General features: G+C 39.6%; 1 protein-coding gene across 2 annotated transcripts; it reads left to right on the top strand.

Moving 5' to 3' along the window:
• The first annotated feature begins 12,010 nt into the window (after positions 1-12,010).
• On the top strand, positions 12,011-64,333 carry GASK1B (golgi associated kinase 1B). Of its 2 annotated transcripts, none has more exons than XM_079773012.1 (5): positions 12,011-12,144; positions 13,367-14,513; positions 32,394-32,608; positions 56,115-56,341; positions 61,435-64,333. In XM_079773012.1, exons 2-5 carry the CDS (start codon positions 13,604-13,606, stop codon positions 61,640-61,642), a joined length of 1,560 nt encoding a protein of 519 aa, XP_079629138.1. In that variant the 5' UTR covers positions 12,011-12,144; positions 13,367-13,603; the 3' UTR covers positions 61,643-64,333. The 2 variants fall into 2 exon arrangements, with proteins under 2 accessions (XP_079629138.1, XP_079629139.1); XM_079773013.1 differs by lacking the exon at positions 12,011-12,144 and adding an exon at positions 12,658-12,677.
• The last annotated feature ends 7,756 nt before the right edge of the window (positions 64,334-72,089 follow it).

Genomic DNA, 72,089 nt, shown 5'->3' with positions numbered 1-72,089 from the left:
ATACCTTTATGATTACTTGGCTATGACTTGTCTACTCACTACCGGCTCACTTAGGTCCCTAGGCTTTATGTACCTATTGATACAGTTGGCTCTAGTATTGTAATCTGTCCCCGCTTTCTCTTTGTCACTTGCATCTATCCCATCCTGGCTTCTTCTAGACCATATCTTTGGGTTAAACCAGATTACCCTCAGAGATACACCCACAGAGATAGACTCTGTACAAACAGCTTATGACAAGTTAGAAAATTTCATCACAGCACATTGGACCACCAAGTAAAAGATTCTGGAGTGCTAACAAGGTCAAAGCTCGGTTTTACACTATGAAAATTTTTTTCCAGCTGAAAGTTTAGGACCTGGTGATGAATCCTTTCTACTCATATGTAGTTGATGCCGTTGGTTCCCCACACAGTTCCCCACATAGCCAGTGTATCCTTCTCTCAACTGCTGAAGAGTAGAGCATTTAAAGGTTAGAACTACAACTTTGTCCAGAGAATCGCCCTTGGCTAATGGAAGCTGCCTCACCCAGAGTACTGGTACATGCTTCCCCTCCCCCCCCCCCCCCCCCCCCCCCTGCCATCAATGTAACTGGGTTAGATTGCAAATCTCACTCTTTGTGTAGGTGGAGTTGCCACCTAATCTCTGAAAAAGGCTACAAATCTGTGACTGTGCTGAGTGAGTGGTAGCAATTAAAATGATCCTTCCTCCCACCTTTAAATGAAATCTACCCTGTGACTTGGAAGATTTCGTCAATTCAAGCATTCAAAACTTTCTCCAGCTCTGATTAGGGAATTATTTGCAGGTGAGAGCTCTGATACATTTTCTTGGATAAGCTGTCAAACCTATATTTCATCAAGTATTGCCTTACCCCAGTAATGACTTGATCTTTTGAGGTAATAGATCCTCAGACTTATAAAAATCGAGGTAGGAGGTAGGATGTTAGTCCCTCTCATCAAATTGCATTGAATTGAGACTCTAGAGAGAGGTATTGAATTCAGTTTCCATGGCAACTGCTTCACTGCTCAAGGGGAAAACAGGATAGCAATTGAAGTCTGTGTTAATAGCAGCTCTAAAAATAACTGGTAATGTGTTGAAGTCAAGTGAAAGACCTAGGAAGCAATAGGTAAAAATTATAACCATGCAGGGTGGGATTGAACAATAATGTATTGTGCAAATATTATTGTAACTCTAGTATGCTTTAAGAATTATAGGAATGGTTGGTGATGAATATGTTTTTGAGGAAAATCAATTATTATCTTTTTTGTTCATTTATTCAGGTGACTGCTGAATACTGATTGTACGTCAGCTATGAGGTAGGACCTAAGATACAGAGATAAGTCAGTACTGTCTATTTTATAGGCTTTCCAGGTTTTATGGGAGTAATAGGAAAAAAATCTATCATAATTATAAGAAATGTTTTATCTACCTGACACCATTCTAACCGTTTTCCCCTGTGTAGCAGCCAGTAGATCAAAGATTTGTATGGGATTGATTGATATCACATCCAGCCCCAGAAACAATTGATTGATATCACATCCAGCCCCAGAGACAAAATCATTTACTAGTTATTGTTTCAGCAATGAACATGTAACCAAGGTGCAAACCTATGTGGCATTCTTTTATCTATAGTGATGGGCTTCTGCACGAAGCTCAGAAAACTTGTTTAGTGGTTGTGAGATGCTTACATTTTTTCTTTTTTTTACCTAGACATGAAAGAGGGATCATGTAGAGTCTGTTGATTCAGGAAGCCACCTGTGATCAGGAGGAAAGTCAGCCTGAGGATTAAGTCAGCCTTTGGCCAAGGGCACAGTCAGGAGAACAACAGACACATGGCCTGGTGTGACAGAACAGCACTGAAGGCTATACTACCTCTGCTGTTGGGTGACATAGCCAATACCATTTGTTTTTGTGGCAGCTTGAATTGGGTTTTCAGGTTTTCTGTTGCCTGAAAATGACAACAGCAACAATAAAAGCATTCAACTAATTGCGAAAAATAATACCACAGAATAAGGGAAATGTTAGAAATAAGCTGAGGGAATTATGAGTATACAGAAAAAAGAATAAATCAGAGGGAGGGAGAGAAAGTAACAGCTAACGCTATCCTGGAGAAAGGAGTGCAGAGAATATCAAGATGTTTTCTACATTGTGGGGCGGAGAATTCAGCTTTGCAGTCAGCATAGCTCCTGATTGTCCAACTCTCTAGGACTGTGAGCTACTAGCAAAATGGACAACTCTTAAGGGCTCTATGCAGAGATGGCTGTATCATGAACCTTAAGAAGCTTAAGCTCAAGTGCCCTTCACGTACACTGATCCTTTGCTCTGGGGATGAAAGTACAGTAGCCACTGTGGACGAAAGGGGCCACCTGCTAACCTGACAAGCTCAGGGGAGGTCTGCATAGCAGTCTTGAAAACTCAGAGACCTAAAGTAACCACAAAGGGTGGTCTGAAATTAAACTTTAACTAAAAGCAGTTATGGTGGGCACTTACATCCTTGAGGTGGGGGGGGGGGAGAAAGAGAGTATATATAGAGAGAGACATTGATTTGCTGTTCCACTTATTTTATGCATTCATTGGTTGCTTCTTGTATGTGCCCTGACTGGAGATCAAACCCCAACCATGGCATATTAAGATGACACTCTAACCAACGAGCTACCCAGCTAGGGCCATTTGTAGCATTTCTTGAATCTGAAAAATTCTTGACCATTTTTTTCCCAAATATTGCCTTTGTCACATTCACCTTTCTTTCTGTGCCTCAAATTATACTTGTTTTAGACCTTTCACCATGTATGATAAGCCTCTTATGCTCTTTTCTGTATGTTACATCTCCCTAACTGTCTGTTTCGATGTTTTCTTCTAACCTACCTTTTCGGGTTATAAATTCACTTCTTAACTGTATCGATGGTGTTTGTTTGTTGTAAATTGGCTATAAGGTGTTTATTGATCATTTTCTTTTATATATCCTTTCTTGAGTTAATGAGTATTTTGACTCTTTGGATTGATGTCTTTCACCAGTTTGACCTACTACATAGTCTTAGGATAAACGTTTATATTTTTAACAGTCATGTGGATACTGCAAAGAACATATTGCACTTGGTGAAATTTCTTATCTTCCTTCATGATTTCTTTAATCTGTTTTTCACAGTGAACAAATGATTTTCTAAAATGTCTGAGTCTTATATACAGGTCATCTCCTGGTTAAAGCTGGAGAGCCTCATTAGCATTAATAACATAATAACATGATGGCTAGCCATCTCCTCCCCGCCTTCTAACGTACGATCCAAACAAAATTGATGCAAGTCAGAGAGAGAGGCAACGTTTTCAAGTCTTATTTTATAGAGCTGTGGGAATCCAGCCAAGTTTCTTCTGACACAAAATTCCCAATTGCCTTTGTGAGAGATGACCACTGGCAGCTCACCACATGGGTCATTTTATGGGCAGAGGGCAATGGCTTGTGCAGGTGCACAGGAAAAAGACTGGCAGTGGCCGCTGGGGCGTGGCAACCACGAGAGCCAGGAGCTCCATCCAGGAGCTCCCAGCCCCCAGAAGTCGGGCGTGCAGTTGAGGGGCCTGTGCAGGCCCAGGCAGTGGCCAGGTAGATCTGGTTGCGGCTTTCCCAGGTGGCCACGGCCAGCAGCACTCTTGCCTCCTTGATGGCCCTGTGGATAGCACCTGGATGGCTTCATTTCTTGCCTTTTCTCTTTAGAGTGGTCGTTTGCCTTTGTAATTTGTAGCATATTTTATCATTGTCAGTCTGATTTCAGATTATGGATGGTAACCTATGAAGGTTCTAGATGATATTCTTCCACACAGTGTTAAGATTTTTAGTCACAAAGAGTTTCAGTGAATGACCTTGACCTTGTCACCTCTTGGTTTTAAGCTTAGTTGTCCCTGACCTATTTGGGTTTTCACTTTTCTCATAGAGGTGACCAGTAACCCTAGGGAATGTCCCTTCCCAGGTCTCAGGCCAGTGTTTAACAAGTTTCCTCTCTCCCGAATAACAATCTAACACTCCAGTGCTGTTCCGCTGCTCAAATCAGCTCAACTTGTGTGCTTTGTGTCTGTTGTTAATGGCATCACAGCTCAGAGTTGACCAGTAGTTTGAGGGACATTTGGATGCACAGTTTTTAGTACTTTCTCAGAGGTTCCTTTCTCTCCAATATTTTGCTCCTCAAATCCCATCCCTTCGGCATCACTGAACTCTTTGCCCTCAGAGTTATGAGGCTGGTGCTTTCTTTTTTTGGGTCCTTTTCACCTTCACCATAATTTGGAAATTCCTTCAGGAAAATTCTGAAGTGAATATGGAGTGTACCTCTGTGCTTCCCTTTCTCAAGGATTCTAGCTGCCCAATGTTACTTGTGTTTAGTGCCTTCAAAAGATGATTTATATGTTTCCCAACTTTTAAAATTATTTTTGGTAGACTTAGTTCAACGTAAGGTACACTTTTGAGTCCAGGGCCGAAAATTTTATCCCTTGAATTTTAATTGCAACAATTAAAAAAAATAATTTCTGAATGTTGTTTTTTTAAATTTCTTTTTAATATGTACTCAACCATTGCTAAATGCTTCTTATTGCATGATCACTTTGCCTTCTCTTAAACATTTTTTTATGTATATTGCATTTATATTTGGATTCTGATAATTCTAAAATTTCTCTCTTGGTATTTGTTTTCTTCTTTGTATGCTTGATGATTTCTTATATTCACCTCATAGAAACAGATATTAATTTGTGATATTAATCCTTTCTTTTTGAGAACTTGTAAAGAGTGGATCATACATGTTTTTCTGAATTTATCCTACATCTAGTTTTAAAGTAAGAAGAGTATCTAGCCTGACATACTGCCAGAGCAGAAGTTATATATTTTAATATTCAATTGTGCTCTCTGTGGAAAACTTAGAAAAGTAATAAGAATGTTTAGTGATAACCCTAAATTAACTAAGCTTCTTAGACACTTAAAAGCTTTAGCTGCAGAAATCCCAACCCCATCTTATTAAACATTTTAAATTTATTTTAAGTATTTATATATTTTAGAGGAAAAGTTATCCATTTGTTGAAATTGAACTACTTTCCTTTAATCCTTTAGATTTTTTTTTCTTACTTAAAGAAACATGTCTTTCCCCTTCCAACATTCAATAAGTGAATAAGTAAAAATAAGCTTTGGTTTAGTTTGAAACTTGTGACAGATTGATAGGTAAATTATTCATCAAACTGAAGTGAGTAATCTATAAAACTAATCAAACCAGTCTAGTACCATCACTTGACAGGTGACAAACTTGCCTGATTAGAATTGTCATATTTGAGGCTGTGTGTAGGTATGATCTACTTAACTATATTGAGATAAGACAGGATAGGAAGACTTGAAATCTGAAATTAGCACATCTGTTAGGTTTGGGCAGGTTCTAAGGATGGTAGATGGAGAGGAAGGTGGAAATTGAAGGTTTTAGAAAGGAGTCTGGAAGGTAGGATCCTATATGCTCTTTGACTGTTAGATCATTGAATGTCTTTTTCACTGCTATATCCAAAGTAACTTGATAGTGCCTGGCACAAAGTAGTTGTTCCAAAAATATTTTAAATAAAAGAATAATATAGATATCTAAAGTTATGCCAATACACATCTCAGTCTCTGATAACACATTACAAGCTTCTCCATAACAAGGAGATACATACTAGGAGAACTGGCTAGCTAAATTGATCCAGCGTTTGGGTGACCTCTCCCCTGATCAATATGGAAATAAGCATGATCAACTATGAATATCTCTTTGTCCATAAGAAGTGAATATTTTCCCCCACCACAGTGTCTTGGTAATGACAAAATCAACTTTTCTTTTTGGTATGGTAAGTGCTTTTATTAATTCATCTAATCCTCACACCAACCCTATGAGGTGCTATTTTTAAGAATAGTAAAATTAATATTAAATGATTATACTACTGTTGTCTTCAATCATTATTGTTCTTGTAATCTTGCCAGAGGCTTGGGAGAGTATGTTTAAGGAGTCTGAAGGTATCAAATCACCTAAAGGGGAATTCTTCAATGTGTGATCTACACTTAATGCCCTATGATTTTAATTACAGTAAGTCCTCATTTATAGTCATAGATAAGTTCTAGGACTTTATAGGAAACAAAGAATAAGAAAACCAGTTTATAGGCTAACTGATAATAGGAGTTAAATTCCTACTGTGTTTCATCAATGTTGGAGTGAAAAGAAGTTGAATGAAATAATATTCAAGGACCTTACTATGTATATATCCCTGCAGTGGTTACAGTAGACGAATTCAAAATATCAGAGGAAAAATTATCAAAAAATTGAATCCAAAGTAGCATGTAGAATATACTCTTGATTATCTTTTAAGTCCTTTGTTAAGTATAGGAGATGGTGAGCAAATGCTGAATAATTTGCTGCATTGAGTAGCTTAATACAACTGACAACTATTTCTTGAACTTGGAATTATGTGTTGATCACGGTTTATTCATCAGTGTTTTCTTATGGTCTCTCTACAGAGTGCTTAGTCATTAGCATTATCCTTGTAAGAAAAAGAGAGCGAGTGAATGAGCCATTACCTCTTACTGTGTATCAAGCAAGCACTGTGCTAAGTGCTTCCCATGTAACATATAATTTAGTTTTTAGAACAACCCTGGGAACTAGATATAATACTGGTTTTTCAGATGGGAAAACTTAACAAAATTAAACATCTTGGTGCCTTAGTTCGAGCTGCCATAACAAATTCCCATACACTGGGAGGCTTAAACAACAAAAATTTATTTCTCACAGTCTGAAGGCTGAAAAGTCTGAGATCAGGCTGCCAACACAGAGGGGTTCTGGGGAGAGCCCTCTCCCTGGTTTGCAGATGGCTGTCTCCTCGCTGAGTCCTCACAGGACAGAGAGCAGAGAGAGAGAGAGAGAGGAAGCAAACTCTCTTTTGTTTCCTTTGTCAAGGCCACTGATTCCAACTCCATGACCTAATCACTTCCCAAAGGCCTCATCTCCAAACATATTGGCCACTAGAGTTCCAACATCTGAATGTTGAAGGGACACAAGCATTCAGTCTCTAGCACTTGCCACAAGCACCTAGCTGAGGTAAGAAGATTTTGTTTACAAATTCTTCAACTCAACTGAATTAAGTGCAGATTTATTATCATAAACGATATTGCCTGGCGATTTCTAAGCAATTGCTGCAAAGATACAACAAAGAGTGCTGCCTTTGAGCTAGTGATTTCCTCAAGGTTGTCTTCATTCTCCAAAGAACTGCATAAACAATGTGCATTCTTAACCAAAGCATTGGTTATTTCCTGTGGAAAAATAACTGAGGGGTGTTCTATTTAGAGAAACGACCTGTTCATGCTTATGAAAGCACTTAATTTTCTTTTATGTGTTATAGTGCTTTGTATCTGCTCATCTTTTTAATTTCAAAACCCATGCCAACAAAGCATTCTGGCTTATAGTTTTTGCCTATGATACACACTATGTGGCCATGGGCACCCCCTGACTACCTTTTAGAAAACAGTGTGATTTTCCTATAAAATGTGTCTCTGTGGGTGCAGAACTGGGAATGGCCTGTCGAGGATTTGATTTCTTCCTGCAATTTTTCTTGAACGGTCCCTCCATACTCAGCTACCAGTGTTCCTGTTTTTTTTAATACCATCGGGTGTAAATTGTAGTCTCTCTCAAGTTTCTCCTTTTCCCAGTATAAACACGTTATGACTTGCTTTGAGAAAGGGACTAGAATCTATAGGGCTGGGTAGGTGAGGCTGGCAGAGTATGTGATATTAACATCTTCCTTTTTCAACCAGTGAATGAAGTGTTGATAAGGAATAGAACACTCAAAGAAGGAGAGGATACAGAAAAGTCTCCTGTAAATTGACAATGTTGTTTGGAGTCTTTTTACTTTATTCTATCCTTCCTCTTTTGGCAGGTTCCTATTCTCTTCCTGGCCTGCCCCATCCTTTATGAAATTCCTTCCCTAGGGCAATGGTTCTCCACCTTTAGCATGCATGAGGCTACCTGGAGGGCTTGTTACCACACAGAACACAGAGCTGCTCCTCCAAGAGTTTCTAATCTGGGAGGTCTGGGGTGGGGTTCATGGATTTGCATTTTTAACAAATTCCCAGGGGAAGCTAATGCTGCTGGTCCAGACCACTGGTTTAGGGATTGCACTGTATCATCTTAATATGTTCATTCATTTGCTCATTTGCTCATTCAATCATTCAATATTTACTGAGACATTAATAAATGCTTCAGACACTGCATACCCCCCACAGAACCCAGCTTTAGTGACTGGCATTTAGTGGCTCTCTCATAAATGTTAAGTGGCTGTGCAACCTACATTTCCCCGCCCGAGTCTCACAGCCTATGGGTAACAAGCACTTTTTGGTGGGAGTGACTCAAAGGGCACTGACTCTTCTGCATAAAAACAAGACCCCCAGCACTCACTTGGTTCACAGGGATGCCAGGGCTTGACACTCATAGTCAGATGCTAAGTGTCTGGTTACCACACACTAGCATCGCTAGGGATATTTTCTGTGTGTGCAGCTACTTAAAGGTAACTCTCTGCGGAGCCCACCGCTGCTGCTGGAGCTTCCATGAGAACCATGAGGTCCACGCCAGCGGTGCTGCCCACCAGTGCTTCCGAAATTGCTAACACCTGGAAGTGGTAGGGAGCACGGGGTGCTCCCTGACCCTGCATCACATTTCCTTGTCTGGAAACCGAAGTGTGCTGCTGGGGCCTGTTAACGTAAACAACATTCAAACCTGTGAAGAATTTTTGTGAGTTTGCTTGAGCCAAACTGTCGACAACTGCCGGAAGCAGAAGCTCAGTGTATTGGGGTAATGCTCTGGAGAATGGCGGGTTTTCACCTAGTTTTATACATGACAACTAAAAGAGGGGATGTAAGTCGGTTACATGAACTCAGCTGGTCATAGGTTAGGGAGGCGGGAGAAAGGGGGTGGGGAGGTGAAACCTTTGGGATTGGATACAAAGTAAAATGATAGACACATGCTTCTTTTACTCAGGTGGGTGCAGGATAGTTAACAGTCAATAATCAAGTCAGTAACAACGAGGGGATTTGTGGTCTCTGCAGAGTGGTGCCTGGGCTCTGAGGGGTCCAGAAAAAGAAAAGTTACTTTGACCTTCCAATGATATGTTATCGTAAATGCAAAAAGACTATAGGCTCAGTTAGGTAAAGACTGATCTTTGTTAGGGAAGATACCAGCCTAGGACGTGACTACCCACCATCACTGCTTTTAAAGTTTTAATTTCAGACCATCCTTTGTGGTTACTTTAGGTCTTTGAGTTTGCAAGACCGCCAAGCAGGCCTTCCCTGAGCTTGTCAGGTTAGCATGTGGCCGCTTTTTCATCCACATGCCTCAGTATCTCACAGAATAATACACATAAATCTCTCCATCAGTGTTTGCCTATAGTTCTTCCCTGGGGCTTGACTCTATAGGGCTGGGGAGGTGGTGATGGATGGATGGGCAGAATATGTGATATTCATACTGTCTGTTTTTCTACTCTAGGTTCTCCATCAATTCGTAAAACATGCATATGCAGTGTCTATACCCCAACAACTTATCAGATGTGCCACACAGGTCTGAGTCACAGTGGGGGACCCACCTGAGTCTCAAAACTACTAGATAGGAATGAAATAATAGTTTCCCTCTACCTTCTCCTGGCCTTTGAAGGTGTTTATTTATAATCCCAATGCACTTCTACTGAATCTAATGTAACCAGGGGCCTTCCTTCCTTTAAATGTCCCCTGCAGCTTATTTCTTTTACACAAACTATTCCTTAGGTGAGGAGAAGAGATCATTTGTAGCTCTGCACTAGTTTCCTGCAAGGAGCTTGAGAATCAAGACAGCTTTATCCAATCTTTACTCCTCTCCACAGGCTGAAAACCACTGATGCTTGGGATTATTCTGTCTTAAGCCAAGAATGACTTGGGCCAGGTGTCCGTCCTGGCTTCTGAGTGTGTGGTCAGGGAGCGGGGGTGGGAGGCTGAGTACTGAGCCCTTCAGCATCCACAGCTGAAAGAGGCTTTAGTTGTCTATTTTCCAGGGGCTTCTAGAAGGATAACAACCCGCTGCCTGATCACCATTCCCTCACCACTACCTCATTCAATCGTCACAAGAAAGTTTGGGGTAAGTGGTAGGATTCTTCTTCTCTTAGAGATGGAAAGGGAGGGTTAGAAAGGTCAGATTACTTGCCACAGGGACCAGAGCTAGGCAGTGGAGGAGGAAAACTTCAAACCAGGGCTTTCTTCCCCTGGAGCCCGTCTCTAAATATTACAGCCCGTCTCTCGTGGCTATAATGGAAGGCAATGTATTGGTCTTTTAATAAAGAGGCATTTTCTTGGGGGGGCGGGGGAGGGTGAGGAGGCAGTCAACCAAATTTACTAAGTCAATTCTTATCTACTTTCTAAGCATTTCTCCACTAAAAAAGTTGCTTTATAACCAGCTAGCAGAGGCCTCTGCTCTGCTTCTTATAACCTGGCTTCTGCTAAAGACTTACTTTTACAATTTTTTTTACAAATATATTTTTATTGATTTCAGAGAGCAAGGGAGAGAGAGAGAGAGGGACAGAAATATCAATGATGAGAGAGAATCATTGATTGGCTGCCTCCTTCATGCCCCACACTGGGGACCCAGCCTGTAGCCGGGGACCCTTCAGTCCGCAGGCTGACGCTCTATTCACTGAGCCAAACCAGCTAGGGCTAAAGACTTACTTTTCAAAAAAAATTTACCTTTAGTGTTGAAAGTATTACAGACGTCCTCCATTCCGCCCCCATTGGTCCCCCCCCGCCCCCCGGCCCCGCTCCCACCCCTCCCTGACAGGCCAGCAGAGGACATTTGGCTCAGGTGGACTAGAAAGTCCCCAACGAGAAAGTGGCCCCTAGCCTCATTTCGTGGTCACCCTATCACGCACAACAGGAGGCAGCCGCACAGAGGGCGAGCCAGCAGGTCAACGATATCAACATATCAACGCCCGCTTACAGCCACAGCCTCAACCGCCAGCAGTCATCGGTTTGAAGGACAACGAACTCCATCTAATCAGACTAGAACACCTACATCCCTCAGCCTCCGACCCTTGGAGTTTGGGCACATAAAATTCAACCCCACGGCCAGCGGAGGCCGAGTCCTAACCTTCCTGGTTGGCTCCATTCCCCCATTCCCTCTAATAAACTCCCCTCCTGCTTGCTGGCTGTGTCTGCCTAATGCCTTGAGAGACTCCGATCTTACACTCCCCAGGCCTTATGCATACAAGTTCTTTGGTTAATCTCTTCCTGTCCACTCTTCCCTCTAAATCAGATCATTTATTCTTCCCAATAGGTGCAAATAGTAAGAGAGTTAAAACAGCTCTGCCCTGGTTTCCTATCAAGAAGGGAACATTTACCATCTTGAAAATATGTGCTTCTGAAAGTGTGCTTCAAGAGTTTTGGAGCACAAAGAAAATTGCCGTGGTGCTTGCGTTCTTAGGAAATTTGTCCCAAATCAACAGGTACTTCTAGGCCTCAGTCAGTGTTGGAATTGCTCCATCTCTTTCCTCCATGGGGCAGAACGTTTACTGAGGAAGAGAGGTCTGAGCTTAGGAGTGCTAGAGTAACAGCTCTATTATAACTTTTGGCACTTTTATCTCTTGGAAGTTTATTCTTTCCTTCTCTATATATTCCAACTCCTTAATCTCATTTGCTTTGTAGAAAGTATTTTTAGGATTGTACACCACACTCTGATCTCTTACCCACACCCCGGTATCGCAAACTTCTTTGGGGGGTGGGGGTGGGGGGGGGAACACTCCTATCTCCTTCCTGCCTTCTGATTCTATTTGCCACAGAAGCAAAAAGAATAAGCCTAAGTGAGGCCCGGAGGTCATCCACCCCTGCTTTTGTGCCAGGACAAGCAAACAACCTAAGCCAATTACTAACCGTTTTTTTTTTTTAAAAAAACCTCCAATCAGAGAGAATCCTCGACTACTTTTTGTGAACTGTTGCTCCATGCAACTGCACACTCCACATGTCTTTCCCTATCTGTGTGTACCCTTATCTCGCTGTTCTATTTTTCCCCTCATTTGCATTAACCCTTTCTCACCTTTTTTGAACCTCCAGGACTTCTCAGAAGTGGTGGGAGACAACGTTCCTCAGCAAAAAGCCAAGGTAGTAAGGTGAGTTGTAGTCCCCGGGAACCCTAATCCCTAGCTAAGTGGGACGGACAGTGGGGTGGGGGTGATATGATAGCACTCCTCATTTTATAAGGTATTTATTCTGCGGCTAAGCAAACACTCAATTCTTTTTAACTTTCCAAGGCTGACACTTCTGAGTCTGTTTCTGAACCGGACACTAGAGGGCTCCCACGGGTTAAAAATAAGTGGGGAATTATTTGAATGAAAACTGCTTCTTTAAGGCATTTGCTCTTTCAGAATTTAAAATTAAAGCTTATTTTCTAAACATTTTTTAAAAAATGTACCTGTATTAAAATTGGGTTACAGAAGCCAGTTTACAAGCAACTGGTTTTTTTTTCTTTTGCCTTGAAATCAGTAGTTTTCAAGGGAGCTTTTAAAGCCGAGCTGAAGTATTTGAAATGTGGAACACTCTTGACCATGAAATATGTTCTACTTACATGCCTCAGCCTTTAAAAGTTCTTTGCATTAGAGTCAGGGATTACATTGTTCCTGGAGCTAAGCATGGGGCCAGCTGTGTAAGTAAGGTTGCTTGCAGTTTCTTCTTCTTTTTAATAATGTGAATAGATAGAGCTAGGGAGCCTTTAATTTTCCTTCAGCTGACTTTGGTGGAAAGAAAAGGGATAAAAAGCAGTCAGATTTGTGTGCTGTGTGTGTGACTAAAAATGTAACTGCTTTCAATATATATGGGCATTTGTGACTTTACGTTATGTTAACTGTTTTTTATATTAACTATTAATGTAAGATAATGGAACATATGAAGAAAAAGCTGTACTGTTAGATTAAGAGAATATATTTTTAAATTCGAATGTTAATTAATTAGTGCAGGATTTTAAAAACTAAATATGGAATTTAGATAAAGATTAAAAAAAACCATCTATTATTTATTTTTTAATCATTTCTGAATTTCAAAAAGGAAAAGCCTGAATTTGTCAAATTTTAATGCTTTTCCTTCAGAATCAAATTATAAGACTAGCTATACATTATAAAATATTCTTGGATTTTTGTGGCTTGTTCTCACTTGTTTAAACTGAATACCAAACCTATACATCTATCTTGTTTCTGTTTTTTTTTTTTTAAACTTCATTAAAAATGTTAGTGGTGACATTAATGAAAGGAAAGAGTTACTTTTTTCTTTACTCTTGTAGAGGAACTGAGCTAGTAGGAGGTTGTGACTCAGTTAACTCTTGTTTCCATTCATTCCCAGAAACAAGCCACACTTCTCCTTGGGGAGGAGGCTGATAGGAGTTTAAAAGGTTTGTTGTGGCGAGTGTCACAGACATTCCCAACTCCATCACCAACCCTTTACTTCCACCTCTACCCACTGGAGACCACTTAGACACCTAAGCGGAGGCGACAACAGAATTCAGGAAACCATGCGTCATGTCATCGGGAGACAACTGCAGACTTTAAACTCTGTTCAACATGCGGATGCGGCAGAGAAATGACCTGTCCAGACAAGCCAGGGCAGCTCATAAACTGGTTCATCTGCTCCCTGTGCGTCCCGAGAGTGTGCAAACTCTGGAGCAGCCGGCGCCCAAGGACCCGGAGGAACCTCTTGCTGGGCACTGCCTGCGCCATCTACCTGGGCTTCCTCGTGAGCCAGGTGGGGCGCGCATCGCTCCAGCACAGACCGGCGGCCGAAAAGGGCCCGCACCAGCGCCGAGACACCGCCGAAGCACCCTTCCCTGAGATACCCTTGGATGGTACCCTGGCCCCTCCCGAGTCCCAGGACAATGGAACCACCCTGCTGCCCAATGTGGTGTACATTACCCTGCGCTCCAAGCGAAGCAAGCCCGCCAATATCCGTGGCACGGTGAAACCGAAGCGCAGGAAGAAGTATGCAGTGGCATCCCTGGCCCCAGCCCTGGAGGCTTTGGTCGGACCATCCCTTCAGCCCCAGGGAGCAGCAGGGGCAGCTGATGCTGAAGTGCCTGGGTATGTCCAGAGAGGAAACCTGGCCAAGGTTGGGGAAAGATCCTGGAGATTGATACGGGGTCCGGGAGTACGAGTTGGGGGCTCAGATTTCCAGCTGCCCCAGGCCAGGGAGAGCAACATCAGGATCTACAGTGAGAGCGCCCCCTCGTGGCTGAGCAAAGAAGACATCCGCAGGATGCGCCTGTTGGCAGATGGTGCAGTGGCGGGCTTCCAGCCAGTGTCCTCCAAGAGCCAGGCGCGTTTGCTGGTGCTGGAGGGGAGCGCCGCTGGCTCTGTGCCTGGTTGCGGCTCTAGCCCCTGCGGGCTGGTCAAGCAGCCCTTGGACATGAGTGAGGTGTTTGCCTTCCACCTGGACAGGATCCTGGGACTCAACAGGACCCTGCCTTCTGTGAGCAGGAGAGCAGAGTTCATCCAAGGTAACAAGCTTCACATGCTTCGTTCTTTGCAGCTGTTGGGGATTGGGGTTGATGTTCTCTCTTCCCTCACTCTCTTTTTCTAAGTGATTTTCTCCACCCACGTTTCGCATTTGGACAGCAGCAACAGCAGCAGCAGCAGCAGCAGCAGCAGCAGCAGCAGCAGCAGCAGCAGCGTGTCTTTCCATATGCTTGGCATTCATTATTTTCCCAGCTTTGGGATATGAGAGTTCCAGGGAAATGCTGTACTCAACATGCAAGAGTAAGCCTACACTGTATAAACTTTGCTTCCCATTTCCCTGACGGCACTTCCCAGTGGATTATTAAATTTAATCAAAGCCAATGGCAATTTGCAGCATGAGGGGAGGAAGCCAGGGTGGAGGCAAAGGTCTTGCTGACAGTCAGGCATATTATGAGATAGGTTACTATGGAAGTAAGTCAAATTGTGTTCGTTTGTTTTTTAAAAAGTAAGAGGGAAGTGGGTTATCTTTCTTTAGCAGATGGAATCTTTTTAAGGAGCCCAGAGCCAGATCTTGTGAGACTCAATCTTTTGATTTTTCACAGTGGATTTAACCCCTTTATTTAACAAAGACCACGAGACAAAGAGGAGATTTGCCCAATATATATGCTAACTAGCCATATTGGTTTTTTTTTTTTTTTTCAAGTGCATGACTACGATTTACTGAGTCTGATTTCCAAGAATCTCTCAGGTGACAAACATTTTGGCAGGTTCTGAGTATGTAGCCAGTCACTTCCATTGCAAGGAAAAGGGCTGACCTGTGGCCATGCTCTTGCCCCATAAAGGATATTCTCTGAGCCTTGAGGCTCTTCCAGAATACAAAGCGGAGCGGGTCAGGGGCTTGTGTTTAAAAGCAGAAGAACCACAGAAGTTGCTACTGTGAATCTAGGCTTCCCCAAGAGGCTAAAAAAGGACTCCAAAGAGATGACTATAAACTAAGAGATTATTACCTTATTCCTTGTCGCCATGAAATTTAGTATTTTAGTGAGATTCCCATGGAGTCTGGACAGGAATGGATTAGAACTCTAGATTCCCAATGGAGTTGGGATTATAATTTCATTTTAGAACGGCCAAACCTTTAAGTGACATGCCAGTGATTTATTTACAGGTTTGGCATTCCTTACATATCCTGGCTCATGTCCGAGTGCTTCCGATTCATAGATATGTTTTAATGTCTCAAGTTCACAAAGCAGTCCACCATGATAGCCTCTCAAACTTTTAATCCGATGTCGGTAAAAGCTAATTTTTATTGGGTGCTCGCTGTTTGCTAAGAACGAATGACTCATGTAGTTTATACATGCATTGACTCCTACGGTCCCCACAACAATGCTTTGAGGTGGGCACTATTATTATTTCCAGTTAGTAGATGAGAAAATTGAAGCTTATTTAGGCAAAGTAATGGACTCCCACAGCTAATGTTTATGGCTAAGTTAGGTTTCAAGCGTAGACCCAGCAAACTTTAGAACATAAGCTCTTAACTATTAAGCTGGGCTTAGGTGACTGTATTCCGTACTATTAAAACTGGAACACGAAGAAGAATAAGAGAAGATTTGGGTGGGCACTGAGACAACAGGCATACACTGTGGCTGTCTGGGGCAAAGTAGGACATAGGGTCATCCTTGTTACATTATACTGCCCTTCATTTTTATGTCAGCACCAGAGGCCCGGTGTATGGATTTGTGATTCGTGCACTGGTGGGGTCCCTGGTCTGGTCTAGGGGGGTTGGGCCGAAACTGGCTCTCTGACATCCCCCGAGGGGTCCTGGATTGCAAGAGGGCGGTTCTCCGGTGAGGCAGCCCGGAATTGGGCTCCCTCCTCTCTGGTTCCGGGTGCGTCACCCGAGAACCGCAGCTGCCAGGTCACCATAGCTTGGCAGCTCCTGTGTTGAGCATCTGCCCCTTGGTGGTCAGTGTGCGTTATAGCTACTGGTTGGAGTGTCTGCCTCTTGGTGGTCATTGTGCGTCATAGCTACTGGCCGGCCGGCTGCATAGGCTTTTATATATATAGATAGGATCCTGTGAAGATGAACTCTGGAATACATCCTGAGGCACAGTGCTCTGATAGGTCCTCTAAGCTTCCTTGGGATGCTCCTGGATGGAAGTTGGGAGAATAAAGGAGTGGATAGGAGCTTGGGCCCTGGAGCTGGACCGCTTGCATTTGCATTTGCCAGCCATGCAACATTCCCATTCTGGAAATGTTATAGAATCTCTGCGTGCCTCAGTTTCCTCATCTGTAAATGATAATAATACCTACCTCATGAGGTTATTATTAGTTAACCAGAGGCCCAGCATGCAAAATTGCGTGAGACGCAGACCCGCTGCACTAGTGGGACCCCAGGCCCGCCGTGCGCGAGTAGCTCGCTGCCATGAGCCACTGCCATCAGCCACAATGCTGCATGAGCCATGAGCCCCGCCCCGTCACGTGAGCTGTGAGCCCCGCCCCACTGCCACGAGCGGCTCATGGGCCGGGGGAGGGACCAAGAGGTGCTCCATGCACCTCCTGGTGACCAGTAGTTTGGTCGTTCTGGTGTTACGGCCACTGACCTTTTATAATATGGATACATAGAAAATGCGTGGAACCAGTGCTTGTCACACAGTAAATCTTCAATAAATATTGGCTATTTATCTTACGGCAATAAGCACATGAGGTACCAAGTTCATTGAGTTACATAGCCTTTAAGCTTCACATGTAATTTCTTTATATGACCGACTAGGACCAAAACCCAGGTCTCCTGACAACTTGGTCAAACTTTTTGATACCAAGATTCCACTTACATACTAGGTGTACCGGTTAATAATGCAGATTTTGTAATCAAAGAAAACACGATAATTTCAAGAGAAACATCAAAAGTGCTTTATTTAAAGTAATGTCCATCACTAGCTACACATTTCCCCATCTTTCAGGTAATTTGTGGATATCATCCCAATAGAACTTTTATTGTTTTGAGGCAAACCATTCAGAGACCCAATTTTCTATTTCTTCGTATGTTTTGAAGTGCTGCTCAGAAAGTGTGTGTGCCATTGATCAGAACAAGTGGTAATCTGAAGGAGCAAGGTCTGATGAATATGGCGGGTGGGTTAATACTTCCCAGGCAAGATCGTTTAACATGTCTTTAACTGATTTTGAAGTGTGTGATGGTGCGTCTTCATGAAGCAAAATTACTTTGCTGTGTCTTCTGGCACATTCTGGTCATTTCACGATCAAAGCATGGTTCAAATTGATTATTTGTTGTCAGTAGTGATCAGTATTAATGGTTTTACCTGGTTTTAGAAGCTCATAATACACCACACCTTCCTGATCCCACCAAATGCAGAGCATTGTCTTCTTTCCGAAGCGATTTGGCCTTGCAGTTGATGGTTATGGTTGACCTGGATCAACCCATGATTTTGTGCATTGGGATTCTCAAAATAAATCCACTTTTCATCACCAGTCACAATTCGATGCAAAAAAGACTTTTCTTTGTGCCGCTGAAACAACATTTTACTGATGACTTCATTTTTCCATTTGTCTTTTGTTCAGTTGATGTGGCACCCATTTTCCTTCCTTTAAAATCCTTCCCATTGCTTGTAAATGATTGGAAATTGTTTGCTGAGCAATGTTTAATCTTTCTGTAAGTTATTTTTGAGTTTGACACACATCTTCATCCAATAATGCTTGTAATTGTTAGTCTTTAAACTTTTTCAGTTGACATGGACGTTCTATGTCTTTCACATCAAAATCATCACTTTTAAAGCATTTAAACCAGCATTCACAAGTATCTTGAGATGGAGCATGTTCACCATAAGCTTCCCGAAGTATTCAGCAGCACTTTTCTTTAAAATAAAGTAATGAATTAGAACTTCCCGCATATGCTCTTTTTTTGGCACAAAATTCAACATTTTTTTAAGTATAAAAATATCTATGATGTTAACACCTTCAGCAAATTTGACATATGAAGTTTTGAAGCTTGTTGTCAATACAGCAAAATAGCATACATATCAAATTGCATATATATCAACATATGTGTAACTCCATCTATTGAAAAAAATCCGCATTATCAACCAGTACACCTAGTATTTAATTCTCTGCTCTGAATATCTAGCATCTTTAGGGATAAAGAAGGCAGTTGCATTCATTTTGAAGGAAAAGTTTATAATCTCAATATAGTCTGGTCCTCTCACAACCAACAAGGTTATATTGATATGTCTCTCAGTGTGATTAATTAAGATTATATCTCAATCAAGACCAGATATTCCTTTGTTCTTTCTTTGATACCTTCTCTGATTTAGTTATTTGGAGTTATAAAACCAGGCAACTTTCTTTCAGAGTCTGTGAAATGACTTATATATAGTTATGAGCACTCTGCATAATATAATTCTACTTATGTAGACTATTATACTGACATAAGTTATATACCAGTAAATAGATCAATTCTGGTCATGGTAGGAGATACATAGGCTGTCCTAGGTTCTTGTTATCTTTCTCCATCCACCTATTTCTACTTTTTTCCTGACTTGTGTCTTTTTTCTCCTGATTGCCCAGAAGTGAGTATTTTCCTTTTAGGGTCTTCCTATTCTTCTCTTTGTCCAAACTTTGCTTTATTTTCCATGTCCACCTAAGGAGGGTGATAGCTCTTATCTAGTTACCCAGCACTTATTTCTGGCTCATTCTGTATTATTGCTCTGTATTATAATTCTTGCTTAATAATCTGTTCCTTTCCACTAGTCTCTATCTTGTGTATCGTTGCATTTATAGATCCTACTGGAGAGTCTGGCACATAGTAGGTGCTCAATAAACATTTTGGAATAATGCAGGGATGCATTCCTGGCCTGTTTCACTAACTCTAAACAGTAAATCTATATTTGCCTTCAGCTCTCAATACTCAGGACAAGTATTACCAATTTTAGTCCTAAGTCCAGGCTGGGATTTCTCCTGGAGGATTTTAGTAAGAGCTCATTGTAGAGGTAATGAAAAAAATGTATTTGGCAGCACCTGTATAATGCAAATAATAAGGTTTATAGGGCTTTTTCTTTTTTAAAAATATATTTTTATTGATTTCAGAGAGGAAGGGAAAGGGAAAGAGAGAGAAACATCAATGATGAGAGAGAATCATTGTTTGACTGCCTCCTGCACAGCCCCTACTGGGGATTGAGCCCACGACCTGGCATGTGTCCTTACCAGGATTGAACCCAGGACCCTTCAGTCTGAAGGCTGACGCTCTATCCACTGAACCAAACCGGCTAGGGATAGCTTTTTCTATAAGGTCCATCAGTATGGTTTGCTGGCCTCACACTCTAGTGTAATTTGATAATGAGTTTTCTGTAGGAAGAACAATAAGATTTAGTTTATGTATATATTTCTCTGATGATCTGGCTTGGTTGGGAGTAAATCTTTTAATATTTGGGAGAGTGGATAGCCAACAAATCATGTAAGTTATTTTCTCTAAATGTTATTTCTGTTATCTGACTTGTGGAAATAAATCCATGCGTAGTACCAAGTGCATAGCTAGTCTATGTTATTAGTTGAATATAGATATTTGGTTTATCTTAGTTAACCATTCTAAGAAATCTGTTGGTAGACATTTTTTTTTGTTACCTCAATTTTGAGATGAAGGAAAAGTAGCAAGAAGAGAGCTGAAAGTTGTTTAATGAGGCAGTTGTCTAGAAAAAATTCAAACCCTTGTCTTGTAACTTCTAAGTCTTTCTTCTTTTCATCAATCTTTTTTCTTCAGCAAATCCTTCAAGGAGCCTTAAGGTATGTCTTCTTTCACCATCACCACAATCTATTAGTATATTTAGTTATTTAATATAACTAGAAACAGATGATTAACTCTGACACACACACAGATACAGGCTACGGGAACCTCTTTTTTCTCTCAAGTAGACAACATCCTTGACCATACATAGCAAGAGTAATATTGATGTTACTATGCACCAGGCACTGTTTTAAGTGCTGTGCATTCATTATCTCATAAAACTTTCAGGAGGTGGGTACACTTTGAGAGACATTTTGTGGATTTGGAAATAGAGGCTCAGCGTAATTGAGTATCTTGCTCAAAGTCAGATAGATTGTCTATATGTATAAAGGATACATGACATGCAAAGGGAGATGTAAGAGAATCAAATACTAGGATTTGATGATCTCCCTTGCCCCCAGCCTTCAGATGAAGCATTCTGTTGATTCAGTCCAAAGAAAAAAAGACCCAATTATAAAGCTCATCTTCAGGGGTGTGTGTGTGTGTGTGTGTGTGTGTGTGTGTGTGTGTGTGTGTGTGTGTTTGCGCGGGCGCGCGCGTGGCATTTAATGAGTGAAATTGACATGGGCCATCCAATCAGCACAGAGCCAATAGCTCAGGTTTTTCTGGGACAGGTTCTTGATTGTATAACTTAATGAATTCTACGTCAGTGGTGGGCAAACTGCGGCTTGTGAGCTACATGCGGCTCTTTGTCCCCTTGAGTGTGGCTCTTCCACAAAATACCACAGCCTGGGTGAGTCTATTTTGAAGAAGTGGCGTTAGAAGAAGTTTAAGTTTAAAAAATTTGGCTCTCAAAAGAAATTTCAATCGTTGTACTGTTGGTATTTGGCTCTGTTGACTAATGAGTTTGCCGACCACTGTTCTAGGTGATTCTCCTTGAATATATGTGAAATTAGTGGAATTACTGGCTGTGTAAGTCCACTAATTCTGACAGGTGTTAGTTACTGAAGATAACCCAGAACAGGAGAAGGTTGTCCTTGGGGAAGGGCAAGGTTGTGATTGCATAGGAGTGCCTGCAGTATACCCTTCTACAAAAGGCAGCACTCATCATGAGAGCAGAGTCTCATCTATGTATCTCTTTGCAGGAAATGCAAACGTGATTTGAAATGTAGCATCAAAGGGCTTTTCAAAAAATCCATATTTGCAATAATGCAATCTTTGATTGTGAATTTATAAAGACTCCTGTGCCTATACTACATTTGGTGTTTTTGTCTATTAAACCACTTAACACTGCTACACAGCAGATATTATTGATAATTTAAATATGGGAATCCCGAGGCTCAGCAAGGTTATAAAATTTGCCCAAAGACATATAGCTAGGGAGTAGTGGACAGAATTGTACCCAATTCTGTCTGATACTAAATTTTCCTCATGTTGTTTTACTTCACCCACACTACCTCTCAAATAGAACTCGATATAATTATGGGATAGTGATAAAAATGTGCCAATTTTACCACGGCGATTTCTGGTTTACCACCACACCAACATTTCTATTTAATTTCCTTTCCCACTCTAATGATTTAACATTGATAATATTTGCTAGTTAAGGGAAGCATTGACATACCACTCTGAACATTGCTACGAGGTTTTATTTTTCTGTTTTTAATGCAAGCCAACGATTAGCAGATTTTCTTGTTTTAACAAAAATAATCACATGCAAGTAAATGTAACTGAACATATCAGCATGTTTTCTGCCAAACTATTTTTGTAAAAGTCATAAATCGTTACAAAGGTCACCAGTTATTGTGTGGTGCTGATGCATTTAGATAATTATTTTAACAAAATATTTAAAAATGTTTGTTTAAGACAAGACAAAGTGGATATGTTTATGTAAAAGTCAAGAGCATAGAAAAACCCAGCACCCCTCTGTGATCTCCCATTTAGCAGCTTTGCCAAACATGTCCCTAGCAGTCCACACTGCAATGTGGATGAATCCCCAGGGACACCATTTTGGTAGCGTTTAAGCATTGTACTATTTTTCATGCCCAGCATGGGAGATGCATTATGTATGCTTTATTTTTAGGATGCTGCTTTACTGCCACAGAGCTGTCATACTGAATTAAGGCATCCTAGTTCCAGGAATTCTGTCTGTCAAGGCCGCTTAGATGACAAACTGCAGACATCCCACTAACTTCCATTTAAATTCATTGTCGATCCCAAGTCACTCACTGTTTTCCAACTTGTGTTGCCTCCTCTCATGACAAAGCAGGAGAAACACATTGTGTATTTTCAACTCCCTTTTCGAGTCTATTCGAGCAGCACTGTGAGGTTTGCTGGTGCAGTTCCCAGGGCAGAGGGGTGGCAGCTGTGGATTTCATGTTGTTTCAGGCTCTCAGGTAAGGACAGAGGCGTTTTGCAGGGAGTTAGGAGAATAACTGAGATGCATTCACAACTTGGAAACACATTGACTTCAAAGTCCTGGAAATCTTGGACATATGTGCAATCTTTCTTACAATATTTATTGGGGAGTGCAGGAATCATCTTTTATTTTTTACCACCTGAATTGAAAGCACATTGTTTTTTTAATCAGAAAAGCCTTGAGGGTATTTCTTTAGCAATCAAATTGAGCTGGTCAGCTTAATTCTTTCATTCATCAGCAAACAAAAGTCTTCTGAGCATCTGCTCCAAGCAGGTCTGCTCTAGTGTCGACTTGTTAGTCCACTACATACCTCCGTGGACAAAGTAGGACACCGGGTCACTTTCTCTGCTGTGTCTCTGCAACTTGTGCCCTGATCTCACACATGGCTGGGATAGAAGGGACAATGAGTAGTTGAAACAATGCTCCCATATAAAAGATGCATGGGCCTCAGCTACATGCAAGTGAGTCCCTTCTATGGTATCACTTTTATCTTTTCTTCTTTTAAAAAATATTTATTGAGCACCTGCTTTGTGCCAGCCACTCTTCTAGTGAGAAAGACAGTCAGGAATCCCTGTCCCTGTGGAGTTGACACTAGTGGACCATGTCAGCATTCATTGGCCTGGAGGGAATCTTCGTATTGCCACTGATTTCAAGATTCACTCAACACCAGACTGATCTCAAGGTCATGACCTTTCCATTAGGACTGAATCTGTTGCTGTCTCTGTCCCTAAGGACAACACGAAGTGGAAGGACTAGACAGACAGCTCCCCGCCTCCTCCCCTCATGCCCCCCCTCCCCCCGGCCCAGATCCCCACACACCTCAGTTAATGGGAAAATATTGGCTTTTCCATCGAATTAAGTCATAATCGATAGCATTTACTTTCTCTGTGAGGCACTGCTCTAAGCATGGGGAAAAAGCTGAATAGTCTTTAATTCAAATAGCTTTGTAGTTAAGAGCATGGACAGTTGTATTAGTTTGCTAGGGTTGCCATCACAAATACTTCAGACTGCATAACTTAAAACAACAGAAATGTGTTTTCTCACAGTTCTGGAGGCCAGAAGTCCAGGATCAAAGTGTCGGTAGGTTTGATTTCTTCTGAGGCCTCGCTCCTTGGCTTGCAGATGGTCACCTTGTCCCTGTGCCCTCACATGACCTTTCCTCTGTGTCTGTATGTTCTAATTTCCTCTTCTTATAAGGACAACAGTCAGATTGGATGAAGGCCCACCATGATAGCTTCATTTTAACTTAATTACCTCTTTTTAAAATTTTTCTTTATTGATTAAGGTATTACATATGTGTCCTTATCGCCCCGCCCCCAGTTCCCCCACTCATGCCCTCACTCCCCCCCCCCCCCCCGGTGTCTGTGTCCATTGGTTAGGCTTATATGCATACACACAAGTCCTTTGGTTGATCTCTCCCCCTTACCCCCACCCTCCCCTGCCTTCCCTCTGAGGTTTGATCGATGCTTCTCTGTCTCTGGATCTGTTTTTGTTCATCAGTTTATGTTGTTCATTATATTCCATACCTCTTTAAAGGGCCTCTCTCCAAATACAGTCACAGTCTGAGGTACTGTGGTTTTTGGGCTTCAACATGTAAATTTTGAGGGGACACAGGTCAGCCCATAGAAACTGGCAATGTAAACTCCTTGAGTTTGAATCCTGGTCCTACCACTTGATAGCTGTGTGACCTAGGACAAGTAACGTAATCTCTTTGTACCTTATTTCTTCATTAATATAGTAGGGAGGTGACAGTAAAAATAAGGAGGATAGCAGTGCTTACCTCATAGAAGTGTTGTGAAAATTGAGTTGATAGGTATAAAATACAGTGCCTAACATGGAGTAATGCTCAGTAAATGTTACCTTTACTTTCATCCAGTTTCCAAGCTGATTCAGCTCTTTGTGGTGTGTTTCCTTAGCTTTTCTTAGTTTATCTAGATTGATGTTTACTTGACCTAAATAAACAGGCATCTAAAATTGTCATTTAAAGCAAGTGCTTGGAGTTGATAGTGGATAATGGCAGCATCTCATTTGCGGAATGCTAGGCACTTTACATCAATTATCTCACTAAATTATACAACAGGCCCATAATCAGATTTTCTTGGACAGATTTTCTGTGGGGAAATGAGGCTCAGAGAATCACATATGTCCTCCAAAGGTCCACAGGTTGGGTGGTGGGGTTGGGTTATAGGTATGGGTTGGGAGGACTCCGTACCTCATTCCTCATCACTGTATACTGTCTCCCATTAGCTTCCAATGGCTGTGCCTTGGGTTTTTCTAGTTCACCATACATCCATATTGCAACCCACTGCCTTTTGGTCTTGTTTTTGAAGGTAGCCACAATGCCTTAACTGTTTCCCTCCTCATGGTGGTGATTTGGGGTCAGGAGGAGAAAGGCAGTGGGGTTCTCACCCCCACTGTTTTCATCATCCCAGTGTCTCATAGACTACGGATACATGGATGTGATGTTTTGAGTACAAGCTGCATAGAATGAGGGCGTGGGAACCTCTGCACATCCCTACCTCTATTTCTCAAGTTTCTCTCTACTCCTTCTCAATTCATTTAGGGTAAGGACAGTGAAATCATAGGTTACTGGGAGGTCATATCAACCAAACTTTTATTCAAGGCTCATTCGTTCATTAATCACAAGGTTGCATACTTGCTTTGGTTGAGTCATTATGTCAGGAGTTGGAGATCCAAAGATGATTAAAAAATGGTTCCTAAAAAAATAGTTCCTATTTTCACAGAGCTCTCAGCTCAGAGGGAAGGAGACAGCTGAGCAAAACATCCATGCAAGAAAAGTAGGATAAGGACCTCTGTGGAGATATTTTTAGGGGCCCTGCAGGCACAGAGAGGGAGAATTTAGTCCAGTGTGTGCGTGTGTGTGTGTGTGTGTGTGTGTGTGTGTGTGTGTGTTGTGTGCATGCGCGTGCATGCACAGGGGTAAGTGGAGGGATGTAAAAAGTTCTAGAAGAGCTAATGTCAGAACTGGTTCTTAAAAGTCACTGTGGGTGGAGTGAGATAGGGTGGGTGTATAAAGGGTAAAGAAAATAGATGTGTAAAAAACTTGTGAAGGCAGAGTGTGCTTAGGAAACTGCAAACAGTTCTGTAAAAAGGAGATTAGGGTTGTGGGGGGTTGTGGGTGAGGATGAGGTAAGATAAAGCTGTGGAAAGTGGGTGGGTTTTATGTCATGTAAGGACATAGACATTATCTTGCTGATAATGGAGAATTATTGAAGGCTTTTTAAGAAGAGTAGTGATGTAATGAGCTTTGCACTGTATGAAGGTCACTCTGGTTAGGAATTCATGGTTCCTTTATCTACATTAATAAACACTGAATTGCCTCGGACTGGGTCACTCTGAAATGACCAAGACTTTGTTCGCAAAATGTGATTGTTTGTGGAGCCTGGCACAATGACCACATCATCATCACCCTCTGAAGTCAAGTTTGATTCCTGTTTGTTTTTAAGTGGAATATTGAGATAGGAGTTTCCATTTACACAGCGGAAGTCCAGGGCAGACCTAGAAAGCAGAAGTTCCTGTCATTAGTCAAAGGTTCAGAGCAAAGGAGGACACTGTTTTTAAATTAGAACTGATGATTTAGATTCTTCAAGGAGTTTGTGACGGAGGAAGTCACAAGACATTCTCCTTGCCCACTTCCTTAGCTAACTCTTGTGGAAATATGGAGATTATTTTAACTCAGTCCAACCTAGAGAAAACAAACAATGAAGGGAGAAACAATTCGATAAGTAAATATAGTTATTTTTTTTGTTTGACAAAAGATATTCTAAATTACCCAGAAATGTCGTTCTGTATGATTGAAACAGGTCCCTATATTCAGAACTTGGCTGGCTGTGTAGAATCTACCCATGTAAAATCTGTGGAATTCTGCCTCCTTACCACCTACCCCTTTTTTTATGCCATGAAATCTGAATGTAGATTTGGCTCTTGTTAATATTGGACAGTGCTGCATTTTCAGTATTCCACTGGGTTGTCATGCAGCCCCGCCAGACACATTTCTTTGCAACTTAGAGAACTCAGTGCCTCAGTCAGGGTGGCTGAAGGACTTGGCTCAAGTCCTGTGGAGGCAAGTGATGGAGTCAAGAATAGTCACCATTCTGACTGCTTTTTCTACCCCAGACTCTCAGCTCTTTTTCAGCAAAGGTTCTTCTGATTAACCGTGACATTTCACCACATTGCTCTTCTGGGGCACAGCATTTCTTCTCTTCCTGGCTCTAGACCGAGAGCCCAGTCTTTATTTTAGTCCTTCACTTGTTGCCTTCAAAACACTCATCAAACTGTCAGACAGTTCATTTGATCATCATATGCATGTGCTCTTATCTGTTTCTACTAAACTCTAAACTCTCAGAGGCCCGGGTTTCCATTTTCAGCATGCCTCACTCTGAATTCTTTTCATCTGACACATAGGAACCAATAGGTCCATTTGAGGACAATTAAGGGGCAATTGTAAATACTTTTTTTTTTTAAATAACAATATTTAAAACCTTGACCAGAAGTAAAATTTCACCTAATCCTTCACATTTCCTCCTTCCCCCTGGCTGTTACAGAATCCTGCATTCCCCTTTTCCCAGGGCCTCACATCGACTAACTTGTTTCCATTCAACAACTCTGCACCAAAAGCTCTGGCCTTTGTTTCCCCTTCAGTCGAATACTTTTAATTGCCAAAATCCTACTGCTGGAAAATAGAGCAGATAGTACTTAAGGGATTGCTAACAACTAGTCACCTGCTACCTGATCATCGGAGTTGCATCGCCATCAGCAATTAATTGCCTTTATCAGTCAGAGAGCAGCAGCATTAATGTTTTCCTGCAATGCCCTGGACAGTGGCACTGGAACTCGATAGAATTTGTTCCCTAGAACAGATGTGAGCCTCACATTTGACTGGCCCTTGTCTCCATTAGTGGCTTTTGTAGAGTTCTTTTTAATGGAGGCTCTGAGCTGGACTGTTCACAAGGAGTCTTGGAACTTGGCCCATGTGATAGAAAAAGACCTTTGATTTCAGTGCTCAGGCTATTTGTTACTTATTTTTGCTCAGTGACAAACACAGACAGACATTCACAAGTCCTCCCAACACGCTGAGCATCCACCTACAGTTCAACAAAGCCAGTCAGCTGGTGTTCAAAGTGAAGGGCATTTCATAGGAGGCAGAGGAGATTGTGTATAGCATTCATTCTCAGTGAATTTTCACATTTACCTTCTGGAAAGAATGTCTTCTTTGTGCTTTTGAGTAAAGAACAACTTGAGAGAACATTAGAATTCAGGGAAAATATTCAGATTTGAGGGGGATAGATTTCCTGGCAGTCTCATTTTTTAAAGACAGCTATATTACCTTTAATTCACTTGAACACCCACATATATTTTAAAACCTGCTTTCGCACCATGTTGACAGTTAGAATTTTATCTCTGCACTGTTAATATTTCTCTAGAGAGTACATTACTGCATCATTTTGACAAACTTGAACGCGAAGAGATGAATGCTCCTCATTTCTAAAAAATTTTGGGGTAAGTTGCTTTAACCAGTTTCCTGTTTTCAGAGGCGATTTTTCTGTCATCACTTCAGATCTGGCAAAGTTTAGTTAATTCTTTTAACAGCCATATTTTCTAAAAAGTGTAATGTTCACAGTAGTCCTCAAGGCTCTGAGGTCGGGAGCCACGCTGACTACTGTTACATTCCCGCTGGCCATATGTGCTGATGCAGAGCAAGAAGACCTGTGAATCAAAAGGCCCCCTAGCCACCCACCGCTCAGCGTGCAGGATGCTGCTCACCCTGCCTTTTTCTTCCTGGAAATCCCATTTTCCCGAGGCGCTCTGATTGCCAGCCGGGCAGGATGGAATGTCTTCATGTGATAGCATTCAAAATATTTTGCTGAGGGACCATGGATGGGTGAAGAGGAAAACAGAATATTAATTGAAAATGAAGTATTCCTATCAGCTAAAAGCTCCCTTCCTTTGGCAGCCAGAGCACAACTTTTAAAGAATCGTATAGAAAATGTGCCATTCAACAAATTTGATGATCTAAAGTAGAGAAGTGGTAAAGGAAATACAATGTACTTGTAGACTAGATCAGGACAAAGATCTACTGCCTGTTTTTGTATGACCTGTAAGCTGTAAATGGTTTCTATAATTTTAAATGGTTGGAAAAAAAGAATAATATTACTGTGACACTGGAAATAAAGTTTTATTGGAGCAGAGCCAAGACCATTTATTGATGTAGTGTCTTTCATTGCTTTCATGCTACAACAGTTGAGCCCTTGCATAGTTGAATAGTTGCAATGGAGACCACGTAGCCCTGAAAGATTCAAATATTTACTATCTGTCTTTTAACCAAGTTTATTGACCACTGGGTTAGATCACTGTATCATCAAGTGATTCTATTTAAAAATATTTTATTATAAGAGAAATGTCTGATATAATATTTAGTGAAAAAATTACAACAAACTGTTTATAAAAGATGATCCCACATAGTTTATTTTCTATGCATAATTGTTGCCTCTTTCCCCTGCTGGAAATGTAAGTTTTATGAAAGAAAAAAACGCATTAATTATTTCAAGTCTAGAATGAAGCTTGGCATAGAGTAGATGCTCAATAAACAAATAAAGGCCAGTTGAAGACTGATGAATTATGTAATTGTACAATGTATATATGTAATAATAATCATAGCAAAAACTTTCTGAGATATGCAAATATGTTAGGTACCAGGTTGATAATTTTAAGTGTGTGAACCCCGTTAGCTTAACGGAGTCCTTTTGGAAGGTACATTATTACTCTCATTTTACAGAAGAAAAGAGCAAGGAGAGATTGTATAACTTGTCTACTGTTAAAAAGCTAAGAAGTAATGTGACCAGAATTGCAAAGGTCTGATGGACTCCAGAGGCTGGGCTCTAACCATAAGCTATACTCCTTCAATACCTAAAAACAGAAACTTAATTTTCTTACCTGTCCTTCAGGTGAGAAAGAAAGGGATGGGAAACGACCAGAGGTAAATATCCAAATAACAGTACCTACTGGGGTAGGAGATGATAGATGGTTTTGGTTTCCTTAGCTATACATTTTAATGTGTTTCCATGTTTTTTAACATGAGTAGATTTCCTTTTAATTACTTTGAAAATAAGAAACAAATGTTTCTAAAGGGAAGGAAAGACAGCCCAGAAGGTTGTCAATTATTTCAATTGTTTATGTAGATAATTTCCTTATTTCTCTGAGGGTCTTAAGTGAATGGCTGAGGAAACTGTTCCGGCCTGTCTGCCTCATGTGTTGGCTTGTGTTGTTAAACTTCAGTATTAGGTTTCACCTCGCTTGGAAAACTTCCTAGCACTGAGAATGCAAAGAGCGGTCGGTGTATCACTTTGGTCCAAAGACCCTGACTGATAGAGCGTCGTGATGTTCATCTTTAGAAGTCTGAAGGATTCATGTCTTTGAAAGCTATGTTGTGTCTTCTGGGCATGTTTGCTTACACTAGTCTACATGTATCTTCCACGGCAGGATAGACTGCTTTTGTCTGGAATATGTTATTATTTTTTTAAATTGGCATAATACTTGGAGTAATACATTTAAAATTAGATTTATATTATATCTAAGAAGATAATTAGGTCCCAGGAGCCCCAAATCATTTAACAAAGTAAAAATAAATAAAAAGGAGAGTGGTAATGGTAAAAATGAAGTTCTTTATTTATGATTCATGTTTTTTTTGTTTTTTTTTTCTCTTTCTCTCTGTTTTTTTCTCTTAAATTGGATGTCAATGACCGTGGCATATTTTCCACAATCTAAAGGACTTTTCACATGCCCTGGCCTAAATTTCAAGGCTAAGAGGAAAAATATTTTCTTCTTTTGAAAAACACTAGAATACAGGTGATTAGAATGATTAAGTGAATGCTGTTAAAATTATTGAGGTCAGTGTAACCCCAAATTCAGGAGTGGTTAGAGAAGATGATGAATTCCTGCATTTCAGACCAGTGATAAATACTCAGCAAGAAGCAGGCAAGCAAGGTGGGAAAACAAAAATCTTTAACAAAACGGAAACCAGTTATACTTTGAGAAACTCTTAGGTTATTTTAAACTAGAGGCCTGGTGCATGAGGGTGGGGGAGTGGGGGTGAGGGTGAGGGTAAGGGGGGCCCTCAGCCCAGCCTGTACCCTCTCACAATTCGGGACCCTTTGTGGGATGTCTGACTGCCAGTTTAAACCTGATCCTGGGCCTCAACTGGCAGGTGGACATCACTCTCGCAATTTGGACCACTGGCTCCTAACCACTCGCTTGCCTGCCTGCCTGCCTGATTGTCCCTAACCACTCTGCCTGCCTGCCTGATCGTCCCCTAACCATTCTGTCTGCCTATCTGATCTCCCCTTAACTACTCTGCCTGCCTGCCTGCCTGATCGCCCCCTAACCACTCTGCCTGCCTGCCTGATTGCCTCCTAACCATTCTGCCTGCCTGCCTGATCACCCCTAACCACTCTGCCTGCCTGCCTGCCTGCCTGATTGCCTCCTAACCATTCTGCCTGCCTGCCTGATCACCCCTAACCACTCTGCCTGCCTGCCTGCCTGATCACCCCTAACCACTCTGCCTGCTTGCCTGATCACCCCTAACTGTCTCTGCCTCGGCCCCTGCCACTGTGGCTTTGTCTGGAAGGTCGTTCGGCTGTCCAGTCTAATTAGCATATTATGCTTTTATTATTATAGATGGCTTTTAAAAATCCCCGTGATGTGTCTAGACATTCCAGTCATAATTTCAGAGGGTTCTATTGTTCAGGCCTGTTAAGAGTGAGTTAAGTGTTTGTTTGTTTTTCTTCACATCTTTGTGACTTAGTTTTTTGTTTCTTTCCCCCATGCGCGTCATTCTGATGTCTGAGTTATAAGCAAAGCTGCTCCATGTCTTCTCTTAGTGACTTTATTTAGCAGAAACAGGGGCCTGGGAGTGATGTCATTGGTTCTGAGGTTGAAGTGTCCTCCAGTGGAACCCATCATGGTCTTCACTGTTTATGGTGACTTCAGTCAGGCTTGTCATTTTGATGCAGTTTAGCAATGAAATTTTAAAACTATCCGAAGTGAGGCAAAAACAATTCAAGTGACAGATTTTTTAAAAAATTACCTATACCGAGGCAGTTGAAGAAATGACATTTGCTTAAATACACTTTGTGAGGTTACATGTGAGTAAATGATCTATTACCAAGAGCACTGATGCTTCTATCAAAAAAGAAAAAAGACACTCTTGCTTCTTTTTCTTTGGAGACGGTGGCGACGGTTGCGAACCATACATTTTCACTTTTAAATTTTCGACTTCTGAAAATTCTTTTTCTTCCTGACATCATAAAGCAGCCTCAGAAAATCAGACAGTTGTTATTACCAATAGAAAGCAGTTCCATTCAGACACTGAATAGACAATTATACGTGTCTGGATTCTTTCCTTTTTTTGTGGTGCCTACTTTTAGATGTGGAATAAAACCACATTAACCAGAGGACGTTCTTATTGGTGGTTAGTGGCCAACTAATGCCACATCTTTAAAGTATCGTATTTAAAAAAAAAATTCCTTATTGTCTACCAATACCTTGCATTTTATAAAACTTCTCTCAGGAAGCATCATAGGGGTATAGAATATTAAAGCCTCAGAAGATCAAGGGATCATAACATATCATCTAATCACACTCTGGCATTTGACAGGTGAGAGCATGAAGCTGTGACAGTGTATGACTGCCCAAGGACACACTCACTCACTCAGCAATCGCATGCCAAAAACATGTTGTTTTTTAATTCCCTAGATGGCCGCCCCTGTCCTGTTATTCTCTGGGATCCATCTTTATCTCCAACAAGTAACGAGACCCACTCTTCTGTGAAGCTCACCTGGGGAGCTTACCAGCAGCTGCTAAAGCAGAAGTGCTGGCAGAATGGCCGCGCACCCAGACCCGAGTGGGGCTGTACTGCAGTGCATCACCACGAGTGGTCCAAGATGGCCCTCTTTGATTTCCTGTTACAGGTACGTTCATCAAATCAAGTAAGTGGTTTTCTAAGACTAATACTGAGTTATACAAGTCTGACACGAAGGAATTTTCTGCACCTTGAGTTTTTGTGAAACCAGAGTTGAAGTTCTCTATTGCTGTATTTGGTGAGTATAGTACCTCATGATACACTTTTATGTCTTTAGGGCAATATTTAGAAATGTCCCTCAGCTCTTTTATTAATTTCTGAAGAGGCAATTCTTCAGTGTTTCAATCTTGCAATAGTTATACTTACCATAGATACAGTTTATTGAGGTAACCCATCAATAATTCTTCGAGGTGGATAGTCTTACCCCATTTGGGAAGTGAGTAAATAGAAGTTTGGTGAAGTTAAGTAACGAATGCGTTCCTTTTTAAAATTTTAAGATAAAAAAAATTATATATGTTTTGATTTCAGAGAGGAAGGGAGAAAGAGACAGAAACATCAATGATGAGAGAGAATCATTGATTGGTTTCCCCCTGTACACCCCACACTGGGGATCAAGCCTGCAACCCAGGTATTTGCCCTGATTGGGAATCAAACCATGACCTCCTGGTTCATAGGTCGATGCTCAACCACTGAGTCACGCCAGCCAGGCAATTTGAAAAATTTTAAAAATCTTTATTGTTGAAAGTACTACATCACAAATTCTTAAAACTACTGAAAGCTGGAGCTGGGATTCCCTGGGATCTGTTGATGGTAAAAGTTTGTCTTCTTTCCATCATTCCTCCTTGTGTTTCATGGTCATTTGGCCACATAGCTTACAACCACCATTTCCCTTGTTTTCTTTACAGTAATTTTTTTGCAAATATTTAATTAAGATTAAATATCAGAGAATAACTAATATTGGCCATCTACATAATTGAGTGACTCAACATTTTCTAGGTTTCTCATAACTCTTAACTCCTTTTCATAAAGATCCTTTGACTCCGTCCACCCCCTCATTCTGATTTCTGCTTTTTCCTTCCTCTAATAAAAACAAACTTGGATTTCTGTTGCTGTATTGTTAATGAGTATTTTGTGGAAATTTAGGACTGTCTTAGGACATTTGCAAAACATTCTCCTTTTGTGTGTGTGTGTGACTTTTCAGGATGGCAGATAGATTCCTCAGATGTCTGCTTCCAACTTAAAAAGCCTTTAGAATTTTATACAGGGTGGGGCAAAGTAGGTTTATCGTTGTTTGTGTGGAAAATAATACAATAATTAATAAGTAATAAAAAAGATAAACTCTTGTGTTTTGCATACTCATAACTGTGAACCTACTATTGCTCCACCCTGTATATTCTTCTTCTTCTTTTTTTTTTTTTTTTGAACATCAAGCTTTTATTCAGGTCTTTGCTGTCTGTTCAGTCAGTTTGGGGGAATTTAAATAAATTCCACCATTTATTTGAATGGTGTTTGCGATGGAGTGAATTGAATGGATTTTATGAACAATCTCTTTTTTAAAGAGAGAGAGAAATGTAGGAAGAAAACAAGTTTAATTCAGACTCACAGACTAGGAATTGGAAACTTTCAAGGAGGAGAGAATGATTTATGGTGTCAATGCCACAGAGCCACCAGCGAGAGCTGAGCTGGAAAACATGAACTTTGGTTTGGCAAGGAGACAGTAAGTCACCAAATACTGTTGAACAGTCCAGCTCGAGGCTCAGGCTGGTTCTAAACACCCTCTCCATTCTACAGGTCGGGGAAGCTGAGGCATAAAGAAGTTATTATCAAGAACTGTGACAGGCCTGAGATCTTACCCTTCTCACAAGCTAAGAACTTTGCCAGCCACATGTTCATGGATGCTAGCAGAAACAAAAGACTCCCGAGCTAGACACAAATGACCTCATTACTCATGGCAGCTGGCAAAAGCTTCATGGTCCTTTGCCCCTCAAGTCCCATTGGGGTGATACAGAGTGACCCTGTTGAATGCTGCATATAGTGGAGTTGTGTCATTGCTGAGAACTCTAAATTTAGGAATCCTCCAATCTATAAGAGGCTGCTAGCAAACCTGCTTAACATTTGTCACAAAAGGAGACAGTATCTTTATTATCTTGGTCAGAAAACAAATCTGCCTTCCGTCCTAGAGGGAGATACTCTTTGTATCTTCCAAGGCTGTTTGCTGAACCAACATACTTGTAGAGATAGCGCAGAGCTAAACCTGCTATAAGATGTACAGAAATGCCATGGAGAATTGTCTCTCAACAGTTACCTGACTTGTTCTGTATTATATAGCTAGTAAGTTCCCGAATAGAGATTTCAGCAAGTTTGAATAACTCTAGATTTCATATTTTAAAACATTATCGTAAAACAACCGCCAAGTTGTTTTGCTAGCATCCATGAACATATTGTTAGGTTAATAAAAAAAAAGTTGGTGTGATAAAAATGTATTAGCAAACAAGTGGAGAATGAATGAAGATTTCTAGGGTTAAGTAGGTAAGGTACTCACTATGAGGCCAGATATGTGGGGAGTGGTCAGCATAGATGTTGAAGCTCTAAGATGATGACTAGGAGGAGGATGAAGAGGAAACCTATGAACCTGGTAGTGAAGTCTATGAGAAAGGAATGACCTTGAGGTTTATAGCTAGTGAACATAAGAACTAACCTATACTGAATAGAGGGCAAACCCTTTTAGAAGTTGTCTCTAGTGATATTTGTTTTAATTTTTGAATCTTCAATTAAATCTCATCCTACCTCTGTCTTTATCATTGAGGAAAGCTACAACTATATTTCAACCAATGAATATCTATTTATGCGACATCTACTGGGCATTATACTACAGAAAATAACCACAGGGGTAACAAAGCAGTATAAGATTGTATCCTCATTGCCCACCTCAAGTTTGATTTTTAAAAAAATATTTAGTTTGAAAATGTGGTGTATAAAACAAAAAGATAGATTCATGTAAGAATGGCTGGCTGAAATAATATAAGTTCTCATTGTTATGAGGTCAAAAGAGAGAGAGCACTTTGTCATAAAATAGCTAGTGAAGGAGGAAGAGTTTGAGTAGGGCTGTAGGCTGCAAATGATAGAGAGGATAGGGCAAAACATGAGGAGCGATTGGCAATATTCACGTAATATTTAGAGCATCCTAAATATACTATTTGTCTGAAACAGTCATTGGGGGAGTAGTGGTACATTCTGCCTATAAGAGATACAATAGCACATGGACAAAGAGAGCTGTTTTCACAAAATGTGTGTTCACTTTGTAGCTCTCCGTTCATTACCCTGACTGAGCAAGAACGGGTTCCAGCTGCGCCACAGTCTCCTTCTGAGTGTATCACGGCCTTTGTCATCATTGTGTTCATTGTCTGTGGTCCTGAGGACAAATATGGGTGCATGAGTTGTTATTGTGAATTTTCAACAAAGATAAACATTTCAAATCCTTAAACTAACACTAATAATAATCTAACAAACATATAACACTTGCTATATTCCTGGCACTATCCTGGGCACTTGATACTAAGCACTAAGATATTAATTTATTTAATCCCCATGTAACTCTATGAAGTAGACACTTATTATTCTTATTTTAGATTTAAGGAAATCTAGGCAAAGAAAAATGAAGTAACTTGGGCAGGGTCACATAGTTGGCATGCAACAGGTTGGAGTCAAACTCAGGAGTTCTGGGTTAAGAGACAAACTTGTGAACAATGCTTCTTTCAATTCATTTTATGGGGCATCATCATCCGATTTTCTAAGTCAAAAATTTGGGAGTCACCTAGATGCTTTACAATAAATACCTGCACATCCATACAGTGATATCTTTGGTATCACCCAAATCTACCTTTTAGGTATAGCTTGTGTTATAGGTTTTGTCATTTATTACCTGGATGACTCCCTCCAATCCACTCATACTCTATGACCAAGAGTCACCTTTGGCTTGAGATATTTGGGCATCAGGAACTGATTCTATTGGTAGGTCAGTTCTTTTTGTAGTCTACCCTCTTGTTTCTTCTGCCTGGAGAAGGGGGAGGGGGCTGGGAACTTTCTCAGTCTTGATAAATCTATGAGGATGAGATCTCTGCAAGACTTTACTGAACCTGTTCAAGTAATGATACCAAGATTGAAGTTCCTAATTTTGGCTCTGGTTAAAAAGCACTGAATCTGTATGTCAGAAATTAATTTGATTGTTAATTAATTTGCCTACATTTACAAAAGTATATCAAATTATATGTATGAGGACAGCATCTGTGAGAGTGGACCTACTTTTTTTTTTTCATTTATCTAATATCTATTTGCTTCCTACTGTGCAACAGAGAAAAGGCTAATTTCCTTTAGATATTGCAGCATTTTACAATTTCCCAAAGAAAGTACTAGGGTGCCTGTTTCCCCCTTTCTTGCCAATATTTGGAAGTGAAAAACTAATTAATATTTTGGCTTATTTTGGAGGGTAGTGGGGGGTCTTGTTTATTTCTAGTTCTTTCATTATGAATGAGATTGAGGATGTACATATTTTCAAATATTGTTTATTTGTATTTCTTTTTTTGTGAATTGTGTATTCAAACCATTGCCCTTTTATATTGCATTCCATAATGTTTTCTTATTGATTTATAAACACATTTTGTATTTATATCATGAAAATTTGCCTTCATCATTCCTACATGTCTCAAATAATTTTTCTTACTTTTGACTTTACTCATAGTAGATTTTGCTCTAGAGAAATTTTACATTTTTAAAAAATATGTTTTTATTGATTTTTAGAGAGAGAAGGGAGAGGAATAGACAGAAACATCATTGAATGCATGCCCCCGCACTGGAGATTGAGCCTGCAACCCAGGCATGTGCCTTGACCAGGAATCGAACCTGTGACCTCTGGGTTCATGGGTCGATCGATGCTCAACCACTGAACAACACCAACTGGGTGAAATTTTACATTTTTAATAAATCATATCTTAGTTGATATTTTAAATTCTTATATTTACCACTATACACTGTTTATATAGATGTTTACTGAGCAAATAAATGAATAAACAAACTTAGTCCCTTTTTCATGAGTACCATAGTAAGTAGTTAGTTATCTTTTATACAGCAATTCTTTTCATTAATTTCACTGATATTTTTATTTTATATTTGATATGTGCTTTATTTAAATGGTGTTTGGGATGGAGTGTATTGAATGGATTTTATGAACAATCTTAGAAAAGCTATGCATGAAGCAAACTAAAGTTACTTGTTTCATGATGCTATAGAAGGGCGAGAGAGAATACAGAACCCAGTTGTTGATTTTCTGTACACAACATTCTTTTTGTTTTACCCAATTAACAAATCTGTATTCACAAAGGCTATGCCATTTTACTGTGTCTGTAAAATGTAATAGAGACACAAGCAGCCTTTTATACATGAAGCGTGGGGGTATGACTTTGTAGACAAAAATTCACTCCATTAGGATGACAAAAGAATAGTATTCTAGAGATCATTTGAGTTTCCAAGGTTTGGTCAAATTTCATTCAAAAGAGTATATTAAAAATAATCGGAAAAGATTAAGACGTAGAAATTTGATGTCAGAGATAGTTCGTGTAATGGTTAAGAACTGAGGTTCTGGAGCCAGCCTGCTAAATTTGAATCCCAGCTGCCAATACTAATTTTTAACATTGAGAAGATACTTAACCCCTCTCTACCTCAGTTTCCTCATTTGTAAAGTTAGGAATAATAATGTTGTTTGTGTAGAGGGCTATTGAGAGGATTCAATACTTTTATACACAGAAAGGATTTAGAACATGCCTGGTACACAGTAGGTGCTCAGTGAATATTACATATTAATTAGGAAATTGATCATCCAGAAGTAATAGATGTAAATATCATTGTAAGAATTAAATAAAGTATTTCATTATTATTTTTATTCATTAAATTGTATCATTCCCAAATCATTTTATTTTCTACTCTTATGTACTTTCATACTTATATTATAGATCTTGAACATTAATTTTTAAATATTTTTGACTAGTCTGTCTTTTTTAATAAGCCACGAATCTCTCAAAGGCAGTCCCTGACTTATTCAACTTTGGAAACTTTCAATTAGCATCAGAATGTCTGAAAATGTCATAGTTTCTCAGGGCATATTTTTTTTTATCAAAGAAAACTACCTAGTTACATTAAAACATTAAATACAAAATGTCACATTAAAAACCTTAAAGGTGAAAGACATAAAAGTGTACTTACAATAAGAAAGTTTGTTAAAGAAAGAGAAGTATAACTTTAGAAAGTGAAAACTCAAATGAATTTAAAAAAAAGTAATATTTTTACTATTTAATGGAGTTCTTACTGTGCTTACATTTTATAAGAATAACTATTTGATGAGACATTAAGGGACAACAGAGATGTATCTTAGGAGATGTTTGCTTCCACCATCAACAAGATGAGTTACACATACTTCTTTCCACTTTGATTTGACAGATGTTTTTTGAGCTCTTCTCTGTTCCAGACACTTGAGGATTAGTGTTGGTGATAAAGAGATGGATGAGATCATATCCCTGCCCCCAGGAGTTATGAAATCTAATTAAAAAGACAGATAATCATAGCAGAGTATATCAGATGTTACAGTTAAGTTTAACATCCTATAGAAACAAATAGGATGATATTTGTTTTTGTGGAATTGGAGGTAAGAAAATGTGGACTGAGAATGTGACATTTAGTATAGAAACCAGGTGAATACAAGAGTCAGGAAGAGTTTCAGAGACAGGGATCTAACAAAGGGCTGACGTGTGAAAACATTCCGAGTGGGGAAAATGATGCTTATGGAAACTTCCTGTTCCATGAAGGTATTTTTTTCTCTCAGATGGCTGTGAGTAATAAACTTATGTTCATAAACTCAACAAGCAACTATGCGCTGGTATGGCTTTCCCCCTACAGTGGTCTCTCTTCACTTAACTCTCCTAACTCGAATGATTTGATTACTGAATATAATGAATTATATTAATAGGTGTTCATCTTTGAACTATCCTCTCCCACTTTTTATTGTGTATAATTTTTTCCACATAATGCATAATAAAGTAAAAATTCCAACTAACTGTAATCTAAACAAGAGGAAATATTAGTTTTTAGTAAAAGAATATTTGTTTATGCAGGAGTATTCTATATGCTAAGTAAAGAAGGATTCCAACTGTGGCCACCATGATAGATTACAAGGATCTTCCAAGTATTCCCCCCCTCTTATACCTACTTTAGTGATCAAGTGCCTCCCCTCCAACTTTCAGGGGTCAGTGAGGAAAATCACTCACAGGTGCTCTGCCAGGGGGCATATCAATCCAGGGGACCAGGCATGGGGATTTCACATAGTTTGGGTCAGTTGTATTGTTTTGCAGAATTAGTACAATGCCAACCTAAAGAGTCTCTAACCATTATTTATTGGTAGTGTCCAGGCAAGCAAATGATACCTTTTTTTGTTGTTGTTGTTCATTTGCTAGCAAACAATGAAGGATGATGTAGTTAGATACAGTCTTGGCTTTGAGTAGCAAAGAAAGCCTGAGATTAGCTTTGGCAATATTGATTGGCATGCAGAATTGGCTGGGATTTAGGGAGTAAAGTCTGCCAAGGTTCAGAAGGTTTGCTAGTAGAGAACAATATATTTCTGTGTTGTTGTTTTTTTTTGTGGTTTACTGAAAAAGTCTTCACCTTTTTTATGATGAGAATCATAGTGTTCACTTGATTACAGATACTCACTAAGGTAGAGGACATGGGAAGTATGTCCTTCTAGGCATAAAAAATGATAAACTCCAATCTTCACAGGTATATCTGTGCTAGGCACTGAAATGTATTGTGGTTACTACAGAATTTTAATTGTATAAACGAAGTTTACCCTTTGTCATAAATGATAATCAAAAGTGTTCCTATACATATATGGAACTAAGATAAAATTATTTTCAGTATTAATGATGCTACAATATAGGGCATATCTTATTTAAAGAGGCCATAGAAGACTTTCTAATTATGTTGTGACACTACAGTTTTATTTTTCTGCTTGCAATACATGAGCAAATTGGCCAGAAAACTTGGTGTTTAGTAGATACCCCCAATATCATTATTGTTTTATATATTTAGATGTGTAGAGACAGGGGAAGTGACGTAAAAGAAGCATACAGATTTGCTTCTGAATTAAAAAAAAAACAGATTTTTGCAGAAAAATGGATACAAATGAAATGGCTAAAATAATACTATTCTTATTAAAGAAGAATTTGGGCTATCATAATAGTTCTAAAATGATTTGACTTATTTAATTATGTTATTATAGAATTTTAATTTTTGACTTTATTTTAAAATAAATCATCATAGCCCTAGCTGGTTTGGCTAGGTGGATAGAGCATCAGCCTGCAGACTGAAGGGTCCTGGGTTTGATTCTGGTCAAGGTCACATGCCCAGGTTGCAGGCTCGATTTCCAGTGGGGGGTGTGCAGGAGGTAGCCAATCAATGATTCTCTCTCATCATTGATGTTGATCCATGAATTCATTAGGTATTGAAAAATAGTGATATTCTACTTCTGTCATTACTTCCTCACTTATTAGTTAGAATACTTTTTTAAAAAGTGATTTCCCTCCCTCTCTTGTCTATCTATATAGTGGCGTAGTTTATGTAACATGTGGTTATCTAGTGGTACAGTTTATATAGAAAAAAAGTCAGCATTACTTTAAAGAAACACCATGACCTGACCTTCTAACTTCCTTTTCATTCTCATCTGTCATGATTCACTTGTACTGTATTTGTGTACCATAGGCTGGAAACCCTGCAGTTAACAAATACCTAAGGAGATATGTGCGTTTGTTAACAGGAGGGTGTGTGTGTATGTGTGTGTGTGTGTGTGTGTGTGTGTGTGTGTGTGTGTGTGTTGTAGTTTGATCTATTCACTGTCAGTTCAACATGCCCTGCTTACTAGTACCACCGGACCATTGCTCCTATTCCTTCTTATCTTTTATATACCTGCCCACCCCTCAAAGTTCAGCTCTGATCCCCTTCCTACAAAGCCTTCTGGGAGTAACTTCAAACGATTAAGCTCCCTTTCTCCTCTGAGCTTTTAGTATCATTTAAAAAAATTCTACAAGTTTTTAGTACATTAAGTTTGATAGAATAATGTCATAGAACAGTGTTTATGTAAAGCAGAACCAGATTCAAATCCCAGCTTCTTTAATAGTCAGCTCTGTAATATTTAACTTCCTTATTATTTAAATAGAAGTGATTTGACTTCCCTTGGAAATCTGTCCTGAGAATAACATAAAATAATGCACTGGAAGTGCTTATCATGGTACCTGCCTGCTATGGTCTAAATGCCTGTTCCCTCCGACCCCCAAATTCACATGTCTACTCCTAATATATGAAGTTGATAATATTAGGAGGTGGACCTTTGGGAGTTGATTAGGTCACGAGGACAGAGCCCTCATGAGGGGGCTTAGCGCCTTTATGAAAATGGCCCAACAAAACTCCCTAGTCTCTTCCCCAGGTGAGGACACAGTGGGAAGCCTACAACCCAGAAGAGGGAATCACTAGAGCCAGCCTATGCTGCTCCCTGATCTCAGACTTCCAGCCACCAGAACTGTGAGGCATATATGTTTGTTGTTTATAAGGTACTCAGTGAGTGGCATTTTGTTAGAGCAGCCAAATGGACTAAAGCAAATACTCAACAGATCAGCCAGTTATCATCTAGCTAGAACCACTCCATGTATAAGAATTTGAGTTCATTGTATTTATATGTATACATACCTATGGTTTTTTTTTTACATCTTAAATACTGCAGACCTTTAGTGGTAGTGATCATGTAGGTCTTTTTTGAATTTTCTATATTGCAGAGCTGCTCATTGTAACATTTGTGCTGTAGGAAAACATGAGATCACGCAAGGCAGTTTCCATGGCATTGCCATTTAAGTCAGATTGAGGTGAGTGGCAGTCATTTTTGCATAGATGGGTGGAGGAGATATTTGTTAACTGCAGGGTTCTTGGCCTACAGGATTTGGGAAGCTAGTTGGGATTTCATTCTCAGATTCTGTTCCTCAAGGTTTCCATACCCTTCATGGAGATGTTAAAAATAAAATCCCAAAGAACAAAGACTAACATAACAAATATCATGTTTCCACATTCTAGAATTATCCTGTCATTATTTCTTTTGCATATTTGCTTTCACTATTTACTTTAAAGATATAAATACATTAAAAATAAGTTAAAGTCCCCTTTGACCCTCTTTTCATGTGGTCCTCCTGAATTTTCTCCCCAGAGGGTAGCACTCTCATGAGATAAGTATACATCTTCTCAGCCAATTTAAAAATCATTTTACATGCATAATAAGTAGATGTTTGCACTTTTAAAAAACATACATATTCTAAATGCAGTTGATCACATAACATTTTTATATAACTTGTTTCTCCTGTTTTTAAAGAAATTATTTTATTGTTGATAGTATTACAGATATCCTTTAATTCCCCCCTCCTCTACCCACCTCATCCCAGCCCCTTCTCCACCCCAGGCCTTTACCACACTATTGTCTGTGTTCATTGGTTATGCATATATATGATTTCTTTGGTTAATCTCTTTCTGTCTCCCCCCTTCCTCTCTGATATTTGTCAGTCTGTCCCATGCCTCCACGTCTCTGGACCTATTTTGTTCATCAGTTTATGCTCAGTAGATTCCACTTATAAGTGATATTATTTGATATTCATCTGTCTCTTATTTTTAACAATTACTCATATTTTAACAGAGAGGGGCAGGTTCTAGCCAGACTGACTGTGGTTTTATGACGCCAGTAATAGGGGTGTAGTGGAGGTGGATATTATGGAGGTCTATTCCTGAGAACATAAGTCTATAAGGCAGCAGCCAAGAAATTTTCCTTAGATTGAAACCAGAATCTTAATGTGACAAATACCATAGAGCATTTATTTATTGCTTTTGGCCACTTTAGCATCATATAAAAGGCTTTGCTTATCTTCATAGTTGTTTTATTTAAATAGTTTGGTTTATAATAATTTGTTCTATTTTTCCTGTTAGCATAGTTTAGTACTTTTATTTTACTTTATAAACACAATTAAGAATTATAAGCATACAGGATACTGATTATGGGATTTAGTTAAATTCAATAAACTTGAATTGAGGGATATCTGTATTCTATCTAGGCAATTCCCAATCAATCTATGGGCATTAGTCATCATTTGATATTTTGTGACGTGGCTCTTGAATCAGTCATTTCCATGCCAAAGAACTATTGTCCTTTTATTTCTCAGAGCAATTCCTTCCCAGACGTCCTCTTGGCTGATCCACACAACCAATTCCACTGTCACTGTTTATAAAGTACATCCACTTACACTGGCTCCTTCAAAATCCTCCCTTCCAAGGAGAGTCTAATCTAGGTATTCTGTAAAATCCTCCCTAAAGAAACTGACCTGCTAGATTGTACCTTCTTACTGAGAAGTTAAGCCTTCTCAAAATATTGGGGAAATTAGGAAACTGACAATCTACATAATGAAAGGCTAAGCGACCATTACTGCTGAACAACCAGAATGACTGGTCACTATGATGCTCACTGACCACCAGGGAGCAGATGCTCAATGTAGGAGCTGCCTCCTGGTGGTCAGTGCACTCCCACAGGGGGAGCGCTGCTCAGCCAGAAGCCGGGCTCACAGCTGGTGAGCCCAGGGGTGGTGGTGGGAGCCTCTCCCGCCTCCCTCCGGGGCAGCGCTAAGGAACAGCGAGCCGAGTGGTAAGGAGCAGTGAGCAGGTGGGCGGTACAGAGCGAGGGATCCTGGATTGCAAGAGCGATGTCCAACTGCTGGCTTAGGCCTGATCCCCCTACAGACATCCCGTGAAGGGTCCCTCGACTATAAGAAGGCACAGGCTGGGCTGAGGGACCCTACCTGCAGTGCACAAATTTTGTGCACCAGGCCTCTAGTAGAATTATATTGGCCTGAACTTCAAAAGGCAAGTAGTTGCAATTTTATGGCCCTTAAATGGGAAGTATTTCTGTTGCTAAAAACTATAAGAATATGACAGGATGGGGAAAGTAAATACAAAGGCATTGATCTATGAGTCTCTCTTTTGAGTTTTGACATCATTTCTGTAGTGGAGACCTGACTTTGAGAGGTCACACTTTCTCACTTCACAGAATTTGAGTCATTTATTTAATTTTTCATGGAGGCAGTGTTGAAGGGAAAAAGTTGTCTAGACACACTGACCCTCGATTGTCACAATGGTGTAGCTTGTTAGCTACCTGGCCTCTACAACAAGACCATATTTCCCTGGATCCTGGCCCAATTCAAAAGTTCTTAACCCAAGGGATATGTTTAAAAGTATATCCTTCCTGTTAAGAGGCATTTAGATTCCTCAGATGTTTGCTTCCAAATTAAAAGCCTTTAGAATTTTATACAGGGTGTGGCAAAAGTAGGTTTATAGTTGTTTGTGTGGAAAATAATACAATAATTAATAAATAATAAAAAGAATAAACTCTTGTGTTTTGCATACTCATAATTGTACACCTACTATTGCTCCACCCTGTATAGTCTTTATACTTACTGTCTAGAATTTATTCCCATTTATTCTGGCATTGATAATGCTAAGGCCTCAGTAGCATAAAACAATTGGCCAGGAAATTGGTTGACAGTAGGTCTTGTATTAGCCTGAATCAGAGGGGAAAATGTCTGATCAAATAAATCTCATATTGCCAAGGGACAGCCAACTGAACATTTCTAGATCAATTCTAATTTAATTATTAATCAAAAGTTCAGCATATGTTATTTAATTCTATGTCATTTTTGCTTATTTCAATCCTTGCCATGGAATTTTTATCCTGTGCTGAAATCAATCATATTTAGTATGCTTCAACCCTAAATTTTATTGTATACATGGCTAACCTGGAGAGATCAGAGATTTGAGGAAGGCTGTGTGACTCCATAAATAATCTTTAGATATTAAAAAATTGTTTAATGCATTGTTTGAGCTAGTTTTGGGGATTGGCTTTCCTGCTAATTCTATGCCATTGAATCATAGATAATTTGAAACTAACCTTGACTGAGGTTGACTGAGGTTGGACTGAGGTTCAAACAGGAGGCCTAAGATTTGACCTGCCAGGAAGCAAATAAGAAAACCATGGGAAAGTTAACCCTATAGTATTTCCATTGGGCCACCCGAGAGCTCAGGCAGATATTCATCTGGCTCAATATATTTTTTGTATGTAGTTATTTTTAAAATATTTATCGTTCATTTTGTTCAATGAAATAGATACCTTGTGAAATATTTACCACAATCAAGCTAATTAGCACATCTATCACCTCATATAGTTACCGTGTGTGTGTGTGTGTGTGTGTGTGTGTGCCCACACACTTAAGACCTACTCTGTTAGCAAATTTCAAATATACAGTGCAGTATTATTAACTATAGCCTGATTCTCGGAATTTATCCATCTTGTAACTGGAAGTTTCTACCCTTTCACGAATATCTCCCCATTTCTCCTACTCCTCAGGCAACCACCATTCTACTCTCAAGCAGTATTTATTTTTAAATAACAAGCAAATTGCTTGGTAGAATTAATTAAATTTTTATAAAGAGAACTGATTTCCTTAAAAAAAAGCATGAGTTTAAATAGCTTTTGGATATGTTACATTAGGTTGTGTTAATTATTGTTAAAGAAAAAAAATTGAATGGCATTTACTAAAGATGGTAAGGCAGATGTTATTTAGGACCATTGAGATAGGTATAGGGACCACTGCAGTGAGACTGAAAAAAAAATATGTTTTTATTGATTTCTGAGAGAGGAAGTTTGAGGGAGAGAGAGCAACATCAATGATGAGAGAGAATCATAGATCGGCTGCCTCCTGCATGCCCTCTACTGGGGACTGAGCCCAAAACCCAGACCTGTGCCCTGACCGGAATCGAACTGTGAGCTCCTGGTTCATAGGTCGAAGCTCAGCCACTGATCCACACCAGCTAGATTGCAGTGGGATTTTACAGTGGCTGAAAGATTGGCTCAATCCGGTATACAGCATGTGCAAGTGAGAATGTATAGCCCAGGAGCAGAGTAGGGAGTCAGCAGATGGAAAATTATTAAGAAGTAAGAAACATCAAGGGTAAGGGGAGGTCCGAGTAAACTGGCCTAACAAGATTCTTGCTAAAGACAGGTCAGGATCAGAGGATGAGGGAAGATGAGGAACGTGATTAGAATTTGAGAGTGATCAGATATCAAGGACAGGTAGTGGGGAAGGAGAAGGAGGGGTGGGGTTTCTGCTTAAACTGACAGCAGGTAAAACTAGCTTTTATAAGGAAGCTTACAGGTCTATGAGAAGGCTCAGGAGCCTGACTGAAGTCTGGTCAAGCAAAGACTCTTTGTCACCATAGTTAGAATGCTTTAATATAATCATTTAGTTTATCTTTACTTATTTTTGTCAATTTCCTTATAATAAAATACTATATTATAGGGGGAGATAAACTTGATAGAAATTCTATAAAAATACTAAAACTTAATTACATAAATTCAAGCAAGGGAAATGATTTCAATGACAACATTCCCTTGGATGTAAGCTTATATACAACCCTATTTAATGTTAAATTGTTACAAATGGTGTTTCATTTCATTGAAATAAAGCATTTAAATTTTTTATATTAAGATTATTTTATTCCTGTTTTAAATTTATTTGCTTAATATAAATCCATTCTATAAATCAGAATTTTATAAAATATAAAAATTATTGTTTTTCTTAGCCTGAGTGCTTTTTATAACTCTTGATGGGAAGGTGGGCGTGCTTTTGGCAGCGGCTGTTTTCATGCAGCTCTGCTTGTGCAAATTATACAATGTGAATTTCTTCCTCTAAAAATAGACTGTCACTTGCCTGGCAACTGAAGAATCTTTCTGTGGCAGAATGATGTTTAACTTTTGATGCTTATTCAGAGGTGCAATGTATGAATTCTAAAACTGCATCTATAGAAATAGATTTAAATATATTGTGACATTAAAATGTTTTTGCATATACATAAAGAAATACTGTTATGTTTTTACTTATGATTCAGTGATATGGAAGAAATTAGATATTCTGCATGGCATTGGTACACATAGATAGTTATTTTTATTTTATTTTTTATAGAAAGGGGCAAGTGGTTTATTTGTGCTGAAAATTACATCCTTGTACAGTGACAATTGTGTATCTGATATGTAACACAAAATAATCAAGTACTTGAGATTTTTCCTTTCTTCTGCTTGTTTTGGGTTTATCGTGTCATTCTTTTTTAAAAATCTTTATTGTTGAAAGTATTACTTATGTCCCTATTTCCCCCACCATTGACCTCTTCTAGCCCCCTCCCTCCCCTCCCTCCAGGCCTTCATCACGCTATTGGCTGTGCTCATGGGTTATGGGTTGTGCATATATGCAAGTTCTTTGATTGATCTCTTCCCACCCTCCCTCCCCTAACTTCCCTCTGATAGTTGTTTTTAGAGGTGGAATTCTAGAGTATTGGTGCTATAGGGCAATAACTGTTATGGACAGAGTCAGAGGCCCTTGGGAGGCTCTGCTCACTGTTAGATGTATGTATTGCAAACTATTTATACTTTTCTGATCGTTCATCAACTGCTCTGCTAGTCACATTTGCATGCATACTAATGTAACAGGGACTTGTTACCATGGCAGCACAGAACAAAAATGAAATCTATTCTTTTATGAGATGAGAGTTCCCAAGTGATACAGGTGCAGGCTGATGAGAACACTTTTGTTGTGTACAACTCCCAAGGTAAGAGGCCAGGTGTGCATAAACAGGCCCATGGAGACTGTGGGATTTGTCTGAGAGTTGTCCTTCTCTATAACCTGTTCTACCTTCACACATTCCCTAGACTACAGGGATGCAGCTCCAGTGCCACTGATAATAAGGCAGCCATACACTAGCTTACACTAAGACAAAGGAAGGTAGAAGAATTTTCCATTGTGAGTTATTAGCTGATAAATAAACGAATCCATATGTTTTTTGTGTTTCTCTGTATCTAGAATGGTGCCAATAATGGCAGTGATTCTCACTGTCTTTTTGCCTTTTTTGAATTAAGGTAATTGCTGAAATGTGACTTTTTTCTCCATGTATTTTCTAAAAATAAATGAGATATCCTATGAGATAACTGGTTTGCAAAAAAAATTTCCAGAAGGAATTGTAATTATAGAGAAACTAGTGGCCTGGTGCACAAATTTGTGCACATTGAAAGGAAATTAATTAGAAGAAATATTTTAATATCGCTACTCGCCCTTTCTCTATAATAGAAGTGTCAGCCAAATTCACGATCAACAATGACTGATCGAAACACACACGTACGATTGGCACCAGTGAGAGCTTTATATGATGTATCACGCATGAGCGAGTTAACTTAGCCTTTTATCCTACCTAATAAAAGAGTAATATGCAAATTGACTGTACGTTTGCCACACCCACAAGCCATGCCCACCAGCCACGCCCACCAGCCAATCAGAGCGAGTATGCAAATAAACCCAACCAAGATGGCTACAGCCACGGAGAGCAAGGTTTCCCAGGCAACGGAGGAAGCCAAGCTTTCCGCCTGCCCTTGCCGGCCTAAGCCTCCACTCAAGCTACAAAGTTTCAATTATAGAAGGTAAACAAATCCAAACAGAAATGGCGGCAGCCACGGAGCTGGAGAGAGCAGGCCAGGGTTGCCCCCGGCAACGGAGGAAGCCAAGCTTTCCACCTGCCCTGGCCAGTCTAGGCCTCTACTCCAGGCTACAAAGTTTGAATTATAGAAGGTGAATTAACCCCAACAGAAATGGCTGCCAGCCACGGAGTGAGCAGGAGGCTTGGCTCCACTCCAGGCTACAAAGTTTCAATTGTAGAAGGTAAATATATCTCAGTTACCAGGGCCTCCGATTTGGTTGCCGGGGGGCATGGCCGGCCTGCAAACCACCACAGGCCCCTCGCTCAGGCCGCCCCATACCCCAAGGGAACCCCCATCCTGATCTGGGACACCCTTCAGGGCAAACCAGCTGGCCCCCACCCCTGCACCAGGCCTCTATCCTATCTAATAAAAGAGTAATATGCAGATTGACCATCACTCCAACACACAAGATGGCTGCCCTCATGTGGTCAAAGATCCTGCCCCCATGTGGACACAAGATGGCCACCACAAGATGGCCAGCAGGGGAGGGCAGTTGGGAGGCACCAGGCCTGCAAGGGAGGGCAGTTGAGAGGGACCAGGCCTGCAAGGGAGGACAGTTGGAGGTGATCAACCCTGCAGGGGAGGGCAGTTAGGGGTGACCAGGCCGGCAGAGGAGGGAAGTTGGGGGCAAACAGGCTGGCAGGGGAGCAGTTAGGCATCAATCAGGCTGGCAGCGGAGTGGTTAGGGGGTGGTCAGGCTGGCAGGCAGAAGCGGTTAGGGGCAATCAGGAAGGCAGGCAGGTGAGCAGTTGAGAGCCAGCAGTCCTGGATTGTGAGAGGGCAGTCGGACATCCCTTGAGGGGTTCCAGATTGGAGAGGGTGCAGGCTGGGCTGAGGGACACCCCGCTCCGTGCACGAATTTCGTGCACCAGGCCTCTAGTATATATAGAATAAACTTGCTTAATTTGACCGGCTTTCTGATTCAGTTAAACTTTTTCCAGCCCAGTGAAGCACCCCAACTTCTCTTTCAGGTAATTGTCAGCAACACAGCAGTGAATATCAACATGAAGCAGATTATTATTGTAGATCACGCAGGGAGAACAAAGGGTAAAATATTTAACTGCAGCAGTGTTTGACTATATTCTGCTCAATGAAGAAACCTGAAGTCATTTTCAAGGTCCACCATTTCTTCTTTTCTGTCAGGCCAAGTTTCTAAACTTTTTAAATCTCCATTTTCTGGCTAATGAAAAGAAAATAAGATTCCACGGAGTCTCCTATCTACATACTCTAGGACTTCTGTGAGGATCAAATGAGATGAGGCATGGGGAAAACACTTCCCAGACATTTGGTTAAATTATAAAATGTTTCTATCTGGCTATAAAGCAAGTCATGTTCCTGGGCTGAAGAAACTGCAAGGAGGCTAGTCACTAGGGAGAGGAAGCAAAGCATTGCTACCTGGCGCCCACAGCCACCATTTCCAGGTTGGGCTGGGCTGTGGGCCACATTTTGCGCCATGGGGTCTTGGCAGCGTTGGCTGCGATTTGGTGGGCTGTCGCTCCAGGCTGGTGGTGGGGCCTGTGTCCCACTTGGGCGAAGCCAAGTGTTGCTTTGTGGGCACCAGGTCTGTGGTGCCGTTTCTCGGTAAATGGCCAGTGCACGTCACAGAAGCTTCTGCATTGAGTGTCTGTCCCCTGATGGTCAGTGCGTGTCATAGCGACCAGTTGGATGGTCGGAAATTTAGTATATTAGCCTTTTATATATATAGATTCTTACTGTAATTACTGACATATCTGCTTATTGTGTATTTATAAATGCTTATTACATGCAAGGTATTCTGGTGGACTCTCTGTGGGATATGAGTTCATGGTTCACGGATACTGAAATGAAACCACATAAGGAAGCCAACCAAGAGCAAATGACAAGCACAGACTCTTCCATTATTTGCCCCCTTTCTATTTTTTTCCAACTCCATTTACTAGATGCTACTTTAAAAAGGCCCATGTCTTAATATGTCAACATTACTCAGTTTATTTGATCCTTTCCAGTAGAAGACACTGTTTTGGAGGAGCTTTGTAAAGAGCCAAATGCAAAGTGAATATAAGCTTTCAGAAGGGTTCTTTCAATAATAAACATTTATCAAGTGCCTACTGTGTAACAGGCATTGGATGAGTTACTGTGGTGAACTGCTAAACTCCACTCATTACATGTTTTATTAAATAATTTAAACTTACTCTGTACAAATGCATTTTTTGTAAAGATGAAGTTTTAAAGTGCCAAAAACAAATAGCTTGAAAAGATATGGTAAGGATCCTAAGATACTAACTTACCAAACAGGAAACACCCCCCCTCCCTACACACACACACGCACACACACACACTCTCATTCACTCACTGTCACTCAAACCCTTAAAGAAGTGTAGAAAAACAGAGGTAGAAAAATACACAGGATTATGTAGTTTAAAATAATTAGGAAAAACATTTGGATAAAGGCAATTTATAATCTATATTAAGAAGAACATATTCATTTAACTTTCTCTTCAGCTTCTGATTACATTTGGCCTTGGTTCCCTTCCGCTTTCACTCTTAACATTTTCACCTGATGTCCTGCTACCTTGCCTATTACCTTTCTTTCAACTACACATGAGGAAATGGAAGTGAAACTTGTAGACACATCAGCTTTTTTAGCTTTTACTTACAGGTAAAATACTCTTACTAACCTTTGTTCTAACTACATGCCTTCATGTTCCTCTTACCCTTGTTGGCAGTCTTGTACTGTGTTAATTCAAAGTGTGATTCAAAGACCCATACCACAATTGCTTTGATAGACCCACTTTTTGAAGACACAGCTAGAATGGGTGGTGTGCAAAAGGGTGGAAGCTCATTGGAAGCGTGTAGATTTCTAAGGGGCTTTGGAGAGCTGGTCAGTGCAGCAGAGGAATCCGTGTTTGTGTTATATTGTGAGAATAACTGACGTCACTGGTAAGATACTTTCCCCTCCAGGCAAAACTAACACTACCAACGGAAAATGGAATTTAAAAAGAAACTTTAGAAGAAGGCAATGTACCTAAAAATATCCCAGCAACAAAAACTTTGGCTGGAATACCTGGATTTTTCTGAGTATAATTTTAGTTAGGTAAACATTGAAAAGATATATTTTCCTAAAAGAGTAATTTTATGGAAAATGATGGTTGGCAGTAATTTTCAGATTCAGCAGATCGATTTTGCAAAAGATTTTCCTTGTTTTAAAGAGTGAGAAGATGTAAATTTGAACAAACTGCAATAACGATGCTCGACATTCACAATCACTTCACTGAGAAAATTTACCCTCAAATAATCTTCTTTGTTGGATAATTATCTAAGAGTATGGACACATAGATGTGAACTATAGTGCTAATCATGCTATAAATGAAGTGATTGTTTTAATGTGTTCACTAAACAAGTGTATTAAAAGTATATTATAGATTCATAGCTACGTAGAGTATGTTTTATAAAATAGCTAAGCTCTCTTAAAAGAAAGCAGAAATATATCCAGAGTGTAACTAAATTAAATACCAAAGAAAATGGCATTGAATTTTAAGGAGTGGATTATGGTTTTGTGGTCAAATTATTTTTGATATATTGAATATGAATTCAAAAGGAAGACTATAAACAAAATACTGAGAAGAGCTGGGGAACAAGATTTAAGAGCTATTTAATCCCTTGCTAGACAAGGGCAATAATGCAAAGACATAATTCACTATAGTTGGAAGATGAGAAAAACAAAGTAAATCTCAGATTTGAATTCAATGCTATATTTCTACGTGTATACACACACACACACACACACACACACACACACACACACACACACACAGTCAATGCATGTGAACATACCCACCAAGTACATGGGTAGACCTGATTAAAGGAGTGGTAAACATTTTCTGGAAGAGAAGTTGAGTTGAACACACACATCCTTTTTCAATTATAAGGTCTGTTAGACTTAAATGGCACAACAGTCTGTCAGGGAAGTGGCGAAATCATCACAGATTGTTGAGTGATTCAAAATTAGATCAGATGAAGCACTTTAAAAATACCCTGCCGGAAACAACGTGATGTTGAGAAGGCAATAAAAGTATGACCTAGGTTGGTCTTTTCCATCTCCAATTATTAATGCCTTTTATGTAGTTTAAAAATAAAAAGAATAATATTTACAGAAGTGCTGAAAGTTAGGGCCTAAACTCTAATGTGCTTATTATTTAACATTAATGTATGCGATTCACATGGCTGTATTGCAGAAACAGCAGAACTGTGGCTATATATGTGTTAGTCCTTTCCCTACTACTATGAAATCAACAATGAAGAATGAGTTTATGGTGTAGAGCAGTATTTAGGAAGTGGTTGGTAGAGTTGTCCTTAAGTGTTAAGTTCTAAACATGTATATCCAACATAACAGACCTTGATGTTAAAGTCAAAATTAAATAGGATTTAGAATTCCCCCCATATGTAATGTCATTATAACTAGATATAAACATATGAAAATGATGAAAAATGGTCTAGAAATTCTTTGAGAATTATTAACTAATGCATATTTAAAGAGAGAGAATGGATGAGAAGCAACTGCTAGAAGAGTTATTTTTCATGTTCTCCCTGCCCCTCTGATTTTAATTAACATTCAAATGAGAGATCAACCAAAGGACTTGTATGCATGCATATAAGCAGAATCCATGGACACAGACAGTAGGGGGGTGAGGGCATGTGTTGAGGGGGGGGGGGGTGGCGGGGGGGGGGGTGGGAACCACCGGGAGAGGTCAATGGGGGAAAAAGGAGACATATGTAATACTTTAAACAATAAAGAATTAAAAATCAAAAAGAAATAAAACAAAAACAAATGCAATCTCTTTATATCATTTGGATATTCTTATATTCAAAGGCAGTCAAGGTACTACATAAAATGAATAAAATGGAGTAGAAAGGGCTCAATAAATTCTAATAGTTTCTAATTTATGCTTTTTTCTTTTAACTTACAGTGATTTGTTTGGGTGGGAAACTCTCCTATCTTCATGTCAAACAAATGTACTTTAAGCAGTGGGAACTTCCTGTTCTTCAGAGTCAGGCTTGTGACCTTTTGGATAAACCATTGGTTAGACCATGGCCCCAGTGGATCAGCTGCCTGGAACCAGTCCTGACAGAGGCCTCCCTCACTGACAGATAGTTTCTAGACCAGCAGTGTGCCCTCTAAGCTGTCCAAATGCTTTGTGGCTCACTGACCATCCTTACTCCATGTGACTGGTTTTATATAAACTTCATAGAAAATTTGGTTAGGCTGACTTCTCTCATGCCTGCTTCTGAAAGGATGTTATTTGATACAAAGCTCACTTACACACAGAAAATAGAGAGGGAGGCCATTTGCCCAGTTCTTAAAAGTTTGCTGTGGTAGCGAGGCAAAATTAAACGACCATTTTCCTTTGGAAGCAGCGGTGGTAGGAGGTGCTGGCCATGGCCAGCATTTGCCTTGGTGCTTAGCCCACTGATGGTAGAAGATATTTAGTAAACTTTTGTTGGATGAATACGCGAATGATCATTTCAAAGTAGGCTACATTTTAGTAATAGTCTTACTGTATTCATTTCTTAGCAACTGTCCTCCTAAAGTGGCCAGCCCTACAGGAAATGCAAAAACATGGGAGGAGAAAGGATGGGAACTTAATGCCAAAAGAGTAAAAGTGACAGTCTGTGTCTAGCCATCTTTTGAATCATGAGTATATGAACAATCTTTGACTAGTATTAAACTATTCAGCATGACATACTGGGGGAAAATCATGGAATTTTGGAGACTAACACAACCTTGTCTAAATCATAACTTTGCTACTAACTAATATTTTATCCAGACTAGATTATTTAACCCATCTGAGGCTAAGTTTTCCTTCATTAAAATGGAGAAATTACCTCTAGCCTTGTAAGCCTTTTGCCTTGTTTTGAGGTAAATCACTTATATGGGTGTATCTGTATCTTGACAATAGTAGTAATGGTTTTCATTTCTTGAGTATCATCTAGATGCCTGGGTCAGGGCTGGAGGTTGTACAAACATTTCAATTAACTTGACCACTAACTGTGCAAGGTAAATAGTATCATTCTCATGGTACAGGTAACAATTGAGAGTCACCGATGAAAAGGAATATATACAAGACTGCAGAGCTAACAAGTGTGAGAGCAGAGATTTAACTTGATGTTTATCTAATACCTGAGCCCAGGCTTTAACTTATCCCGATTAATAAATATTATTTTCTTCCTTGTTCCAAAGAAATAGAAATTACACAACTCTCCCTTTTCTAATCAATATCTCTATTTACCTTCTATATGGCAGTGGCTCTATTCTCCATAACAAACCCCACTAGGTCCAATAATTTGATCCATCCTGTTCACATATTTAGAGTCCAACTGAGTGCTCCACACAGGTAGTGTTTTTAGTTCTCATTATTGGATGTCACATCTTTTCAATAGATTTGTCCTACGTTATTTCAAATTAGCTAAGTAATACTGAAGCCCAGAGAGGGTCGGGGGTGCAGTAAACTTGTAGAGTCACTGAGATAACTTAGGTTTTCTATAACCCAGCGTGAGGGAGAAAACAAGATGTAGTCTTCAGAATATTTCAAAGCACAGCAGTTTCTACGTTCTGTCATGAATAGAGTCAGAGGTTCTTCTGGCTGCATCGACCTGTGATGTCAGTGGGAACTTTGAATATGAAGGGTGGAGACGCCTAACTTGGATGATCTGCCTATGGAGTTGTTAGCAGAAGCTGGAAATGCTTATAACCATGGCTGAGTCAGAAGGATATGAACCCTGGGCTTATTCTGACAGTTGTCTTTAATTAAATGAGCCTGGCTCTGTCAGATTCTGGCAAGTCAGCTGTTTAGAAAGCGCCAGTTCTTTGGAAATCATCTCACTTTCCCAAGTTTTGTTTTTACTCAGGATCTTGGATTTTGTCTTCGTTTTCCATTTTCAGATTTATAATCGCCTAGATACAAATTGCTGTGGATTCAAACCGCGAAAGGAAGATACCTGTGTACAGAATGGACTGAGGCCAAAATGTGACAACCAAGATTCGGTGGCTCTCGCACACATTATCCAACGAAAGCATGACCCAAGGCATTTGGTCTTTATAGACAACAAGGGTTTCTTTGACAGAAGCGAAGATAACCTAAACTTCAAATTGTTAAAAGGCATCAAAGAGTAAGTTTCATAATGCAGTAACATCAGATTTGTATTAAATAAGTCGTACGATTTGGAGAAAATTTACATCCTATGTCTGACCGATTGTAGCCCTTGAAATGAATTGTGGTTGTGGAATCTGGAAATAGAGGCCCAGAAAAGGGAAACAAACCCAGTGGAACAGAACAAGAGTGCAGCCAGGGCGTCCCTGTCACCAACCAATACAATCTACAAAGCTCCCGTCACCTTTCACATCCATCATATTGCTTGGCCCTCACTGTGAAAGTCCATGTGGATTAGGTTGGAAGCATGCAGGAATCTCTGGAATAGGACCTGGCAGGACAGGGATAAGCAGGTGGCAGAGACTCCATTATTAGGCCCTGGAGCAGGGGAGCTGACAGACATTTGGATATTGACATGCTAGGATGTCCAAAGGCATAATAAACTCAAGTGACTTTTATGAACGTGGCGAAAAGTCAGAGCCAATCTGCCCAGTAAAATACAGTATCAAAGGATGGCAGCTATTTAATGAGGTAGGAGGGTTTTTGAGCATTTGCAAACCTTTCTAGTAGACAGAGATTATGGAAAATAGTTCCTTAAACCTACCTCTAATTGGAAATAAAGGAAACCAAGACACTTAATAGGGGCAAAGCCCTGCTGTAGAGTCTGAGCTATTCAACCCACTATGGAGATTGGGACTAGATTCAGGCTACACCTGTAGCCAATCTTCATTGTATTCCCACCTTAGTCAGAAATTAGGGTGACTAAGAAATTGGGGTATGTTTGAGAATTGAAAATAAAGGGGGTGTATTAATAAAATAGTTAAACAGCTGTGTGAAATTAAGTGACTGCTGGGAAATACATGAGCAAGTCTAAAATTGAGGGTAGAACCCAGGTCTTCCAAATCCAAGTTCAATAATTTTCTGCAATAACTTATGTACATGCTGTTGCTGTTACTTTTGTAAATAGTACTTTGAAGCATATTTCAGTAGTTCATCCTAGCATTGACAATTAATGTTGATTTGTGCATTTTTAACACTAGAGACAGTACTTACTTTTGCTGTAAGAATTTCATGAACCCTAATTTCATGAGTTTTTAGCATGTCTTGCCCTGTTAATACCTGTGTTCACATCACTTTGTGGGTTGAAGATTGAATATATGGCATATTCTCTCATTAAGTGTATAAACTAAGGACATTTTATGTGAAGAAAATTTACAAACCTAAGGCATCAATTACTGAGTTGATATTATGGGTTTTCTTAAATCCCTAGCCCTAAATTTTCTCTTAGAATTAGGAGTGCACAGAGAATACAGGCCATCCATTCATATATGTATGAATACTGTTTTATTTATACTTTTAAAGAAGATTGAATTTTAAATGTATTATGAAGAGAAATGAGCTCAAAGTTGTCTTTTTAGAATATGTAATTCACACATTTAAAAGCAAAAATGAAGACTTTGCTAACTCAGATTTATGCATAGAATATTTGTATTAATTAATGTAATGCAAAGACAGAAATTTTTAAAAATTTTCCTTCACAAAAAGGTTAGTCCCTGAAAAGAGCCATGATTTTTAACAATATTATCTTACCCATTCCGCCACAGCTAAATTAGTTGAAGGGCCATAGAATTTCTAAATTATTAACACTTCCTAGAGCAAAAGTGCTTAATTAATAGTATGGCCACTAAATTACACAGTGCATGTCTCCCGGGAGCTCAGAGCAGCTTACCAGCATTATTTAAGTCCCCACTTACGCAGACTCATTAAGCACATCCCGCTCGGTGGCCTTTGCTCTCTCTGCAGCATCTGCAGGGCGGGAGCACCTGAATCCCTTGCATTCATGCTCCCTGAGTGCCACCCTCAACTTGCTCCACTGACATTTTGTAAAGGCGCTTAGAAACCCTGAAACTTCTGGCAATTTGTACTCTTCAAATAAGTACATGTTCTTATTTTAGTTTTTAAGGAACAGCTAACTTTTTAAAAAAAAAATTAAATTCTTTATTGTTTAAAGTATTACATATGTCTCCTTCCCCTCCCCCCCCCCCCCCCCCCCCCATTAACCACTTCCCGGCCATTGGAACAGCTACATTTACTTGAAAATTACTATTAAGTCCCAACATTTTTACTGTGCTCTCATCAGCATTTTCATAAAAGCCAGGAGAGGCCAAACTGATCATATGTAATTCACACATTGAAAAGCAAGAAATGAGACTTTGTTAACCCAGATTGATGCATAGAATATTCTTATTAATTAATGTAATGCAAAGACAGGTACTTTTTAAAAAACTTTCTTGACAAAAAGAATTCATCACTGAAAAGAACCATGATTTTTTAACAGTTTTATCTTACACATTCTGCCACAGCTAAATTAGTTCAAGGGGCCATACAATTTCTAAATCATGGATTGTTAGTACTTCATAGAGCAAAATTGCTTAATTAATAGTATGGTCATTAAATTACATTGTGCATGTCTTCAGGGAGCCAAACATCTATATCCTATCTAATATAAGAGAAACATGCAAATGGACATGTACCTCTGCTACACCCACAAGCCATGCCCACCAGCCAATCAGGAGCGAGTATGCAAATTAACCCAAGAAATATGGCGGCAGCCACAGAGCTGGAGAGAGCAGGAGGCTTGGGTTGCCCCCGGCGATGGAGGAAGCCAAGCTATCCACCTGCCCTGGCCTGCCCTGGCCTCTGCTCAAGGCTACAAAGTTTCAATTATGGAAGATAAACAAATCCCAGATACCAGGGCCTCCCCTTGGTCACCAGGGGGTGTGGCTGGCCTGCAAACCACCACAGGCCCCTTGCCCAGGCCTCCCCACACCCCAAGGGAACCCCTACTCTGATCTGGGACACCTTTCAGGGCAAACCAGCCAGCCCCCACCTGTGCACCAGGCCTCTATCCTATCTAATAAAAGAGCAATATGCATATTGACTGTCACTCCAACACACAGATGGCTGCCCCATGTGGTCAAAGTTGGCTGCCCCCATGTGGACACAAGATGGTCAGCAGTGGAGGGCAGTTGGGAGGGACCAGGCCTGCAAGGGAGGGCAGTTGTGGGCGATCAGGCCAGCAAGGAAGGGCAGTTGGGAGGGGCCAGGCCTGCAAGGGAGGGCAGTTGTGGGCAATCAGGCCTGCAGGGGAGGGCAGTTAGGGGTGACCAGGCTGGTAGAGGAGGGAAGTTGGGGGGGACCAGGCCTGCAGGGAAGGGCAGTTGGGGGGTACCCAGGCCTGCAGGGGAGAGCTGTTGGGGGGGACCAGGCCTGCAGGAGAGGATAGTTAGGGGTGACCAGGCTTGCAGGGGAGGGGAGTTGGGGGCAAACAGGCTGGCAGGGGAGCAGTTAGGCATCAATCAGGCTGGCAGGGGAGTGGTTAGGCATCAATCAGGCTGGCAGGGGAGTGGTTAGGGGGTGATCAGGCTGGCAGGCAGAAGCGGTTAGGGGCAATCAGGAAGGCAGGCAGGCGAGCAGTTGGGAGCCAGCAGTCCTGGATTGTGAGAGGGGTCCCAGATTGGAGAGGGTGCAGGCTGGGCTGAGGGACACCCCCCTCTGTGCACGAATTTCGTGCACCGGGCCTCTAGTATATATATATAAAAGCCTAAATGACAGGTCAACTGGACAACCAGATGACTGGCTGGTTGCTATGATGTGCACTGACCACCAGGGGGCAGATGCTTACTGTAGGCACTGCTCCCTGGTGGTCAGTGTGCTTCCACAGTGGGAGTACCACTCAGCTGACCGATGGGTGCCAGACGTCGGGCTCACGGCTGGCAAATGCAGCTGTGGTGGCATGAGCCTCTCCCACCTCCCGCCTCTGCAGCAGTGCTACTGAGCAGCGGAGGCAACAGGCACAGCGGGGCCTGGATGAGCGGGAGCGGCACTCTGGCCGCCTGCCACCTGCTGCTTCATGAGCTACTACATCCCTCGGGGGATGTCAGACTGCCAGTTTCCAACATCCCCTGAGAGATTCTGGATTGCTAGAGGGTGTAGGCCAGGCTGAGAGACCCCACTGGTGCATGAATCCATGTACTGGGCCTCTAGTTACTTCTAATTTTGATTTAGCAAACATTACTTGTAATTTTGAACCAGAAATTTTACAAAGTTATTCAGATAATGGATGTCTTAGACCCTTGGCTTTATACTTTCTGAATGAAGAACAGAAAGCACTCTGATAAGGCAATTCAATAAGGACCCTTCTAAGGTTTTCCAGAGAGATGGTTCATTGTGGAATGCTCTGGCTCTAATCCTTGAGTTTCACTATGTTTATTTGAAAACAATTTAGAATTCCAGTTTCATAAAATGCTCCCAGATCCTCAGAATTCCTGGAGTCCAATCTGAATCAAGGACACTTTTTATTTAATTGGGCATTTTGGAATGATTCTTTCTCTTCTTCCTACATATATGTTGGATTATTTTACCTTAAATTCAGTCATGCAAATTCTACTCAGGTAGAGAACTTTACTGAATTTCTCAACGTTTTGCTTCTCATATTTACTTGCATAAAACTCCACATTGACAGTTATGAGAATACTATTCTACTTGACAGATTCAAGTGGTTTCCATGGGTGAAATGGAGTTTAGGATTGAGGAAAGTATTTTTGCTAGGCTAACAGAGACCTTTTTAATTCTGTGCCTCTCGTTGCCTACACATAATGACCTTAAGTCAAATGCTGGTTGTCAGGTTCTCATTGGTATAGATCAGTGGTCGGCAAACTCATTAGTCAACAGAGCCAAATGATTGAAATTTCTTTTGAGAGCCAAATTTTTTAAACGTAAACTTCTTCTAACTCCACTTCTTCAAAATAGACTCGCCAGGCCGTGGTATTTTGTGGAAGAGCCACACTCAGGGGGCCAAAGAGCCGCATGTGGCTTGCGAGCCTCAGTTTGCCGACCATGGGTATAGATAATTCATTTCTCTTAAAACATATTGTTCTAATATATTACTATTAGGATAAGTATTATCTTGACACTGATAAAAAAGTTTTGATTCTCAAGGTACTATTTGATAGTGTGATTTATGCCAGATTAATGAAAGACAGAGCAGTTGGGGAAGGTCTGATATTTTCAAACAATCACTAAAAATGAAATATGATTTTATATTTTCAGGTTTCCTGAATCTGCAGTGTCTGTTTTGAAGAGCCAGCACTTACGGCAGAAACTCCTTCAATCTCTGTTTCTTGATAAAGTTTATTGGGAGAGTCAAGGAGGTAGACAAGGAATTGAAAAGCTTATTGATGTAATAGAACAAAGAGCCAAAATCCTTCTCACCTACATCAATGCACATGGGGCCAAAGTATTGCCTATGAATGAATAACAAAAGGGTCTTCTGGCTAGAGGACTAGATACATTTATGGATTTTTGTTTCTAAATCAAGTACACAAACTTCAACTCCTCTTAGGAATGAGATAGAGTAGATAAATACATAAAATAAATGAATTTAACCAAGTATATATGATGGGCCTGCATGCCATAAGCAGACTTATAAAGCTTTAAAAAATATTCTCCTCAAAAATATTTGTTTATATTTTCACTACCATCGTCACGTGAGTCTCAACATCTGATTACAAAATGGTTGCAATTATTATGACAGCAAGTTTTGTTAAAACATTTGTCATATTGTTGAATAGAACAGTATAAACTGACTCCTTTAAGAAATATTTTGTGCCATTTTCACTGGTCTGACCAAATACTAATGGGAATGAACCTTGAATATTTTTGTTGCTGATTGCTAAAACAGAAGTCCCAGTACTTATCCAGGGGCACCGCTAAACTGGAAAACCGAGGCACATGACCTACAAATACATCAGTGCCTTCAATAATTCTAAATAGAAATGGTGAGTTATTTGCAAAACTACCAGTTTATATTCTATTGTATCTATAAATAATTAGTTGTTTCTGTGATTTTGAGCAGCAAGAATCACATTTTCCATTCCTTTTTAGAAATTGTCGTCAGTGTAGAAATTGTCCAAATCTGACAATTCATACATTAGGTAATTTTGCCCTCTCAATTTTGGTCCAATTTATGTCTAGTGGCTTAGAAATTAAATAATTTTAAGGTTTGAAGTTACCTAGTTGAAACTGTACTTATGGAGTATCCCCCCCCTTGTTTTTTAAAAGATGTTATTTAAAAATATTTTGTAATTTCTACAGGGTTTATGTATAATTTCTGTGTATTTCATTAATAATCGATTTCTTCAAATTGGTTCGGTGTAATTACATTGAAACTGGTTTGATTGATATTGCCCAGATATTGACAATAGGATCAGATATTGACTATGTTTAAATATATTGTTTAGCTTATTTTAATATAAGAAATATGAACAAAATAAATTAAAACTTGATTCTGGTAATTGGTCCTCAAGGAAAGCACATGACTAGAACTAAAACAGCATATTTGAATATTATTAAGCCTTAAAGAATTCTCCCCAAACTCTTTCTACCAACTTTTTAATTAGGTGGAAGGGTGTGGCATGTAGTGTTCATGTGTTGGGTCTTTATATCCTTGGAAGATACCCACATTGTTATGTAAGATAAATGTTCATAAAGAGGTTTCAGACCTTGAACAAGTCATCATTACCCTCCCATCCCATATACCCCACCCCTTATTTAAAAGCTGATATACTGACTTTTCCTTTCCCTGAAAGTTTTAAAATGCAGTTTAAGGATGTTTTAAATAATAATAAATTTAAGAATGTTTTTAATAACAATGAGAGCATATCTATAGGTTCTAATTCATACAAAAGTATAGGGTCAAAATATCAAAATAACATGTTAAGTACAGGAGAAGATAGAACAAGGAGAAAGGAATCATTTTAGCATCTAATTATAGCTGTTTTAGGCTCATATTCAAGTACTGCTATTTAGCACCCTTATTTGCTGGGCTTCCCTTTGGCGAATTGGTCTTCAGACCATTATCCTGTATGATTTTCCCTGTACAGCCCTGAGTGTCTTCCTCTGGCCTCACATACTCAGAGTGCTCTTTGGTTCTGCTGAGTCTTCACTTTTACCTGTTGTATTTGGCCTTTTATATTTGACCTTTTTAAAAAAAATATATTTTTATTGATTTCAGAGAGAAAGGGAGAGGGAGAGAGAGAGAAACATCAATGATTATAGAGAATCATTGATCATCTGCCTCCTGCACACCCCCATTGGGGATCGAGCCCACAACCTGGGCATGTGCCCTTGACCAGAATTGAACCCGGGACCCTTCAGTCCGAAGGCCTACGCTCTATTCAAAGAGCCAAACCAGCTAGGGCTATTTGGCCTTTTTAAGATTGCTTTTGTCTTCTTCTAATTAATCATTATATTAATGAAAAATTGACTAAACAAAAGTTTGAGGACCTAGGTTCTATGTTGAGCCAGTGACTTGAAATAACTCTGTCAAGTTGCCTTACACCTTGTCTTATCAAAGTGGCATATTTGCATCTTAATATGCTTTTTATGAAATGTACCATCTTCATCAAAGCTGTGATATTGGTGGTGGGAATTCCAGCCTTCTTAGAAGTGAACTTTAATTTTGTGTCTCAAGCTACTGCTTTTGGGCAGCTTGGTCTTCTCACATATGGGTCTGGCTTTGTTTATTATGCCTTCATTTATTCCGAGATGCTTAATATTAAACCAAAAGTCGAGGGACACATGTTAGTTTTAGTCACCTTTGCTTTTTTAACAGTATATTTTGTCTTATAATCAGTGAATAATTCATGCTGTATTATTTTTGAATAATGGATAGTGGAAGACTAGGCTTTTAATTCTAATAAGTAATGCTCTTCATTTCTCTTACTGAAAATACTCGGTGCCTTTCAAACATACTCAGATTATGCTGTGGTTGGGTTCTCATAAGCACATTATGTGGTTTATTTATAACTTGATAATTTTAAAATAGAACAATTTACCTTGGCAGACATACAAAAGCTCTTCTCGAGTGATTTTTTTTCTTTAAGTTGATGATCTGAAAATAACTGTTGTCTTAAAAATCTGTAATAAAATATTAGAAATTAAAAATGCATGCTTTTCCTTTTTGTAGATGAGTTCATTTTCTTTTGTGGGTGGTTTACTTTTTAGAAGTTAAGTATAGGTGAGTATTTGCTACCTTTATGCATGGTAAAAGAAACAATTAAAGAGTCAAGAATTGTATTGAATTGTATTTGTGTAGACATATACTTGATATTGTTATTAGTGGTGTTATACTTTCTCTTGGTGTACATAAAGCATTGTTGTAGGTAGTATGCAAATTAATTAACAGATATCATAAACTATAAGAGAATAATTTTTGGCTTTCGTTGCTTTGGGTGAGTCTTACAATTATGTTCACAGGTTCCTTTAGAGCATACATATTTGTTAAGTATATTAGGTAGGTACCTGTGGAACTTCTCAAAATATAAAAGGTCTTAGACTTATGCTCAAAATATTTATAATTTCTAAACTTGTGTAATAGCTTTTTTTTCCATTGTGCCTTGAAATATACATTACATTATATCTAATTAATAAAATATCCTAGATATAGAGTCATCTAAAAACTGTCTTATGAAATTCTAATGCTTATTCCAGTCCAGAACAAAGTGAGGCATTAGTCTGAAAATATGTTTTGGAAATTAGGTGAGGGTCAAATAAAGATGATTAAGACTTTTCTCTAAAAACTAAGTGGTATTATCAAGAATTAAGAACTATTTATTATTCATGAAAAATAATTCCACTTGTCAGAAAAGTTATCTGATACTTGGCAATAGCCAGAAGAGATTCTTGAGTGTTTTTTTCAGTGCAGTGCTGTGTTGGACTTTTTATTTTTATTTTTATTTAATGGACTATTTAACCATGTTGTAGGACAGAGTTTAACTTGTAGATTTTTATACCATAGAGATATAGATCATTTCTGTCTGGTGAAAAAGATAACCCTAATGATTTTACAGTTTATTACCCTGTTGTACATTAATCGGTTTTATATCTAGTGAAGCAATCTTATCCTAACATTGAGTATAAATATTAGCTTTTGACATACTCTTTGAAATGATTTTATCACTTTAGTGAGTCCCTCTTTAATTAATTGTTTAAATAAAATCTTTGACATATGCTCATATTACAGATGCCTAGGAGTCACAGTTTTATGTTTTTTGAAAAGTTTGCTTTAATACACTTTTGACTGCCAAGTCATATAATTTTATTTGCTTGGGATTCATGATTTTAAATTTTTGAAAATTTTACTTTAACCAAGTTTCAAAACATTGTTATATAATTAAAGAGCTGAATGATACTATGTGATCAGCATCTTGTCCAACACCCTTATTTTCTAGATGAAGAAACTTTAGGCTTAAAGAGGCCAAGTTACTTGCCTGAATTTACCCAAATGATTGATTTAGAATCTTAGGTGTTGAAACTGATTTAGAAAGTTAGAGAACCAAAACTTTCTCTGGGATTTCATTATCTACAACAATAAAATAAGAAACACTAGTTTAATAAAACCTGAAGGTCTTACATAGGCATATTTATGTGCATTAATAATTTTATGGCATATTTTTTTATAAACTACAGGGGGTGGAATAAACAGAGAAGTTTCTCATACTATAAAACTTTTTGATAATCATGTTACACAGCTGATTGAGAATCTGCTATGTGTCATGCTGCGTGCTGGGCAATGTGGATATACAAATTAATAAGTAACTTTTAATATGTTAGTCATCAATTGAGACCTATAATTAGACTCTAACTTATAGCTTTAGTGGAAAAAGTTGAGGAAAGAAATTCTTTAAGGAATGTCTAGAAATAAATTCTTACTTAGAGGATTTTTTACTCACAGTGAATTTTACTGTATCTCTATTATTGACTGGTGCTTAAAAATGACAATTTGGATTCATTTTTGTGGCTGGACAAATCGACCTATTTATTTTAATACTGGAGGCCTAGTGCACGAAATTTGTGCACAGGTAGGGTCCCTAGGCTTGGCCAGTGATCAGGGCTGATCGGGGCCTTCTGGCTGCTGGCCGGGGCCTCCCTTCATACTGTGCTGCTCCCTGGTGGTCAGCGCACATCATAGAGAGTGAGCGAACCCCCGGTCTCTCGGTCGAACTCCCGTGGGGACACTTTGCTTATTAGTCTTTTATATGTATAGATGTCCTGAGGACATGACTGTGTTCCAAAATGTTGGTCCAATAGTAGATGCTCATAATGACCATCCTGATCCATCAAAAATGTGCTAGTGTATGTGAGTTCTGGATCACTTTGAGAAGCTGATTAGAAGCACAGCCAGGCTACATAATTCTGCATATAATTTCAAAGGGTTTTTGGACCCTAAACAACCATTCATGGAACTCTTTTGTCTCAGGTCTGTGATCTCCCAGGTTAAGAATTTTTGATTTACAGTATATTTAAGAAGGTGGGAAATAATATTATACACTTTAGAAATACTTTACTTAGTGCATATAAAAGTTTTGCTTTTATACAAAGGTGAAAACTTAGGTTTTGGAAAAATTATTTAAATCTTATTTAAATAAAGTATTTAATGAGATGCCAATGAAAATTGAGAGGATTTAATGAGATACTAGTAAAAGTTTAGGGACCATTTACTTTACTAATACTTTAACAGTTTTAGCCCATGCTATCAGTTCCAAATTCACTACCAGTCACTTAATTAAACTAGAGAATGAAATTCTTTGAGGTTATCTTCATTGAGTCCTTTAATTTATTAAAGGTTATCAGTTACCTGATTTTTTGCTTGCTCTGATATACAAAAGATCCCAGAAAGCCACTTATTTTATAGTGTCTTAGAGTATGAGGAAAGTTGAATTAATGTATACAATTAAATGAAGTTATTTGATTTACCACCAATGGTTTTCTGGGCATGAACATAATGTTCCTGCTTTTTAAAAATCAATTTCCTAAGAAAATGAATGAACTTTCCCCAATGGAATTATTTCCTTGACATTTATGGAAAGAACTGTAACCCTTTCTTACTGTTCCTTTGGCCAGTCGGAGAATTCAGAGTGTCTAGACTAGGCTCATTTCACCTTTTATCCCCTTTCACATGCAGGCACAGCTGTTTTAAGTCAAAATATGGCATCCTCCCTAATTTTTAAGCTCTTTAGTTCCTTAGGCTAGGGCTCTGCTGTTAGGAAGGTCTGCCTCTAAGGGGTTGTTGGCAGGCTCTGGTTAGCAACCTAAAAATGCACATGGTAAGTGAATGAAGTCACAGAACTCCTTCCTTATAGCAGCATTGTGTAGGGTTAAATTAGTCATTTTCTTCCCATCTTGAAAAGGTATCTTTTCCCACATGATTGCATTTAGTTTGTTGATAAAAACATGCCCAATTATGTACACATTAAGAAAGCTCTATGCGTCTTCTTTCTAAAAAAAGCAATCTGCATTTCGTAGCAGCACTTGTCAAGATTTCTAAAGCTTTGGAGACAAAGAGCTAAACTATAAAGAAAACCTCCCTTGTCAGCGGTTTTAATCACATGCTGCAGAACGGCGAGCTGTGCTGAGTTTCCGAAGGCACACTGGGCCTCGGAGAGTGGGACCAGCCACTAAGTGAGACCGACACAGCTGCGAGTCAGCACCTTGTGCCAACATTTTCTCTAGCTCCAGGACACCAGACATTGTTTTGGCTCATGCCCTGTGTTATTGGCTCAACTTCTGTTTAGGAGAACAAGAGATCTCGTTCTGTATCCTCATTTCAGGCCCCCAGGAGAAAAATCGAGGTCAACATTTTATTTTTTTACTTCGTAGCGCTTTTAAAGAAAATAAGCTACGATTCAGATGGCCTAACTTGGTGAGAATACAATTAAGCTTGTGAGATTCAGATCTTTCCAAAAGAGAAGGATGAAGTAATTCATAGCATCTCCTGGGAGAGAGTCAATCGTCCTCCTTTTAAATCAGGTAACAAGAGAGAGTTAAAAGAAGAACTTTTGTAAGAGTTTTGGTGACTATTGTGATAACGCTATTTGCTATTAATAGTGTACCATTTCCTTTGTCTTACTCTCATTGTTGGTTGCAAGTAGAGATAATATGTTGTGACATGGCAGCATTCAGGGTAGCGAATTCCTAGTTAAACAACACAAATTCCTAATTAAATCTTGACTTTAGCCCAGGCTACCTACCAGGTTCCAGTAGTAACACCCCTTCAGGTTGTGACAACCAAAAATGTCTCCAGAAATTGCAAAATGGTCCCTTAGGAGGCAAAAATCACCTCCTACTTGAGAACCACTTTTTTATCCATTGATAGAAAATCTTCCAGAAAAGGTAAACCTTTTAAATATGTTTTTCCTCTCCCATTCAGTGTATGAAGATGTTCTCTGTCGAATTCCTTGTATTCTAATGTTTGGCCATGTTGTATGACATCAATCAGAGCCCAAAGAGGCCTCGGGGCTTGGGCAAAGTGACCAGTGAAAGAAGCTACATGAGACTCAGGAGGAAGAGATGTGCTGGGGCCCCAAGGAAACATTTTTTTAGGTGAAAAATCTAGGACTTTTGACAAAGTAAATATCATGGCAAACATTTTGGAATGGGGGGTAGTTGGGGGTGAAAGTAGTTGAAAATCTGTGCCTTAACGTCCTCTGTCCCAGGGTCCGGTATCTGTATTTCTTGAGAAGATGCCTGGAATATAAAGAAGCCAAACCCTCATCAGAGCCCCAACAGTCCTGTGGAAACCTCCTCCAGTAGAAAAGTGCATTAGAGTAAATTGTTAGGCCAGGGTTCAATTAGCAGCTGATGGGGAGTGCAGAATCAGCATGGGAAATAGAACAGAGTGGAATATCAGAAAAGCTGGGTAATGCTGCAATGACAAAATGCCATCAAATCACAGTGGCTTAAAACAAGAAAGGTAGATTTCTCACAGCATATGTCTATCCCAGCTTGACGAGAGGGCTTTGCTTTTCATAGTCACCTAGAGACCCTAGAGCAGTGGTTCTCAACCTTCCTAATGCCACGACCCTTTAATACAGTTCCTCATGTTGTGGTGACCCCCAACCATAAAATTATTTTCGTTGCTACTTCATAACTGTAATTTTGCTACTGTTATGAATCGTAATGTAAAATCTGTGTTTTTTTATGGTCTTAGGCGACCCTGCTAGCGGTTCTCAACCTGTGGGTCGCGACCCACAGGTTGAGAACTGCTTCTGTAGAGCCTAAGAAGCGGTTCTCAACATGAGGAACTGTATTAAAGGGTCGTGGCATTAGAAAGGTTGAGAACCACTGCCCTAGAGGCAGCCTGGATGTTCCCATTTCTGTGCCCAAGTGAAAGTTCTGAAAAGCTTGCACTTCCAGTCACAGCTCACTGAACAAAAGCAGTCTGGGAAGTAGGGAAACTTGAACTACCTGATGAATAACATTGGTCACTACAGCACATGGTGAGAGCTACAGGTGGTGTCTCTGATAATAATGGAGGCAAATGTAACCTAAACTATTATTGTCTATCCAAAAGCTTTTTTTTTTTTCCTGGGGACCACCCACCTCACATTATTTCACCTCTGCCTATGCTTCCAGGTTCAATGGGACAATCAGAAAACTTGCCTCATAATTTTGGAACCGAAAAAGAGAAACAGAAACCAGGACCCAGGACAAAGTAATACTGGGTAATATTCTGGAGACCTTAGTTAGACCTTCCTCTATGGGAGCTGGAGAAAGTTAATTGCAGAGAAAGAGAGGAGAGATTGATGGGAAATCTACAGAGATGCCAATAGGCAAGATGCAGCTGCCTTTGGGTTCTTTTGTGATAGTTACTCCAGAGGTTTCTTCCTGTTCTTGGTTTTATTATTTATTTATTTAATAAATATGTTTTTATTGATTTTTAGATGGAGAAAAAGGGAGAGAGATAGAAACATCAGTGCGAGAGACACATTGTTTGGCTGCCTCCTGCACATCCCCTACTGGGGATCGAGCCCACAACCTAGGCATCTGCCCGGACCAGGAATCGAACCCAGGACTTCTTGGTCCACGGGATGACGTTCAATCCACTGAGCTACACCATCCTGGCTTTGGTTCCCTTTAAATGGTTCAGTATCCTTTTTTTTTAAAAACTCACCCTTTTGCTTCAACTTAATCTAGGTTGTTTTTTTTTTTTTTATGCTTGCAACGAATGGAACATCAATGATTTGTGTCTAAGGCAAGTAGGTCTTTTTCTAATTTATCACTTATAAAAAGTATATCTTGCTTTCTTTCTATGACAGATAAAGATGTTCATGCTCTTCAGGTTTCTTCTCCTACTTCTTGCCTTCGCAAACCAACTTCTAAAACATTTACCATCATGCTTACATTGCTAACCTTCCTAATATTTAGCTTCTGGCTTCTATTTTGTCACAGGTACATTATTTTATATTTGAATCTATTTCCTGCCCACCATCAAGTACAGTTTTCTCATTCCTGAGGTTTTTGTTTGATTGGTTTTCTTCATTCATCTCTTTGCTGGTTGGCTCAATCATCAAATAATTTTTTGCAGACTTAGTGTTTGTTAGAGTGGATTGGAGTGTGCATTGGTGGAGAGAATGGGAAAGACATGGAGGAATAATTTAGGAAGCTCTAGAAAGTACTTAGGCATAAGATAATCAAGGAATTAGATAGGATGGGTGTAATTTTGTGTTTTATTTTTATAGTTAACTGTGGACCATTCTATATGATAAGATTCAGAGGGAATTAACTAACCTCTCTTAGAAAAATATTGCTATGGGAGACAACTTGAAAAGATATTCTAAAAACTCTATGTAAAACAGGCTGCTGTGGGCTTTAGATATATATTCTTCAGCTAGAGCAGGGGTAAGGAACCATTTTTCTGCCAAGGGCCATTTGGATATTTATAACATCATTCACTTAATATAATCCACTTAATGTAATTTTATATTGCTATGAAAAAAGCTCCTGGATTTACTGAATTTTGAGTCCCATCTACAATTGCCTTGGCAGGGCCAAACCAAATGATTTTGCCAGCCTTATATGGCCCAAGAGCCGGACTCTTCCCACCCCTGAGCTAGAGTCAGCACACCAGTAATCTTCTCTAAAGAGACCTATCTAAACCAGGGAAGTTATCTGAGTTTGTGTCACTGAGAAAGATTCAGAAGGATGGACATAGACCCACACATGGGTGCGCGCACACATACACACACAGAGAACAAGAAATTCAGATAAGGAGCTACATTTAAAAACTTTTTTCTTAATGAATTGATTTCTTTTTACAGTTAATTATAAACCAAGTTACTTACTGTTATCAGGATTGAGGCTCTGAACTGAGGGTTGGGGTGCTCCAAACCATGAGATTAATCATATCTCAGAATTTTCTGGCCCAATTTGCTCTCAGCTGGTAATGATTAAATAATTTATTTGCTAATTTAATTGTTTTAGGGCTTTATTTATTCTTTCATGTAACAAATATTTGTTGAGTGCCAACTGCATGCCAGGCACTGCTTTAGGTCTTGGGATATAGCAGAGAAAAAGAAAGCATGTACTCATCTTTAGCAGCTTCCTTTCTTCAAATCTTTATCATTAAACTGTAAAACTTAATATCTGTGTATATGTGATATAAGAAATAGCAGAGCATTAGCCAAAAAAGTTTTTATGTAAGAAAAACTTTTATATAGAGTCCCCTTAACTTTCCCTTCTGTTCTTCAAATGTTCCTATTAAAAAAAGAAACATTATTTTCAGACATCTTTGTGTATATAATCAGAATCTCTTGAGTAATAGCTCAAAAATCCTGCATAATAGCTCCAGCCAATGCATTTTATTATCAGGAATTGTGTGTTTTGTGCAGTTTGCATTCTGGTCTTCTTCCATTTTATCTTTGGTA

This window comes from Cnephaeus nilssonii, assembly GCF_951640355.1.
Source record: "Cnephaeus nilssonii genome assembly, chromosome: 5".
Classification (NCBI taxonomy): Eukaryota; Metazoa; Chordata; class Mammalia; order Chiroptera; family Vespertilionidae; genus Cnephaeus; species Cnephaeus nilssonii.
The sequence above is the reverse complement of the archived record's forward strand: the minus strand, read 5'-3'. Positions and strand labels throughout refer to the sequence as shown.

Coding starts and splice junctions, on each gene's coding strand:
- GASK1B (XM_079773012.1), top strand. CDS start 13,604: ATGACCTGTCCAGACAAGCCAGGGCAGCTCATAAACTGGTTCATCTGC. Junction 14,514..32,393: donor GAGAGCAGAGTTCATCCAAG/GTAACAAGCTTC, acceptor TTAATTCCCTAG/ATGGCCGCCCCTGTCCTGTT. Junction 56,342..61,434: donor TTGTTAAAAGGCATCAAAGA/GTAAGTTTCATA, acceptor TTATATTTTCAG/GTTTCCTGAATCTGCAGTGT.